Raw genomic sequence first — 57,285 nt, forward strand, 5'->3', positions numbered from 1 at the left:
TGGAATGAACATAAGGACATACAAGTTAACAAGCACAAGGCAAGACACTTGTATGCTCAACACTCAACCAATGCATAACACACAAGGCATATGCATCTAGGAACAATCCTACAAGGGCACAAGAGTGACAGTACATAAATCAAAATGCACGACATTTAGATTAAAGTACTGATTTCAACATAGCATAAAGGCTGCATTAAGCAAGGTACAAACCATATAGCCTACAAACTATGCATAAAACATTAACCCTAAAAGCTTACAAAAGCACATGGGAACAAAGCACATTATATTGAATAAAAACTTAAACAATATAAACTAAAAGTGCTTAAAGTTTCTCCCCTTCAAAATGATGAGAAGCTGTGATGCACTTAGAACATATATACTTGTAACCTGAAACACTTGCACAAAACACATTAGACCCTCAAGGTAAAGCAAGTAATAAAAGAACAAGTATAATGTAACAAGTAAATTGTGATCAAGTAAACATGATGTGAAACATATGAGCAACTAGATCAAACACCAAAACAGTCATATAGAAATGACTACAATGAACACATAGCAAAGCAATTGATCATCCGAACATGCATTCAATGAAGCACAATAGCATAGGGATATATGCATGTCCAAAACACAAACACGATGCAATACAAGAAAACAAACACAATAAAGTTTTATTGTTAACACAATGTCTTCTCCCCCTTGGTATATGCATCTCCCCTATGGAATATCTCTCCCCCTACAAATGTGCATGAGAAATAGAATTTCTCCCCCTAAGGATGTGCACAAGAGTCATATAAAAATGACAAAATACTCCGGTATATTCACTAGAGTATACTCTCCCCCTTTTTGTTAGGAATAGACAAAGGGTCAAGAAGAAACGAGGGCAAGAGATGAAGGTATGAACAATGCTAATGATGCATGAGGGGTGCAAGATGAATGAGAAAATGAAGCTCAAACCTAAGACAAAGTAATATGCTACAAAGCATAAGGTAAACATGACAAGCTAGGATGAAACAACAAGGTCAAGACCAATGCATGACAAGGGTAGCAAAGGTGTGTGCAAGAGGTGGCTAAGTGCATGCATGACCAATGCAAGAAAAATGCACATGTGGGGCAAAGTGTGTTAAAATACACAACCAATGAACCAAACATGTTCCTAACGAGGAAACATGAGAAACCCCAAAGTTTGGTACTCATCGGACTCCAAACAAGCGAGAAAATGTCTAAGAGGCATTTTATCAAACACCTAGCATGCACACTATGAACAAAAATGTGAAACAATGCATGAACATCATGAAATCCACCCTTAATACATGTTCTTTCTGCCACAAGGGGCCAACATCCAATGCATATCAACAAAAGAAACCAATCCCATGAAGAAAATTGACAAAAAATAAGTTTTCCCAACCCCTATGATGAAAATCCCAACCAAGAGCACAAAACTCTCTAAAACATAATCTAAGGATCAAAATCAATGAAAAGAGTTTATAATTACCTTAGAGATGTTAATGGATTGAAAAACCATTCAAATTGGTTGGGTTTTGATGTAAAAATATTGAAAGAGGGGTTTTAGAGAGGATGGGAGAGGTTTAAACAAGTTTCCCACGAAAAAGCTCTTTAAAAAGCTGATTTTGGGCGACTCGCGACTGGCGAGTCGCGAGCCAAGTCGCGAGTGAGCCGCGAAACCTCTTTGTATGAACTCGCGGCTTAGACTCGCAGCTTGCAAGCCGCCAAACCGAGTAGCCAAAACTGGCAGCTTGCTGGCAGCTCACGCAAGTAGCCAAAATGAGTGGCCAAAAAATCTGACACTTGTTTTTCAAACCAGAACAAGTTTAAACATTGAAAAACAAAGTAAGCACTAAACATAAACACAAAAAGTGATAAAAATCACTTCCAAAAACATATAAAATGATCAAAAATATTTTTGGATTAATCCATATAAGATTGAGCACACACACATCACATTTAGACAAGTATAATCTAACAAATGAATAAGACATTCATTGAACATTAGGCATGTGTGTTGTGTGTGTGTATCAAATGTGGAATAGTCCTTAGTCTAGAGTGAAGCTTCAATGATCAATTCAATCAAGTCATACACAACTAGTGCTAAGTCAAGTGGTCTATCTCAATTATAGAAATGAACATATATGACCTCCCACAAGAAAATGATTACATATGATGAAGCTTTTCATTTGGCTTCTTTACAATTCATAACATTTGATCATTTTGAATCAAAACATCTCATTTTGAGATCGATGCCTGAAATTTGTGATATTTCAATTTGATGAACAAGCCTTTGGCTTTTTAGGCATCATACAATTTCATTTAAGTCGCTTTCCCTTTTTCCTAGTCGAATACTAGTATGTGCGACGGCTTTTGCAGCTCATTATCTCTTTTCATTTTGAGATTTACATTTATTGAGCTCTTTAAGCAATAAAAATAAAAGAGTGGGAAGAGATATAAGCACAAGTCTACGCAAGTATCAAAACCAACATGACTATTGACTAATCATTCATGACAAGCTTGAAGATCGATTTACAACAATCACACAAAGATGTCAAGATTTTTCCCACAAAGATATAAGTGCAAAAATAACAAGTTAAGCTCGAAAATGCACAAAACCATTTGTACAAAGGTACAAGGCCAAACTCACATGTGATATGTGCTCAAACAAATACGATCAAACTTTTTGAATTTTTCACTTTTTATGTGGTTTTGGATTTTTACTCACACAAAAAAGAAACATAAAAGTAAGATAAAAAACGAAACAATGCATACAAATAAATGCAAGATGCACAAAATGCATGAAGATATGACATTTAATGTATGAAGGGTCCTACAAAGATCGAAAGAATTAGATCAAGGACCAAAAGAGCAAAAGCTCAACCATAGGAACCCTTCCTCATCCAAACGGAACGATTGTATGGAATGAGTGTCTCAAGAGAAGCGAGACGAGGGTTGGAAGAATGAGAACCGGAGATGCACATAGTCAAGGAGTTAAGAACATTAAACATTTTCTTTAACAACATGCTATTTTCACTCAAATCTAGTTTACTCTTTTTAGCACAACTTCTAAAAAGCTCAAGTTTCTCTTTTCTTTTGATTCTCTTAAGAGCTTGAAACTTAGAGCAATGAGGTCTTAGATGACCAAAGGCACCACAATGGTGACAAACAATGTGTTTAGGTCCACTAGGCTTTTTGAGAATGGATCTAGCAACATGGTTTTGTTCCCTCTTCAACTTATGACATTGAGGTCTTATATGACCAATCACACCACAATGGTGGCAAGTTGGAACAAACTTAGATCCATCCAAAGCCTTAGGTTGAGACCTAAACGAAGGTTTTGACTTAACAGCCTTTCTCTCCACCTTTTGATTTCTTTTATGTGGAGGAATGTACACCGATTTGTCCTTTAAGGTAGAACACACACTAGGCACAAAATCGGGTACCACAACATGATTGCAACAAATATTATCATCCATTTTATCAATGGGTTTAGCAATCAAACACTTGGCATGCATCTTAAGAGATTCATTTTCACATTTAAGATCATCAACAAGTTTGTTAGACAAAACAAGTTTAGCATCCAAGTCCATATTCAAACATTCAAACTCTTTCAGCTTTTTAAGAGAAATTTCAGCAAGTTTTTTATATTTCTCAACCAATTTGTTGGATTCATTGAGCTTAGCAATCAAATCATCATTTTCACAAAATAACTTGCTCAAATTCTTTTGAAACTTCTTAGCATTTTTCTTCAAGAGTTTGTCAACAACACCCATGGATTCAAATAACATGTCATCACACTTATGAGGATTAACACTCATAGAGGCATTTTCACAAACATGTGGCATGTTACATTCATCACCAACCAAATCATGCAAAGAGGCATACAAAGCACAATCCATGGCAAATAAACACAAGGGGTCAAGGATCACACTTAGGTATTTAAACCACAACAAGTGTACCCGCTCTGATACCAATTGAAAGTTCACAAACGTGTATAAACACCCTTGAACTTTTAGACCCCCAAATACAAAATAACCAATTCAAGCTTTATGACAAACAACTAGTGTGCGGAAAATGAACATAAGCTATAAACAGAATTGGAAATCAATCTAAGCCAATTATAAATCACATCCACAGCAGAAAATAAAAGGCAAAGATAAAGGGAAGAGAGATGCAAACACAATGACAACACACGATGTGTTATCGAAGAGGAAACCGAAGCCCTCGGCGTAAAACCTCTCCGCCGCCCTCCAAGCGGTCAATAATCCACTAGAAAATGCAGTTGGGATACATGAACAGCAATAGACCCTCCAAGCCTAATCTACCCGATGTACCTAAGCCCTCCAAGCTTCTTGCTCCAATGAGGTTGCGCCGAACCTTTTTCTTTTCTAGCTTACCGGATTCCGCTACTAGACCGTAGCATCCGCCATCCTTGGCATCTTCCAATGCTTCCCAAAGCTCCAAAAACACTCAACACTCTGAATGGGTGTGGGTAGTGTTTGGATAGAAATCTCCTCTCAATAGGTATGACAATGAGAGAGGGAATGAGAAGAGACTACAAAGATTTCTCTCTAAGAATGAGTAGCTCTCTCTAATTGGGTGGGTGTTTTGAAGAAACCTCTCTTAGGGTTTTTCTTTCTGAATAGCCACATATATTTTGTGGGAATGAGGGGTATTTATACTGGTGTGAGAATGGAATACGAAGAGTCAGTTTTTCCAAAAACAGGGCTGGCTGGCGACTTGACCTCGCGACTTGACTGAGTCGCGGGTTCAAGTCGCGAGCTAATTTAATGGCCAGTCTGGATTTTTGTCGTGTAGTGCTCCAGGTGGCGTGACTGTTCAGCTCCCCTGCATGCTCTGCACGTGAGCAACTTTTGGCGGCTTGCAAGCCGCGAGCCACCCGCGAGTCCTAGCCGCGAGTCTCTGCTTCACTGCACTGTCTTGAGCATTTCTTCACACTAAACTAAATGAAAGCTTAAATGAATCGATAACACCATATTCACAATGAATCGATAACTCTACTCTAAGCCATATTCATCCACAATAAACAATTAAATGAAAGCTTAAAGAATAGGGAAAAGAGATGCAAACACAAGATAACACCAAGACGTGTTATTGAAGAGGAAATCGAAGAAGCAAAAAACCTTTCCGCGACCCTCCAAGTAGAAATCGATCCACTAGTGAATAAAGTTCGAGTACACGAATAACAAAAGACCTTCCAAGCCTAGTCTACCCCATGTACTTAAGCCCTCCAAGCTCCTGCTACCAATGGATCTCTCGGAGTCTTGTCTTCTTTAGCTTTCCGAATCTCACAATTCAGCCCGATTGCATCTGCCAACGAATGGCTCATTCCAATGCTTCCCAACAACACCAAAATCTCACTTAACACTCAGAATGGGTGTGGTAAGTGTTTGAGCTAAGAACCTCTCAAGGATCTAGAGATGGAGAGGTAGGAGTTGAGAAAAACCACAAGGAAATGTGTAGATGATTATGGGTATAACAATCTTTAACTCTCAAGTGTATTTGCTAGGGTTTTCCCTCTGAAAAGCACTCCTTACAATTCGTGGGTAATGAGGGTATTTATAGTGTGGGTAAAGAATTTGGTAAAACAACTTAACTTTTTGCCAAACATAAAATTTCACGGGTACTTCGCGGGATGACCCTTCTCACGAAATACTCGCAAACTTGATAGCCTGGCGTGACCTTCAGCTTCCAGTCATGTGCTTCACACATGGCCTTTTCGAGGGTTGCTTCTCGTGAGCTACTCGCAAGCTAGTCGTGAATTCTATCAATTCATCTTTTGAAGCTTGATTTTTCACCGATCTCTCACACTCATCCCTTACAAATAAACCCACATACATACAGGAAAAATGATTGAAGAAATTACAATCAAATTTGACACAGAATTAAAGTTAACACAAGTTAGTTGAAAATCACAACTTTACAAGGACCGTTGATAATTGTTACAGTATAACACCAAGTATAAGTCACAAGTGTTATAGTGTAAAAATTAATCAGGTGGACCTATGGCATCAACGATTAGGACATGCTAGCCACAAGCAAATAGAGAAGATCTCTAAGTGTGAAGCAATCCTCAGTTTACCAAAGTTTGAGAAGTTAGAGAAGAGTATTTGTAGACCATGTCAAATTGGTAAACAAGTGAAAGCTAAGCATCCATCAATCAGTGAAGTCCAGACATCTAGACCTTTAGAGTTGTTTCATATTGATCTCATGGGTCCTGCCAAAGTTCAAAGCTTAGGTGGAATGAAGTACCTTCTTGTTGTAGTGGATGATTTCACACGATACACTTGGGTGATTCTCCTGAAGGATAAATCTGAAGCTCCTGACAAGTGAATTCATCTATTCAAGAAGCAGCAAGTAGAGAAGAATACATTGATTGCTCGAATTAGAAGTGATCATGGAAGAGAGTTTGAGAACTCTAAACTCGGGTCCTTTTGCAATGATCAGAGAACTAAGCAAGAATTTTCCTCACCCAAGACACCTCAACAAAATTGGGTCATGGAAAGAAAGAATAGAGTAATTCAAGAGATGGCTAGAGTCATGTTGAATAACAAAAGTATGCCAAAGTCTTTCTAGGGGGAAAGACAGATTATCCTAGATGAGTTAGATCCTTCTATTCGTAGGAGTCTAGTATCTAGGAACTGGGTATCTTTGTGTGATGTTTTTGATCCTCCTCTTGCTACCTTGATTAGAGAGTTCTACTTGAACCTCTCTATTTATTCTAAGGATACAGGTGGTCATTATTTGACTACTTGGATTAGAGGTAAAGAGTTTAGGATAAATAAACATGTAGTTTCTGAAGCTTTAGGTGTACCTTTGGTTTGTAAACCCACATTGAAAGTTCAAAAACGTGTACAAAAACACTTTTGAACGTTTAGACCCCCAAAAATAACTTAACCAACTCAAGCAATATGTCAAACAACTAGTGTGCGGAAACTTAACACATGCTATAATATGAAATTGGAAAAACAACTATCTAAGCCAAAACAAAATAAAACCACAGCAGATAATGTAAAGGCAGAGATAGAGAGGAAGGAAGATGCAAACACACAGATAACACCCGATGTGTTATCGAAGAGGAAACCGAAGACCTCGGCGAAAAACCTCTCCGCCGCCCTCCAAGCGGTAATCAATCCACTAGAAAATACAGTTGGGATACAAGGACAGCAATAGACCCTCCAAGCCTAATCTACCCAGTGCACCTAAGCCCTCCAAGCTTCTTGCTCCAACGAGGTTGCGCCGAACCTTTTTCTTTTCTAGCTTCCCGGATTCCGCTACTACACCGTAGCATCAACCAATGAATATTGGCTCCTTCCTAACTGCTTCCCAGAACTCCAAACGACTGTCTCACAGAGATGATAATGGTGAGAACCAGGTTTGGTATAATGCCTCTCAAGGTTTTGACAATGGAGAGGAAGAGAGTGAGGGATTTTGATGAGACTCTAAGGTAGGGATTGTGTGTGAAACAATCTTGTTTTTCTTTAGGGTTTCTCTCTCAAAATTCTCTCTGGAAGCTCTCTTTCAATCGTGGGTTAAAGGGGTATTTATACTGGAGTGGAGAGGAATGTGAAACGTCAGGTTTTTCCAAAACAGGGGTGGCTCGCGGCTTGACCTCGCGGCTTGACCAAGTCGCGAGATCCAGTCGCGAGTTAACCGTATGGCCAGTTGTCCTGTTTTGTCCTGTAGTGCTCCAGCTAGCATGACTGTTCATCTTCCAGCATGCTTGGCACGTGTGCAGCTTCTGGCGGCTTGCAGCCGCGAGTCCACCCGCGAGTCCCAGCCGCGACACTCTGTTTTCTTGCACACTCTTAAGCAATCTTCACTCTATCTCACTCACTACCCTTACAACAATCCCACCTAAATACAGGGTTACTAAATGCTGAATTACAAGCAAATTTGGCACGGAATAAAGCCAATTAGATGGTTGAATAAATTCAACCTTACAATCTCCCCCTTTGGCTATTCCGTGACAAAACCCTAAAACAGACTCTAGACTTAACATGTGAGTTGGGAACAGTTGAACAAAACTCACTCACACTTAACTCTAGAAGCTGTGAAGCACTTGAATCATATGACCATAAACTCCTGAAACACAACAATACACCATGATCATTGTAAGCAGAAAATTATAAATGCATATGAAACAGGCAATATGAGATCAAGCAAAGATGGAGTTAATAAACAAACCATGGCTTGATCAATCAAGTGAACACCACAAGGTAGTGATCACAGTGCTCATTCACACTTGGAATGAACACAAGGACATACAAGTTAACAAGCACAAGGCAAGACACTTGTATGCACAACACTCAACCAATGCATAGCACACAAGGCATATGCATCTAGGAACAATCCTACAAGGGCACAAGAGTGACAGTACATAAACCAAAATGCAGAACATTTAGATTAAAGTACTGATTTCAACATAGCATAAAGGCTGCACTTAAGCAAGGTACATACCATAAAGCCTACAAACTATGCATAAAACATTAACCCTAAAAGCTTACAAAAGCATATGGGTACAAACCAAATAACTTCCTGAAAAACATCATCAAACATATATTAAAGTTTAAACCAAGAGTATATGAAAGGAGTTAGGAACATCTATATACCAAAACACAGTGTATCAAAACCATAAAAACACTAAAATACCCAAATCATAAACATATATAAACACATTACTCCCCCTCAACTAATTACTCCCCCTTAAGAGTTGCTTTTCTGCTGCTCAATCATCAATGAACTTCTCCCCCTTTTTGACAGGAATGGCCAAAGGGTCACTTGTCATGCTGAGTTGTGAAGCTGTCAAGTGTAGCAGCCAAGACATCAATCTGGTCTTGCATGGCTCTCATCCTGTCAGAGTGCTCAGTTTGAACTGCCCTGATCCCATCAAGCCTTTCCAGAATGATCTGGAAAGCATCTGGAGGTGTGTCTGCAGAGGTTGAAGCTCTGTGTCTTTTGCCACTTCTCCTAGGTGTTGAAGTTGATGCAAGCCCTGCTGCCTCTGCTTCAGTCTCCATTGGAGCAGCCTCTCCTTCATCACCTTCATCTTCTTCTCCTGGAAGCCTGACACTTATCCTTTTGCAGGTAAGCTTGTTGATTGCAGAGGGTGTAGACATGGGACTGATGTCTTGAGGGATTGGAACACCCTTACTCCTAAAAATCCTCATTAGCAAACTTGGAAAGATCAATTTAGGCCTAGAGGTTGTTCTAGTCTCATCCACAATGGTGTCATAAAAGTGGGAACTTATGTCTATGAAGTTCTTTTCTTTGAGATCCATCAGAAAGACTGCTCTAGCACAGTTGATTGTAGTCAATTTCCTAATGGGATAGAGGTTAAACATCATAATTATTGTAAGGCACCTCATGTCCACTGGAAAGGCAGTGGTATTCAAACATTTCCCTTCTCTCTGCCCACCTATCCTTTGTTGAATTGTTTCAATAGACACACTCCTATCCTTGTAATTGATAAATTCTTCATCATCTAATCCTTCAAGCCCTAATGCATCATCTATGACATGAGCATCCAAGACAAATTCTTTACCCCTCACCCAGCAACTCAATTCATTATCCTTTATCACAGCATTTGAGTAAAATTCCCTAATTAAGGGTTCACACACAACAGGGAAACCACCCAGAAGCTTTTCCCATCCCCTTCCTTTAAAACAGCTGGGAATAAATGTTTGCCTTAAGTCTTCCAAATCCACAAATCTCTCTTGAATGATTCCTGCATTTAAGAAGTTATCCTTGTATCTCTCAAAGTGGTGAACTGACCTAAACAATCTAGAATTCATCTTTAATCTTTTGTCAGCCTTCTTTGCAGTAGATTTCTTCTTCTGAGGTGAGGGAGCCATCTGTAACTTGACGATTTTGAGCTATAAGAGTGCAACACTAGAGATTGGAAAAGGGAGCACGGAGTGTTTGGGAGGGAGAGAGTTTAGAGAGAAGATGAACAGTCACAAAAATTCGAGGGAAAAACTGAAAAAGTTTAAAAACTGCTCCTGTTTCTGCAAAACACGCGATTTTCGCGACTGGATTAAGTCGCCACACAGTCGCCAGCTCAAGCCGCCAAAGCACTCAAGAACAAAATTTTGAAAAATTTTTCTAAGTGTTTTTCGCGACTGGAAGGTCTACCCGCGAGTGAGTCGCGAGCTGAGCCGCGAAAATCTCTGAGTGAACCTCGCGACTGGACCTTCCACTCGCGAACAAGTCGCCAAAAATGACCAGCGAAGATGCGACTGAGGCTCGTGACTTGACATACCCGCGACTGAGCCGCCAAAACAGGGCAAAACTGTATTTTTGAAATTTTCAGATTTTTCCAACAAAATACTTTCCAAAAACACCTAAAACACTCAAAAATCTTTTTGTGCTTGAATTAACAAAGATAGAGCATGTGAAAACACATTTTATCAAGTACAATCACACAAATGAATATGGCAATTATTGAACATAAACTTGTGTGTTGTGTGTGGATATCAACAATGAGATAGTCCTTTGTCTAATGTGAAGCTTCAATGATCAATTCAACCAAGGCATACACAATTAGCACTAGATCATGTGGCCCATCTCAATTATAGAAATATGTATATATGACCTCCCACACAACTTGATAACATAACTTGGAGCTTTTCATTTGACTCCACTATCAATCATAACATTTGATCTTTTTGATCTTTTTGAGGCAATCATCTCTCATTGTGAGAGGGATAGATAACATTTCTCTTTGAAGAACAGGCCTTTGGCCTTTTTGAATGAAATTTCACTTTTAATATAAGGTCGCTTACCCTTTTTCCTAGTCAAATACTAGAATGTGCGACAGGCTTTTGCAGCTCAATATCTCTTTTCATTTGGAGATTTACATTTGGTGAGCTCTTTTTAGCAAAACAAAAAAAATAAAAAGTGGGAAGATATATAGACACAAGTCTATGCATGTCTCAAGATCAACATAATCATTCACTAATCATTCATGACAAGTTTGAAGATCTATTTACAACAATCACATAGATTTCAAGATTTTTCCCACAGTGATATGAGTGCATGAAAACAAGCAATGCTCGAAAATGCACAAAGCCATTAGCACAAAGGTACAAGGCAAAACAAGTTTTGAGACAAAAACTCAACAAAGTCAATCAAGCTTTTTGATTTTCTAATTTTTATGTGATTTTTGGATTTTTGACACATGAAACAAAAAGATTGATAAAACAAAATTAATAAATATTCACAAGAAGACAAGCAAACAACCAAAATCAAAAACAACAAGCATACCAAACAAACATAGTCACAAAGCATAGGAAGTATTAATGCATGGACATGTTGTAATGCTTATGCATGAGTACCCCTTTTCACCCACACGTCACTTGCGTTTGGGGTGATTTCCTTAAAGGATTGGGTACGGGAGTTAGGGCTTTCAAACCTTCGTGAGAAGCTTTCCAAGCAGTTGGTGAATGCACCAATCATCTTCATCACGTTCATCATTCCGGGATCTCCATTTTGCTCTCTAGATTGATCACCTGCCCAAGTTCTCCTATCAATTCTGGGTCCTCCTGACCTTTGAGGAGTTGCACTGTTCTTTGCTCTCAGCTTTTGGCAATTTGGTCGAGTGTGCCCTTGAAGTCCGCAATAATGGCACACATACGTTCCTCTAGGACCTCTTTGTGGTCGTGGACGTGACTTGGCACGAGATTCAGACCTGCCCACAGACTGATTACGATGATTCAGCATCCGTTGGTCCACCACATTCTTCTTCTGCTCCACCTCGAGCTTCACACCAGTAAGTTCAGCTACAACTGGATCTTTGGCCTTTACAAACTTCACTTCTTTGGTGACATTTCCAGATGAACTACTTCCTCCGGTATATCCCAGTCCGGATTTGTCTGAAAAGCTCTTTTGAGAAGATATAACCTCATCTAGCTTCTTGGTGGTGACCCTCTCTATTTTAGCATTTGCTTGCACAACCTCATTCTCAAGAAATCTCACTTTAGTGTAAGCTTCGGACAGCTCACCATTCAGTGTTTCAATCTCGCATTTGGCCTCCCTATACCGGATTAGGAGACTTTTGTAGTCCTCCTCAGCCTTCTTCATTTTTCTCACAGCAGCCTTGGCCACCCTTGTGTATTCACCCGACTTCTCCAAGAGTGAGTTATAATTCTCTTGAAGAGTTGCTGTGCTTTCTTCTTCTTCAGCTTCTGATTCTTCAACAATTCCTAGTGAGTCATCATCACTATGTTCTCCAAGGTCTTGAACAAGCAAATTCAACTCATCCGAAGACTCAACATGAGCAATAGTCATGAAAGCTGAATAGTTCCCCTCTCCATCACAGCTCTCTTCAGATTCTGAGTCAGACGAGTCTGAGTCACTCAAGGTCGTGGCATACACTTTGCCTTTCGATTTCAAATAATTCGGACATTCCTTCTTAAAGTGTCCATGCCCGTTGCATTCAAAACAAGTGACACCTTGTGTGGATTGAGATTCTTTTCCATCTTTCCTTTTGAAATCCCTCTTTTCCCTTCCAGAATTTTGGAATTTTCTCTTATCATCAAATTTTCCATTGTTTTTGAATTTCAAAAACTTTCTGAAATTTTTAACAAGATAGGCTACATCTTTGTCAACCATATCTTCTCCCGATGAGCCTTGATCTTCCACCTTCTCATTAATGGTCTTTAGAGTAAGGGATTTACTCTTCCGTTGATTGGGCAGCGACATCTCATAAGTCTGTAGAGAACCAACCAGCTCCTGTACCTTGATGTCGTCAAGATCCTTGCTCTCTTCAATGGCTGTCACTTTAGCACGAAAACTTTCCGGCAGTGATCGAAGGATCTTCCTTACAATCCTTGAGTCCTCCGTTTTCTCCCCCAAGTTAAACTTACTGACAACCACCTCATTTAGCTTCCCATAGAAAGAGTCAAAAGACTCATCCTCACTCATTTTAAGCTCCTCAAACCGAGTGGTCAGCATTTGTAACTTGGTGTCTTTCACTTTCTTCGTGCCTTCATAAGTTGTTTCCAGAATCTCCCATGCATCTTTGGCAATGGTAATGTGAGAAATCCTGTGAAATTCATCTGGAGACATACCACAGAAAATAGCATTTAGTGCTTTACTGTTAGCATTAGATGCAGCAAGTGCTGCCTTATCCCATGTGGATTTGGCTGCCTCAGGTTTGGTCCAACCAATCTCAACAGCATCCCACACTGATTCATCAATAGAGCATAGAAAAGCTCTCATACGAACCTTCCAAAACGCATAATTACTTCCATCAAAATATGGAGGTGCATTAAGGGATTGAGACCTATCCATCTCAAAAAGGGAGTCAAGGATCACACAATGGTAATGAAACCAAACAGCTGTGTACCCGCTCTGATACCAATTGAAAGTTCAAAAACGTGTACAAAAACACTTTTGAACGTTTAGACCCCCAAAAATAACTTAACCAACTCAAGCAATACGTCAAACAACTAGTGTGCGGAAACTTAACACATGCTATAATATGAAATTGGAAAAACAACTATCTAAGCCAAAACAAAATAAAACCACAGCAGATAATGTAAAGGCAGAGATAGAGAGGAAGGAAGATGCAAACACACAGATAACACCCGATGTGTTATCGAAGAGGAAACCGAAGACCTCGGCGAAAAACCTCTCCGCCGCCCTCCAAGCGGTAATCAATCCACTAGAAAATACAGTTGGGATACAAGGACAGCAATAGACCCTCCAAGCCTAATCTACCCAGTGCACCTAAGCCCTCCAAGCTTCTTGCTCCAACGAGGTTGCGCCGAACCTTTTTCTTTTCTAGCTTCCCGGATTCCGCTACTACACCGTAGCATCAACCAATGAATATTGGCTCCTTCCTAACTGCTTCCCAGAACTCCAAACGACTGTCTCACAGAGATGATAATGGTGAGAACCAGGTTTGGTATAATGCCTCTCAAGGTTTTGACAATGGAGAGGAAGAGAGTGAGGGATTTTGATGAGACTCTAAGGTAGGGATTGTGTGTGAAACAATCTTGTTTTTCTTTAGGGTTTCTCTCTCAAAATTCTCTCTGGAAGCTCTCTTTCAATCGTGGGTTAAAGGGGTATTTATACTGGAGTGGAGAGGAATGTGAAACGTCAGGTTTTTCCAAAACAGGGGTGGCTCGCGGCTTGACCTCGCGGCTTGACCAAGTCGCGAGATCCAGTCGCGAGTTAACCGTATGGCCAGTTGTCCTGTTTTGTCCTGTAGTGCTCCAGCTAGCATGACTGTTCATCTTCCAGCATGCTTGGCACGTGTGCAGCTTCTGGCGGCTTGCAGCCGCGAGTCCACCCGCGAGTCCCAGCCGCGACACTCTGTTTTCTTGCACACTCTTGAGCAATCTTCACTCTATCTCACTCACTACCCTTACAACAATCCCACCTAAATACAGGGTTACTAAATGCTGAATTACAAGCAAATTTGGCACGGAATAAAGCCAATTAGATGGTTGAATTAATTCAACCTTACACACATATCCATACACTGAGTCACCTCCTATAAATGATGTGATGTCTTTACTTTGTGGAAGAGCAATAACTTGGGGATCTAAACTAAGGATAAACTCATGTGAGTTTACTAAGCTTAACCATCTTTATTTAAGGATAGTTTGTCATAATATCTACCCTATCTCTCATGTTCACACAATTCCTTTAGACAGGTGTGCTTTTCTTTATGCCTTTATCACAGACGAGTCCATGTGTTTTCCTTCCCTATTCATTCAAACCATTGTTGAAATTTATAGGAGTAAGTCCAAAGCACAAAAGCTGTTCTTTCCTGTGTTTATATGTAGGGTGTTGAATTTTCTAGGGTTAGAAGACTTTCCTGCTCTAGAATTAGTTCATACCATTGCCCCTATTGGAGCCACTTTTCTCAGACAGCGACAGGCTTAGACGAAGAGTGCTGAACCAAGCACTGGGACTTCAAAGAAACCAAAAGGTGATGCTTCTACTGCAGCTCCTGCCTCTGGTGATCAGCCTGTTGCTAAGGAGGTTCATGTGGATCCTACTAGTATGATGATATTGTTGACCCTACAGTTACCCCTCCTCTCTCACTCTGTGCCATGATGGAGTCCTTTATGACTACTCAAGCGGCTCATGGACAACTTATTGATGAGTTACTCATAAAGGTTGCTACCCTGAGAGCAGATTTTGCTGAGTATAAGAGTGTTTTCCCACCTCCTCCACCCTCTGACCCTTGATGGTTGCCTTTGGAAGGGGGAGTAGGTTGTTAGGTTAGAGGTTTAGGGCTTTTGTATTTAGGGGAGAGCAAGGAGGTTTTGTATATAGGGAGAGTTTTGGGGAGTTCTTACTTTGATGTATTTTTGTATATGTGGTTGTATATATTTATTTCTTCTGTTCTTGTTTCACAAACATTGATTTGATTCTTGATTATTGTAACACCCCGACCCAATTTTTATAATTAAACTATGTGTTTAAGTGGTTAAGTATTATTAATATTTTAAGCCACTTACTTACAAAAATTAATGTAAGAGTATTTAATAAACATATTATTTTATAATGTCATTGAATAAGAATTGTAAAGATTATAAATAATTGAAATGGCTATTTGTATTATAAATATATACTTAGTATGTGCAAAACTATATTAAGTGGTTAAGTTATGAGATATATATATATATATATATATATAGTTGTTGGTGTTTTAACTGTGTATGATGCATGAGATATTATAGAACATATATGCTCTTTTAATGTGATGGATATAACTTTATAAAGGTAAGGATATATATATATATATATATATGTATATGCAAAGTGATATTATTTTTGTAGAAAAGGGTGAGTGTGAATGCAAGAAATTATTTTTGTAGGAAAGTTTGAGTGTGAATGCAACAAAGTTGAAAAGTGGGTGTGATTTTTCTTTCCCTAGCCATACACGTATCCACCCAAAATTTTCCACATCTCTTATCTTCTTTTGTGCCCCAAAAGTCTTCTCCTTACCTTATTTTCTTGGCCGCATCAGATCAGAAGTCCAGCCCCTCTACTCCTTTTTCCTCTTTCTTTGTTCTTCTTTCTCTTTTCTTCCTTTGCTTCTTACATGGCAGCCCTCCCTCTCTCACCAAAACAAAATATCCCTCTCTAAGGAAGAAATTAAAGGGTTAACACTAAAATTTCAGCTTCAAATTGTTGGGGGGTAAGTAATCAAAACTTCATTTGTTTATTTCTACTTCTTTAACCTCTATCCTGATTTTATAGGCTGAATTATGATTCTGTTTAGTGATTTGAAGGTTTGATGATATTATGGTTTATTGAATGTTTAATAACATATTTTAGTATGTTTATTATAGTTACAAAAATACCCAAATGAAATTAAGGCCTATTGCTATTTGTTGATGATTTTGTAAGAATATGTACTGAAGCTGTCTCTGTGACAGATTTGATGTTTACAACAAGAAAAATATGTATTAAATCATATTCTGTGAATTAGGATGCTAGGAGTAGTTTTTATTAATTCTAAGACACACATGGTTGTTATGAAAGTGGTCTCACATCAATTTGATTAATATAAAAATAATGGTTTAATTTATAAGTTGCGTGAAATTCTGTCAGGACAGATTTGAGTATGCTGTCTTGCGTGATTTTTAGTAAATCATGGGTTTATGCTTTGACTTCGAAATTTTTATGGTTTATACTGGACATACAGGGGAGTAGTTATGTAAAATTTCATGACAATTTGATGTGTGTGGACAGCCTGTTTGTATTTTAAAAATGAAGCATATGCTGCTGAAATGAGCAGTGAACAACATACGCTACACCTAACTTTGTGGATTTAATTCTCAAGTTAGGGTGAATTTTTTGAGCTATAATTTAATATTCTTATCTTTTGGTATGTATCGATCATAGATTAATTTTTGTGTAACTTTTTTTGAGGTTTAGTACTCAAAGGAAGGGGTTCTAAACCATGCGACGGTTGTATTTATGAAGCTGTTTTGTCCGACGTGTTGTATGTTATCATATGAATGTATATAATTACATAACCATGCTTAAAAGATTTTATATTTATGCATCATTATTGCCCTAATCTCAAAGCACCTTTTGAAATAAAGTTGGCTCTTCTAGAGATATGGGATTAATATAAGAATGTTGGTTTCTCTAGGATTTTGTACCTGTTGTTTGATGAATGTATTTTTGTTTGTGGGAACCTCGTTGAGGTGGGATTAGGATTTTCTTGATTCTAAGAGATAGGCTTTGAGATGAATGTGTAAGTCTATGACAAGGAAATTATGGATAGTAATAAGCTTTGACTTATGGTTTAGGTGTTACCAGTATCCAAGTCTAAGCTCCTTTGACTGTAGGCTCTCAGTTCCTCTGCTTTCAGGTAAGGGATAAGTTATATGGGCATTTGGTAAGTCATGAGGTTATTTTAAAGTATATTATGTATTAAAATGTTTTTTATTAGAGATATGGCATGTAATCATTATTCTAACAAAGATATGTTCGTGAGCTTTCCAAAAACTTATGTATATGATTTAAGCATATTGATGCCATTACTAATTTCCACGAACATGATGTTTAATGAAAAGAATGGAAATGCTATTATTATGAGATGTTATGCAAAATAAGAAATTTCAGTATAATGTAAAGTACGAAATGTTTTCGGGTTATGTCCTCTGATAATCTGAACTCTGTCAGTAAGGGTTAATTACTGACTTTCCATGAAAAATGTTATATGATTGGCCATTAAATGGGACTGGCTCTGCTGTACCCACCCCTTGTTGGTTACGGCCAACTTGTGGGGGAAGCCAACCTACCCCCATGGTTAGAAAATATGTATTATGATGTGATCCCGGGAATACCTGGCATTATGGGGAATGCTGGATGCCTAGCACCGTGGTGGTAGAAGCCTCCCAAATAAGTACAGATTTATCAGATATGGGCTAACCAATAAGTTAGTTATGAACAGCTATATTATGTTATTAATCATGAGAGAATGATTTTGTTAAATGCATTGTGAAAAGTTAAAAGCTCTCATGAAAGTAAGAAGTTTCTGATGAAAAGAAAAGCTGTTCATTAAAGATAAAAGTTTCTGAAGTTCTATTGTGCTATAAAGATAAAACTTCTGATGAAAGTGCAAGATATGTTTGAAAGTTATCAGATACCTATTCTTTATGAAATGTTAAGTTTTATGATTATGAAAGTTATAATATTTTTCAGGAAAATGTTTATAAAGAAAGATTTTCTTATTGGGTCAAGATGTTTCTAAGTTAATACAAAGTTGCCGATTATCTGATTTAAGTTAAAATTATTATTTTGTAATGAGAATATACATATGGTGACTTTGTAGGAAATGAAATAAGCTTAATCCGAAAGGTTTTGGTAATATTAACCTGATAAGAAAAAGGAGAACAATTATTTTCTATGAAGAGCGTATAAGCTATTATTATGAATAGTATAAAATACTATGCATGAAAAAAAAATGTTCTCCTATTCGAATGTTCATAGAATGAAATGATTTGATTTACATGCATCCTTATTGAATTCTCATATATCTTACCTTTACTGAGCTGTGTAGCTCACCCCTTCCACTCTTTCAGTTAGCAGATTTTATTTTGGAGCAGAGGGAGCCGTAGTCGAGTTTGGAAGGAGCTGGTTTTAGTTTTATATGTATAGATCTTAAATTAGCAATTTGATGTTTAGCTTTGTAGTATTGTGTATTTTAGGATCTAATGAAAGTTGTGTACCTTAAAGTATTAAGAGATGTATTATGTGAAAGTGTGGAAATTAAATGATTGGTGGATTATGTTATATTTCGAGTACAGTGTAGATGCTCTGACTATCAAGTGAAAAATTATATCAAGAAGTAAAGGAACAAGAATGAAAAAAAAAAAAAAAAAGCTTTTGTAAAAGTTAAGTTGGTTCTTGTTAATATCAAGTTTAAGCTTGATATTAGCATGCCGGTCATGGTCACAAATCCGGGTATTGGGTTTGGGGTGTGACAATTATGACAGTTATTAATGATGAGTTTATTCATTATGATATTACTGTCTCTCTTTATATGTTTTGTGAATTAAAGATCAGATTTTTTACTTTGGATTTGAACTGTATTTTCCACACATACATTTATGGTTTGTTTTCAGTGTTTCAAGAATTTAAAGGTTAATTCTTTTAGCAATTGCTGTCTATACTAGCAACTAATAGTTAGTAGTTGTGATAGAATTGTATTAAGGCAACACATTGTAATTGGGCTGGTGTTTGATTTGAGCAATTCATTTTGTATGCATGTTTTGTCATGGATTACCAAATGGGGAGATTGTTAAGTTCTAAAGATTTAGGATAAAATGTTTAGAATTCTATTTTGTATGTGTTGGCAAACTGAGAACAAAACATGTCTAGTTTATGTGTTAGGCATTGCTCAAAGATGTGTGTTTCAAGCTTCAAGTTTGAGCTAACTAGAGAAAAGAGAGTTGAGAATCTGCCAAGCTTGATCGATCGAAAATTAGATTTGACTGATCGAAAATCGCAGAAATCAAATTTTGCAGAATTTTAAAACAAGGCCCAAGCCCGCAAAAACTTTTAGGGATTCAATCCAACTTGTCCACATATAAAAAGGAAAACCCTAGCTACGTTTGGAAGACCTTTGGAAGACTTATGAGTTACTCCTTGTGAGATTCGAGAGGTGTTGTACCTTCTAACTATGCAAGCATCTACCGGAGCAAGATCTACAATCAAGCATTGGTAGAACCTAGTTGCTACTACAAAGATCAACAACTGAAAGTGATTTGAAACCTTTGAGTGGGATCTCAAAGTCACAAGTGTGGGTGCTTGTGTTGCAGCAAGTTCAAGAAGAGAAGGAGTTCGTGGATTCGGAACTTGCATGTAATCGTGTCAAAGTTACCACTAAAGGTAGCAATAGATTTAGGGTTAAATCTGATTGTAAAAACTTCGATTATCTTATAGTGGATTTGTTTTACCTTGAGGATTGCTAGGTTGAATCCTCCCCAGGTTTTTTTTACCTTGAGACGGTTCGTTTCATTAGTTTTCCTAGGTCATCATATCATGGTGTTTTTTACTTTCCGCTGCTTTGCATCATATGATTTATTATTGTTTAATCTAGATTTGAATAATTAACCTAAGTAATCACTTGGCTAATATATTAGGTTAAACAATCTGCTTTAAGGGGTCTAAACAAACAAACACACTGGATAATCACTTCAATGCTATTTCATTATTCATGTTTTGGTGTTAGGTCACATTACACTCACTCTTGGCTATTTCGGTAATTGACAAACACAAACCTCACTCAAAATGCATAAATCTCAAATTGGAATGAATGAAAAGTTTTAATAGTTAAAAAAAATACATAGAAAATTCTCTAAGCACACACATGCCATAACTTCGCTGTAATAGCCAACAATGAGTATAATGTGATCTAGACCTCTATTCTTTGGCATGAGAAAAAGGTACTTGATCAAACCTTCTCTAGTGTGTTGTGTACTGAAGATGAATCATGCAATGATTTATTCTAAGATTGTTTCTCCATACAAGTCATTGGGCTTCTAGCTACATTCTAGAATTCATTTTGGTAGCTCTTCAGTTTTGTCAAAGTATCTAGTTCTTCAATGTCATTATAGAATGTAATTTTGTTGAACTAGTTGATTTCCTAAACTCAGTTAGGATTTTTTCATTGGAAGTAACTTGGATTCTTGAGGATATTAAGCTGATATGTGAGAGTTTTGTTAATATATCCTTTGTTAGCATAAGTTTACATTGTAATCATGCTGCTAGTGTTGCAAAAAAGAATGAAAAGGTCATTATTTTTAGAAGAATACCCTCTTTTCTCTTTCTCATTGTATAATGTTATTCTGAATAAATAAAGTTTGTTTGGTTCTAAAGATTTAGGATTAAATGTTTAGAATTCTATTTTGTTTGTGTTGGCAAACCGAGAACAAAACATGTCTACCCCTCTTTAGGTGATAGTCACTTTCAAACATATGTGAATGATAATGTAAAAATTGTGCTTATTTTTCATCTACATATCACCTTTTGGATAACTCAAACACTTACTAGTTACACACACCACAAGCAAACCTTTGTTAAACTCTGTACATGTGATTGTGTGCTAATTTTTGAGGCCTTCCAAAATTTTACTTCTTGATATGTTTAATACTTTTTGGGGGTGTGAGGTAAGAAATGTTTGATGAAATTTTTTTTAGGCTTAACAAAGAAATTTTTTTTTTAAGGGAAAGAATTTTTGAAAACATTTGGAATCATTAACATGCATCCCATATCATAAAAATCTGTTTTATAAATGTTTCTGTAGAAAATTTCTAGGTTTTTAATTTTTAATTTTTTTTTTCAGGATTCGATCGATCGAACCTATTTTAGGACCGATTGAAAAGAAAAGAAAAAATCCATTTTTAAGGCTTAAACTCTCGGGTTGCCTCGATTCCTCACCCAATTCCTCTCAATCAATTGGATCTGTTTTTAATTGTTTTTTTTATTCCTGCCTTGATTCCTCTCGACCAATTGAAAATAATGTTTTAAAAACAAATAGGAATCAAATCACAGTTCTTTAGTGTTTTGTCCTCTTCTTCTTTGATTCCTCTAACGATCCCTTTCACTAAAAATTTTTGTCTTTTTTTGAGTCAAAACTTCAAGGGTTTTGTTCCTCAACACCTAGTAAGTCTCTTTTACCCTTTCTTTTTGGTTAAATTACATGCATACATGCATTTTCATCAATTTTTTTCAAATTTTCGTACTAAAGAAATTTTGGGGTTTTTGATGATTTTGAGTGTTTTAATCCAATTTGTTGGATGGGTTTTTGTTCATGCATCATATAAACATGATCCTTAGGCTTTAATTTCAAATTTTTCATAATTTCTTCAAAATTTCAAAATTAGGGTTTATGTGTTCTTGAGAATTTTGGGGATTTTGTTCAATTGGGATAAATTGATTGAAATTGTCTTATGATATTGCTTAATTGAGTGATTATAACATGTTTTATACTTGTTGTGTTGTTGAATTGATCAATATAAGAATATTTGAAAATTAGGGTTTTCAAAATTGGGGATTTTGCTAAATTTCTAATTTTCTTGGTCAATTTTCAAAATTGAGATGAAATTGAACTATTTTAGAGCATTAGATCATGCATCATATGTGTACTTGTGTCATGCGTCATATAGTTTTTAAAAATTTCACGTTATCCTGTGCTCTAACTCTATTTGATGCAGTCTGCCCTTGGTTTTTGTTTATGTTTTTTTTTAAACCTTCAGACATGTCTCTTAAGGTTGGTAGAAAATTCAAAACCAAAGGCAATAGAAACTCTTCATCTTCTTCTTTTGCCCCTTCTTTGGTTGATAGGGTTAGGTTTCTTTCTTCTAAGATTGAGGAAGTCTTTGAGACCTTAACCAAGTATAGGTCTATATGGGGAGAGAGACAGATTTTCCTAGATGTGTTAGATCCCTCCATTCGTAGGAATCTAGTGTCTCAAAATTGGGTTACCTTGTGTGATGTCTCTAATCCTCCTACTGCTGCTTTGATTAGAGAGTTTTACTTAAATCTTTCTATTTATCTTGAGGATACAGGTGGTCATTATTTGACTACTTGGATTAGAGGTAAAGAGTTTAGGATTACTAATGTGTAGTTTTTGAAGCTCTAGGTGTGCCTTTAGTTCGTAAACTCATATATCCATACACTAACTTTCTTCCTGTAGATGATATGTCTTTACTTTGTGGAAGATCAATTTCTTGGGGTTTTGAACCAAGGATAAACTCATGTGAGCTTACTGAGCTTAACTCTCTTTACTTAAGAATAGCCTAGCATAATATCTTCCCTATTTCCCATGTCCACACCATTCCTATAGATAGGTGTGCTTTTCTCTATGCTTTTATCATAGATGAATCTATGTATTTTCCTTCCCTATTCATTCAAACTATTGTTGATACTTATAGGAGTAAGTCCAAAGCACAAAAGTTGTTCTTTTCTATGTTTATATATAGGGTGTCGAACTTTCTAGCGTTAGCAAACTTTCCTCCTCTAGAGTTAGTTCATATCATTGCCCTTATAGGAGCCTCTTTTCTTAAACAGTGATAGACTCAGATGAAGATTGCTGAACCAAGCACTGGGACTTCAAAAATACCAAGAGGTGAAGTTTTTACTACAGCTCCTGCCTCTAGTGATATGCCTGCTACTGAGGAGGTACATGTGGATCCTACTGTAGCTGTGGATCCTTCTAGTGATGATGATGTTGTTGACCCTACTGTTACCCCTCCATTCTCACTCCGTGCCATGATGGAGTCATTTATGACTACTCAGGTGGCTCATGGACAGCTTATTGATGAGTTACTCACTGAGGTTGCTGCCTTGAGAGCTGATTTTACTGAGTATAGGAGTGCTTTTTCACCTTCTCCACCCTCTAATGCTTAATGGTTGCCTTTGGCAATTCGTAACAAAAAGGGAGAGTAGGTTTAGGTTTAGGTTTGGGTGATGGCTCTTGTATTTAGGGGGGGTAGAGAGTTTTTGTATTTAGGGGGAGTTGCTTAGATTTTGAGACAAGAGATTTTGATGTATTTTTCTTTTCTCATTGTTTTGAGGTATATATGTTTTGTTTTCTTGTTCTTGTTTCACAAACATTGTTGGTTCATTAACTATGATAGTATATTTGACATTTATACATTTGATATTCTGTCTATTTTTCATGTTTTGTGAATTTAAGTTCAGTTTTTATTTATTGGTTTTGTACTGTATTTTCCACATATGCGTTTATGGTTTGTTTTCAGTGTTTCAAGAATTTATAGGTTAATTCTTTCAATAGCTGCTATCTATACTAGCAACTAATAGTTAGTAGTTGTGATAGAATTGTATTAGGGCAATACTTTGTAATTAGGCTGATGTTTGATTTGAGCAATTCATTTTGTATGTGTGTTTTGTCATGGATTGTCAAAGAGGGAGATTGTTAGGTTCTAAAAATTTAGGATTAAATGTTTGGAATTCTATTTTGTTTGTGTTGGCAAACCAAGAACAAAACATGTCTAGTCTATGTGTAAGGCATTGCTCAAAGGTGTATGTTTCAAGTTTCAAGTTCGAGCTGACTGTAGAAAAGAAGAGTCAAAATCTGCCAAGTTCGATTGATAAAAAATTAGATTCGACCAATTGAGAATCGCATAAATTAGATTTTGCAAAAATTTTAAACAAGGCCCAAGCCTACGAAAACATTTAGGGTTTCAATCTTACTTGTCCACATATAAAAGGGAAACCCTAGCTATGTTTGGGAGACCTTTGGAAGACTTATGTGTTACTCTTTGTGAGATCTAAACTGTAAATCAAAGAAAAGGAATTAAATTAAATAAACTGTAAATCAAAGAAAAGGAATTAAATTTCTAAACCCAATAGTAAAAGACAATAAGGTTTTTAATAGCAGTCTTGAACTATTAGGCCATTGGTCGGGCTGTCTTCTTTTTATGTTAATGTAAGTTTCTGTAATTGGAGACTTGTATCTTTGTGTCCATACCAAATAGGTTAGGCCAACTCTCACGTAACGTTTAGCTAAAAGCCCACCTTTTGTAACATATTGAACCCATCAACCCCAAAAGGCTAGGCTTAATGGGAAAGGGGCTTACCATTTCTAATACGCTATGTCCTTGCATGAAAGGTGTTTCTCCTACGCACAAGGCTCATGACATCTCCTACCAATGAGTAGAACATTCCTCTAATTCTATTTCTAACACCTTTTGTTGCTCAAGCCCAAATGGTTGATCTTTTGGGGCTTGAAGGATTCAAGGGGTTATATTTTTCAATTTGAGTTACCTACTTTTCAAGCAGAACAAATTTTCTATTCTCTCTCTATTATATTTAAGCCTTTATCGATTTTTTTTTCTTTCCAATGGTCATATTTTTTATACAGTCATATATTTCTAATGATTGTGTTTTCCAACGATTATATTCTTTCAATATAAATAGCATAATTTCCTCTCTATTTTTCATTTAACTCTAACCCAATAATAGTCTCCCTCAAAAAAGGAAAAAGAAAAAGAAGCTTATTGTGTCATTTGGAGGTAGCCCAAATCCAATTTGAAGTGAATAACTTTTTATCTTTGGGTATAAAAGTAGATGTCCGTGGAAGAATTAAACCAGTTCAACATTTGGACTCATGAGAAATTGAGATTATCTTTTCTATGAAATTTCAAGTCAACTAAATTCAATAATAAAAATGAAACAATAATACGACTATGAAGAACAAAGAAGAAAGCAAATATTAGCAAACCACTGCATGTTGTGACTTGGTGGTAAGAGCTCTCGTATCGCTTCATATAATGCTTGACAATAGTTGAGTGGTTCGAGTAGTGACGCTTTGACAACTATGTTATATATCTACAATAATAGCTTCATCAAGGCCTCAATGGTATACATAGTATTATCCATTATCGTCACGTAGCGTGAGATCGATGGTAAAACTAAGAAATTTTTTTTTTTTTTTTTTAAATGTCAAACTTTAAAAGTGTCATTGATTTTCTTACAACCTACTTTGGGTTTTTGTATGGTGGTGGTTCAATTGAGCACCATCTCAAATGTAAAATGTGAAATATTTGGTAAATTTTTTTATATCTGTTGGAGGATTGTAATTTAAAAACAATATAAAATGTGGGTTTAAAAACGTAATTTACACAAAAAAAAAAAAAAAAAAAAAAGTTTGCTATTTGCAAAAACCTGGCCAGCGTGTCAGGTATCCAAACCTCCACTTCTCTTATGTAACTCAGAAGAATAAACCCACTTTAATTAGGAGATGTCAAACGCTGTCGTTTATAGGGCAAAAGATATATAAAAATAGAGGAATTTTGAAATTTCAAGAGACAAAAGAAAGAAGAAGAGATGGGGTCCATGAGGATGAGCTGTGATGGTTCCGGTTTTCTCCAAATCAGACTCACTCGATCCCAATCCTTCAGAATTGCTGTGTTTTCCATTTTTTTACTTCAACAAGCTCTGCTCTGACTCAGTGAAGTGAAAAATGGTGGCAATTGCCAATTATAGACGGTGCTGTTTTTTTATTGTTGGTATTTCTTTAGAGACAGCAAAAATATATGATTTGGTGTTTAAAATATGATTAAGGTTTTATTTTAGTTTGAAATATTTAATTTCCATTCCCTATAATATTGGAAAAAGTGTGCATATCAATAATAAGTTGGTTTTTGAGAAATGTGGTGTGTGAAGAAGGAATGTGGTTTCAGAGAACATATAGAAGAGGCACTGTACTGTGTGCAGAAAATGGTTCTGAGAAATGAGAAGGATTTGAGGATTATTAAATGAGTTTATCAAAATAACCTTGCCCTTTGATCCCAAAAGATGAACATGAGAAACAGATTCAATTTGCATTAGAGCAAGGAATTGGTGGAGTGGTCTCTGCTTTAGCCAGGAACAGATACCAGACCCCAGTAGAGCTTGAGATGGCTCACTGTTCAAGCTTGTTGTGTCGATTGGCATGAGAATGGTACCCAGCCACCCTGAAGATATTTAATTATATTGCATTTCTTGAATGGGAAATGGAAATCTTGAAGCAACTAGTTTGCAATAAGGTTTTTCATAGTATCTAGAGGAATTTAAATTGTGTCTGGTCTTTGAAAGAATTAATGAAGTGCTGCTTAATTAATTCCCAAGAATTTGTGTGGGAAGACATCGTTGTATGAGAAAATCAGTGGATGTGAAAATCTTTAAGGGTTGTGGTATGTAAGTTGGCCTCAGGTGCTGCTGTGTATGCCAGTCTCCAATGCCAGGGAATAAGAACTGAGGAGGTATTATGTAGTCTTTATAAAAAGAGAGCTTAAAACAACGGTGGAAACTATAAGTAAGCCATTTGTAGTAACTGGGGGATTAATTTAGCTCTATCCTGGGAGAGCACCCTGCATAGGTAATTTGGTGTGCAAATCAACATCTGTACCAAGCGAGGTTTCTGTTCAAAATTTCTCAATATGAATCAGAGAGCCAAATGCCAGGAAGGGGGGAAAAATATTATATATGTTGCGACTGTTGGAGAAAAAGAAAAACAACAATTATTTAATATAACAAACCGTTACAATGGAAAGATAAATATCAATACATAAATATGTATTTTTCTTAAAACAAAAGCGGCAGGATTTGTATTGCATTTCACAAAATCATCAAGTAGCCAAATCTCAGTGGCCCAATTTTACATCCAAGATCTGCTAAATCTAGAGGAGCATTATTACAGCTTTCGTCCACAAAATTAAAATTGCAGCATCGGAAAGTAGATTTGCTAGTTTCACTTTGTTGAACAAAGCATTTCAGGTCACTTTTTTTTTTTTTTGGGTGGGGAGAGAGAGAGAGAGAGAGGGAGGAATCCATGTTAAAAGCAGCAATGGCAAATTGGCAATACTTAAGTGGCTCTCAAGTTGAAACTCCTGAATTCCCTACCGGTTAAACAATTGTAGGGCATGCCAGAATCCTGCAAAATGAGCCACCAAACGGCATTGGCCCACAATCACCTCAACCTTAGCTGCAACAAAATTCACATTGAGATCTCTAATCACTGCAACATTTACAGCAACATTTACCTTGGAGTAAGGTAACTGAGGGACCTTCCATATTAGGAGATGTACTTTCTGCAGTATCTCAGACGAAAATTTTGCAGCCTAGTGTTCATGCATCTCTTTACCTATATATACCAAAGTGGTTGGCTGTATTGCTGGTTCCCCAAATCTCTCCATTTCAGTGCAGCCATAATTGCCATGAGAGTGGGAAATAGTTTCAGTGAGAATGTATTCTTATGGTGCAGCATCCAGGAGAATAGATCAGTCCAGTTCTGATAAGGCTGGTGTGGGATAAAGTTTATGCATTCAACTAATTGCCATACCTTCTTGGTGTCTGGGCAAGATCACAAAGCATGTAAAGTGGTTTCAGGAACTTCATTACACTGCTCACAAGTTACTGAAGAGATGATGCATTTGGAAAATAGATGAGGTTTTGTTGGCAGGATAAACTGAAGAGTCCGCCATGAAGAACTTTAATCTTGTTAGGAACCTGAGCCTTCCACAGTGCCTGGCACATAATTGTTGAGCTGTGTGATTGTTTGAAGCCTCTCCTAAACCTGAGACTGCCTCGTGGTCTGACAAATTATATGCACTCCGAACTGAAAAATCTCCAATTTTTGCGCCCACCAAAAGATACAAATTTTTAGAATTTCACAGAATGCTTTGAATGACAGCAGCTTCTTGTGGCATGAACAACCTGTCCAGAACAATCCTTCTGCAGGTCTTTTTATTATCATCCAGCAACTCACACACAGTTTGCTGCAGATTGAGGATTTCTCAGTTAAACCACCCTGAATGTACTCAGTGTCAGCAGCTGCCTATCTTCCCAGATGTTCACCTGTCTTCCATCGCTATCTTCTAACAGTAGCTCAACTGTGTAACCTTTCTAGTTTCCATTATACATCTCCAACCAAATGAGGCATTGGATGGTAACTTTGTGTTAACAAGAAGAAGTTGATATGAAGGATTTATATCTGTATGTCATTAGAAGTTTAACATAGCATTACACTTGCAGGACACCCACAAAAAAAAAAAGATTTAATCAATAATAAGAGCAAATTGACAGTTAATTTAAATGCTTGACCATTTTGGTTCCTTGACCACTTTTGCAAGAGCCCAAGGTGAGTGTGAGAGGAGCATAGCTACTCGGCTAATACTTCAACGTTGACGCTCTTGTAACTATCCACTTTGGCAAAGGCTTCAAGCTTCTTAGACGTTTGATCCCATCCTACCATTAATTAAATAAAAGTTCACCAACAAGAAAAAATTTGTGTTATTCCCACCTGATTAAAAAAAAAAGTGATACGGTATGATATTAATTTTTGAGTTTGGGTCAATTCGGATACGAGTGCCAAAAGGTGCCACTGAGGTACAAGTATCACAATATTTTGAAGTTAGTAGGAAGAAAAATAATAACTTACAGGTAATGAACAGCAAACGATTAGCCTTCCAGGTCATTTTCACTAGATTCTTCAAAATCAGCCATTAATCCTTCGAGTTTTGAATCCACTTTGGCTTTGGATCCTCATTATAGTAGCACTCTCCTTCCATTATATAAAAGTTCCCCAACAAGTCAAGAAAAAAATTTGTATTATCAAACCTGATGAAAAAACTTTTTTTTAAAAAAAGGGATATGGAATGATTTTAATTTTTGAGTTTGTGATGATTGGAGTGTGAATGCCAAAAGGTGATGTTAACTAGCAAAATACTTTGAACTTTCTTTTTTCCCTCTCTCAAAAAAGGAGTAAAAATCTAAAAAGAAAATCTCCAATTTATACCTATGACAAATTAAAATTTTTTATCATGCAAATCATCAATATATTACTAAAAGCTGAAGTGTAGCGTTTAATGCTGCTGCGCTCACGTTGAGCCACGTCAATGTCCACGTCATCATCTTCTTCTTCTTTTTTTCTTTTTTTTTTTTTCCATTTTCTTATAATTATTTATAATTTTTTTTATTTCATATTTACACTTCTCCAACCTTTCTTCCTCCCTTACCTTTTCATCTCCCCACTACTTCTCTAACCTTTCTCCTTCTCTCATTCTCTCACCTTCTCATCTCCCCATTACTCTCTACATTAATATCATTCTTCATCTTTCCCTTCATCTTCCTCTATTTTTGTCTCTTCTTATTCACACTTTCTTACTATAAATTTGTCACTATCTCATTCATTCCATGCATAGTTTTTCCTTACAAAAAAAAGGTTCTCTCTCTCTTTCTCTCTCTCTCTCTCACACACACACACACACACAATTTTTGAGTGGATTTTTATTTTTTATTTTTCTTGCATCTTCGCTTTAGGTTGATAATTTTTTATATTCTTTAATCTACTTTAGGTTAATGCGATTCAGTTCTCTCTCTCTCTCTCTCTCTCTCTCTCTCTCTCTCTCTCTCTCTTTGATTGTTAAATGTTATCCTATTGCATTATAAATGATTAAATATAAAAATATAATATTATTCTAATACATAGCATGATTTGGATAATTTAATTTGGTAGTTACTGTAATTTGATAGCATGATTTTTATAGTGCTCAATTTAGATGTTAAACTATGAGACTTTAATCATTTTTGTTTATTTTTTAATCCTTTGTAGTAGACAAAGTACTCTATAATGCAATTTATTTAGAGAAAAGCAAAGGTTGGCTAAACAAAAGTTATTGGATGAGAGACAAATTTTATCTTTTGCAATTTTACTTTAAGTATTATTATTATTATTTTATAACAATGCATATATAAAAATTTAATTCTTAGATTTTGCTAATAATTGATTATTTGATAATATGTTTTGGGTGGACGAAATTACAATTTCCGCAAAGAAAATAACCTTAGTAGATTATAAATAACAATTTTTTTTCCTAATTGGTTTAATTAATCATAGTTAAGTTTTATTAATTTTTTTAGTTACTTTTTTCAGTGTTTTGGATTGTAGGCAGAAAAAATAAGTTTGAGAAAGTTTGTTTAAAACTAAAAGAATAATTTCTAAATTTTCTTTTCTTTTTAATGATTCACAAAATGTTATAAATAACTTTTATTAAAAAAAAATATTTTTGTTAAATTGCCTTTTGAATTTTTGAGAAAAATTGTATTTTTTTTTTCATTTTAGTACGACAAAAATTATTAAATTATTAAATTTATGATTTATGATTTTTTCTATATTACATTTATGATTATTCTTATAATGAATAAAAATATAATTACAAAATACATTACTCTTTATTAAATTAGTTTAAATTGTATAAAAAAATTTAATAAAACTACCATAAAAATAATTATCATGCGCAACGCGCAGGTTTGTGGCTAATCTATATATATATATATATATATATATATATAAATAAAACCGAAACCTATGGAGCTCCCACAATTTTTCACGTCATCACTATTTTCTTTTTCTTTTTCTTTTTATTTTGGATTCTTTTTATTTTTGGTTTTATATCTTATCAAGTATTACAATAGTTTAGTTTAAATAAAATTCTATTAGATATATGTTTCAAAAGCTTGAAAATAGCCTTTGGAGCTCCCACAATTTTCCACGTCATCACTATTTTCTTTTTCTTTTTCTTTTTATTTTAGATTCTTTTTATTTTTGGTTTTATATCTTATCAAGTATTACAATAGTTTAGTTTAAATAAAATTCTATTAGATATATGTTTCAAAAGCTTGAAAATTCTATTTCAACTAAAATTCTATAACAAAAATTTTCACAAATATAAACTTCTGCCAAGGTCGAAACCCTTCATACTCACTCAAATTTTCACAAAGAAAACACACATATCAAATTGAAGCCATAGCAGGAAGTAAGTTGATTCTTCAACGAGAACAAATCCTGTAGTACAAAGGCCACCTAATTGCTTTTAGTTTTGAACTCGATTGTCTTATTAACAACAAAGTCTATGAATTGCAGTGATGGACAGCCGTCCACAAATAACATCCACGCAAGGGGGCTTGATGTTCTTCTTAATTATCTCATATAATTCTAGGAATTATTTTATTTAATTTTTTTTGGAATTAATATATTTAGATGGTTGGCATAGCAGACAACGTAAAAACAATTTTCTGTCATTTATGTTGCCTTCTGCATAACCCTAAATCAATGTTGAAATGTTGTGTTTTACAACCATCTGATCTTGGTAACCAAACCCTACACCTATGATTGTTTATGATTATTTTTGTTCATTGTTTGTAGTTTAAACCCATTAAAACTTATTGGCTGATGGTATTTTATGGTTTTTTTTTTCCCTTTACTTTTACTTTCAAGGTTGCTAGGAACACAACCTAACATGTGATTTTTTTTCATTGTTTAAAGTTTAGACCCATTAAAATTTAAAACTAATTACTTTATAGGTTCATATACTTTTTTCTTCTTCTTATTTTTCTCTTTTGAATAGTCATATATTTTGTGTTAGTTTTTGCAATATTTGAACATGTTTAGCAGATTTCAACAACTATACCATGTATTATTCTTTTGAAGGTAATCAATTTTTCTTTTATATTTCTCTATTATAAAATCATATATATATATATATATATAGTTTTGTTTCAATAATTTATAGGATGTAAATCTTATGATTCCTTAATATTTTTTGGCCTTTTGGAAGTTTTAACATCTGACTTTTTGAGTTATATTTTTGTAATATCCAAAACTATCTAGAAAATTTCAATAATTATAACTATGAATTATTATTTTGAGTGTAACAAATTTTTCTCTTATATTTCTCTGTTGTGTAGTCACACACACATATATTTTTATAATTTTTAAGCTCTTAATCTTTTGATTCTTTTCAATAGTTATAAGTTTATAGTCATGAACTATTCTTTAATATTTTTCGTAAGTCATTGCACGTTCAAACAATGACTTCTTTATCAAATTGTAACACAAATTGAAGTTATACAAGAGCAATTCATGCAATAATATAGTTTCTTAATCAATTTAAAATTTTATAAAATCAATTTAGTTTACCACATAAATAGGTAGGTTCCCGTGCATAGCACGGGTTGGCGACTAGTTTAAACCTAACATTCAAAACCCACACTTTCATTTCATTGGATATCTCTCCCCAAAAAATAAAAGAGAACATCAAGACTTGTAAACTGTAATAGCAAGAAGAAAGATGATGATGACTTACAGGCAAAGAAGTCGAAACATTCCTAATACTAAATTCTTTAGAGTCAGCCATACATCCTCCAAGTCTTTGAATGTGGTTCGTTGTTAGAGTAGGCTTCTCCACTAGGTCCAGCCCCATCTTCCTCATCATGGCGTCGCTTATTTCTGCTACCTTCTGTGGCTGAATTGCAAAGATTATGGCGGAGATCACCCAGATCTTCATAGAGTGTCCTGCTGTTGATGCTTAACTGTGTTATTGTTTGATTGGGATCTTCAATGTCTTGGCAACTATCCTGCTTCCCTCCGTGAATGGATTCAAGTTTCTTGGACCTTTGATCCTCTCCTTGCACTAAATAAAAGTTCACCAACAAGACAACAAGAAAAATTTGTTTATTCCAACCTGATTGAAAAAAAAATTATGATGATAACTTGTAAAGTAGTAAGAAGAAAGATTATCACATACTGGCAAAGAAGTTGAAAAATTCCCTCTGACTAGAATCCTCAGAATCAGTCATAAATCCTCCGAGTCTTTGAATCTTCTTTGGTTGTAGTTTCTCATGATAGTAGCCTTCTCCACTAGGTCCAGCCCTGTCATCCTCATCAAGACTTTGCTTGTTTTTGCAGTCTGAATTGTCAAGATCATGATGGAGAACACCCAGATCCTCAAATGGTATGCCGCTGTTGTTGATGCATTGTGACATAGTTTTATTGGATAACAAAGAGAACCCAATTTTCTCCACCTTCAAGTTCCAGGAAGATATTTCAATATTAAGTTGATAGAATCCGTTCGCATCAGTTTGACTACATGCTTTATTCCAATCGGAGCCAGAGTCACGGTAACAGGACAAATAGCAAGAGGACAAGTAGAGCAGCCAAAGGTGATGCGATTCAACTTTACCATATTTTTCTGTAAATTTAAACACTTCTGGGTTTTTAATTTGACATCCATTGACGTTCAACAAACATGAAAGTTGACAATCTCTAGGGTATTGATGAGGCTCGTCGCGTTCAAAAACAACGCACAATGCAATTCCCATCAGCTCATCAAACCCACAAGGCACTTGTAAGTTCACTTTATGGCCCATAATTTCGTGGTTAAACCCTTCTAGAATTTCACTTCCAGGAATAATAATTTCTAACTTGTCTGGCAGTCTACCACTTTGTCCCTGATATATACAAAGCATAATGTTTAGAAGAGAGAGAGAGAGAGAGAGAGAGAGAGAGAGAGAAACCTGAAGCAAGTTACAGCCACTTTGAAAATTGTCAACCAATTTGAGGCAGTTGAGATATTGGAAACACAACTCGGAGTGATACGACCCGAAGGGAGCATTCTGTAGTTTTGGAAATCTCTCCAGTGAGGTATAATTGTTTGCAATTAAACACTCAATAGTTGATGGAACATTTTCCAATGATTGAAGCCTCTTGCAGCCTTCCAAATGGAGTCTTCGAAGGTTAGAGAGTTGAGAGCTGCTTTCAGGAAGGGAAACAAAATTATTTCCACTTAGATTTAAGTCTGCTAAAGAAGACAAGCAGCCAATATCATTGGGGATTGACAACATATCGCAGTCACAAAGATCCAAATATCTTAAAGAATGCAGACCAGATAAGGAAGGCAATGATAGACCCTCGAGAACATGACTTGTTAGCATGGAATCAAATGACAATAATGTCCCTTTCCATCGATGAATATGTAGTTCTTTGAGATTTTTAAGTTGAACAATGGAGGAAGGAATCTCTTTTATAGCTGTTCCACTCAAATTAAGCAACTCCAACCCTTCTACATTCCCTAGGTTCTCTAGCAAGTTGTCAAATTTTGAGCATCCAGAAAGATCAAGATAATTAAGCAACTTCAAGCTACAAATGGTGTTAGGAAGACGCACAAGGTTTTTGCAATCTTTTAGAATCAAGAAATTAAGGTTAGTCGAATATTCAATTGATGAAGGCAGTTCTTTTATAACTGTTCCACTCAAATCAAGCTTATACAGACCTTTGACATTCCCTAGGTTCTCAAATTTTGTGCATCCAACAAGATCAAGAGAATTACCTAACCTCAAACTACGAATTGTGTTAGGAAAACACACAAGATTTTTGCAATCCCTTACGGTCAATAAACTAAGGCTTGTCAAATGTTCAATTGATGAAGGTAGCACCCTGATAGCTATTCCACTCAAATGAAGCTTTTTCAGACCTTTGAGATTTCCTAGGTTCTCTGGCAAATTTTCAAATTTTGAGCATCTAGAAAGATCAAAGAATTCAAGCGACTTTAAACTACAAATGGTGCATGGAAGACAAACAAGATTTTTACAATCTTTAAGAGTCAATAAAGTAAGGCTTATCAAATGTTCAATTGATGAAGGCATCTTTTTTATAGCTGTTCCCCTCAAATAAAGCTTCTTTAGGCCTTTGGCATTCCCTAGGTTCTCTGGCAAGTTGTCAAATTTTGAGCACCCAGAAAGATCAAGATATTTAAGCGATTCCAAACTACAAATGCTACTAGGAAGACACACAAGATTTTTGCAATAACTTAAAGTCAATGAAGTCAAGCCAATCAAGCCTTCAACTGATGAAGGTAGTTCCACAATTGCAGTGAAATCCAGAAAAAGCTTTTGTAAGCATTCCATGTTTCCCACAAAATCTGGAATTTTCTTAAGTCTTGAGCAACCAAAAAGGTTAAGGGTCACGAGAGACTCCATTTCAAACTTGCTTGGAAGACGACTTAGTTTTTTGCAACCCCCCAAATTAAGAAGAATCAGCTTTTTAAGAATTCCAATAGATGGGTGAAGCTCACGTAAATTTGTACAATTTTGAAGAACTAATTTTTCAAGATTTGGGACTCTAGTGAAGTCTGGGGTTATAATTAGGCCTGAAAAGCTGGTCAAGTCAATGATCTTCAACTTGTCATAATTCTGTTAAAAGAAATAATTTTTTTTTTGAATAATTAGCATTCTAGTGTCTATTTATTGAAATTATTGAAATTTAAAAAGCAAAGTTGTATTAGAATACTTAATTCTTACCTTTATTCGTTTCCAAAGTCGTTCAATTTTGCTTTGTGGTAAATAAAGTTGAACAAGCTCATCTAGTTGGGTACTTGATGGCAATGATTTTGAAGGATATTGAATCCAATCAAGAATTCTTAAATTGGTAGGAAGATGTTTGGGTTCAAGCAAAATACCACAAACTCTAAGAAATTTGAGATTGTTCATCTTTGAAACAACCTTAAAGTCCCAACGTGCCTCTTTTTCTTCATGACACATACCACAAATATCCATGGCTTGAACTGCTTTTGATCCCTTGTAATCAAGAAGAAATTGGTGAATTGCAAAATATATTATTAGCATAACAATTCAAATTTGAATTTTTTTTTTTTTTTTTGAATAATAAGGTAGGGATTAAACTCAAATTCTCTAAATAACCTCTTACCTTATTTTTTTTCAAGACTTCGTCAATGTCCTCATAACACCATAGTTTACTACGCATCCTAGGATCATTAGGGCACTCTTGATGAACTATGTTCCTACCCATTCCTGCAAGTAAATCATGCATCCACAATATATTTTCACCCACAATTTTCAAGAGAGATTTATTAATGAGTTCCTTCAATCCAATATCAGGGTAAAGGCCAAGATTATCTAGTATTTCTACAACGTGATCTTTCCTCTCATGATTGAAGAAGCATGCAATGTGTAGGAAAATTTCCTTCTCAGTTTCATGGAGTCCATCAAAACTTAATTTAACTACTTGGAGAACTTCTCTCTCAGGAAATTCTTTGAGCCTCTCTAACGCACTTTCCCATTCAATAACACTTTTATCAAACAAAAAGGAACCTAAAACCTTAAGAGCTAAAGGAAGGCCAGCAGCATAATTCAAAAAGCGGTTAGACACATTTAAAAAATCATCTGGGACGTACTTTTTCTTAAAGGCTTTCGAGCAAAAAAGTTGAAGAGCATATTCATCATTTAATCCTTTAACTTCATATATTTCATCTACTCCATGTGTCCTCAACACCTGCACATCTCTTGTTGTTATGATAATTCTACTGCCTGAACCAAACCAATCATGCTTTCGAGCTAACATATTTAACAAGTATGGTTTATCTACATCATCAAGAACAAGTAAAATCTTTTTATGACATAACCTATTCTTGATATTGAGAACCCCATCATACTCATCATTTATTTTCAAATTTGTTTCCATCAAAATTTGATCAATAATTTTCTGTTGTAGTGGAACTAAACCATCTTTTTCATAGTTTTCCCTAACATCCTCTATAAAACTACAAGCTTCAAATTCTTTAGAAACCATTTGATAAAAAACCCTTGCAAGAGTTGTCTTACCCATTCCCCCCATCGCCGAAATCCCTATAAAACGAACATTATTTGACATCATAGCTAAACATAACAGCAACTCCACCACTTGAGAATCTATTCCTACTAGATCCTTAGTAATATTTGCAAATGCATCATATTTCAAGTGAAGCGATATCCATCCCGCAATGCTTTGGATATCATGTGACTCAGGCCTGTAATGAACAAAGTAAAATATGCATTGGGTTTGAACAACCAAAAGTTCACACAAAAAATATGATACATTTCTAATGTTCAATTTTTTTGATTGAAACATAAATATATATATATATATATATATATGCATGCATGTATGTATGATTGTTTTGCTCAAGAAAAAACTGAAAAAAGTACAATGAAACTTGTATGTAGATTTGCTTAAGGTTCCAAATAGAGTTATATTTATGAAGTGGGTTATTTGGATATTTAAAAGAAATAAATAATTAAAATTTAATTACCGATAATTATTTAAATGCCATCCGCGAAGGTTGCCCACTTGTCTCAAAGCATCTCTCCATTTCTTTACCCTCTCTTTGTTCTCCTTTTTTTCATATTCAACAAATGGCTTTGCAAAAGCTCCTCTTTGTTTTCGTACATCAGATGGATTCACATAGTGAAAAACAAGTAGAACTGTCATTCCCATATATTTCCTACAATCAATGATTTTTACAAGTTCATCTAAGCACCAAGTTGAAGATGCATAGTTTTCTGAAAGAACAACGATAGCAAACTTCGATTCTTCTATGGCTTCCAATAGCTCTTCTTTAATGAATTTCCCTCTCTCAAGTTTTTGATCATCTCTAAAAGTGTAAATGCCTCTATCTTTCAAAACATTATATAGATGATCCACAAAATTATTGCGGGTGTCCTCACCTCTGATATTGAGAAAGATATCATATTTCCATTGGCCAGCAGGAGAAGTAGATAAAGAACTTGTTCGGGCAGTAAAATAAGATGTAGAAGAAGAACTTGGGAAAGATGACAAGGAGGTCACACCCATTAAAGCCTACATACCAAAAATAAAATCAATTAGAAGTTTAGAACTGAAGAGAGATTGTTAAAAAACAAATAAATTAGGAAAGAACAAACTATTTGATTTCTAACCAGATTTCCGTGGCTTTGGAATTCCAGTGTAAAGAACTCAAACTCTGCTGAAGAACTTGAGTCCCTTGTACTCGAGTTCCAATGTAAAGAACTCAAACTCTGCTGAAAACTCAAAAAAATATATAATCTCAAATTTTTCTTGTTGAGCTATGTAGAGCCTAGTTTGTGTTTGATTCAAATTATGACTCAACCTGATATAAAAGTGTTTTGGTTTTAATGAAAGTTTTTCTGATGATTAGTCCATGGAGTGGAAGTTTGAGCCGATTGACCCATTTTTAGCCCATGTGAAACTGCTGTGTAGGATGTAAATAACATTGTTTCATATTAGGGTTCATTGTGTTGTTTTGAGAGAGAAAAATTTTATTGCTATATCTTGTATTTTTCCCTGAAAATAGTGAAATCACTTCAACTTCATAGACTTAGGCAAATTGCAGAACTACTTATTTTTTTGTGTTGTGTAATTGCCTTTTGTGTGTATTATTTTCTTTCTATTTTTCACTTTTCACAGATCTAAGAATTCATGTATATTCACAACATTTCTCAATGGAACTCAAGTTTTAGAGACTCAAATTCCAACTTCGGTCACATAACTAATATGTTTCAATTTTGATCATATAACTAATATGTTTGAAAAATTAACTTATGCGACAAAAAGAAACCCTAGGTGACCTTGTTTATGATTAATTTGACTTAAAGTGGTGTTTAATTGGTCATGTAGGAAATTTACAAGAAACTTTGTTCTTCAAGATTCAAAGCTTATACATCCCGCGTTTTCACAAATTACAGCGAAAGTTTTTATTTTTCACTTTTATTATTACTAACAGGCTGTAATAGCTATAAAGTTCTCAACAAAAAGAGAGGCTATAAAGTTGTTTTCATGTTGCTTTTTCACCAGGTAAAAAGTTTTTCCTTTGTTGTATAAATTCAAGCATTACAGCGAGGAAAACAAGTCGTGAGCATCAGTATTGGTGGTGGTAAAATAGTTATATTACCAACTCAAGCTCCAAAAAATGCTCACCTCAATGTGTCAAAGTCAAATTTTTTTAGCAATTTGCTACAGTGAACAAAAATTAGGCAAAATGCCTAAATTAAGTATATTTGAAACCTAGAATATTAGATGATTCAATTGAACAAAAATAAAGGTAAATTCTAAAATAAATTTTAAATAAAATTTATTTTAAGGTGAAATTTGCATTTTAATCTAATTTTAATAAACATAAAAATGAAAAGAAGTAAGCTAGGGAAGAAGAAAACTAGGATTTTGAATCCCTCCGTTCATCTGATAGGTCAAACCTTACCTTTTTCTTTTTTTTTTGTTTGGTCAATTGTCTGTTGAAGCACAGTTGAACTGAAGGTTCACAAAGTAGAGCAAATAAACTCAATCCCGCCACACGTACACATCACTCTGGTACCCGCTGCGACGAAGCCAGCCATGCCGCCGTCCATAAACGCTGTTGAGGTCTCACCGTTCTGAACTCAGGGGAGGGGGTGCGTACTTGGTAGCTCTTAGTCAAGTCAACTACGCGTAAATGGTGTGGGGATACGGAGAGTTGGGGTGGACCAAGCTTTTTCTGGAGCAATGTGCAAAGCAAAAGGGTTTGACGGTTTGTTGATAACTCGCATTCAAACTCTGGTTATCTCTTAGTCAAGTCCACTACGCGTAAATGGTGTGGGGATAGTGAGAGTTGGAGTGGACCAAGCTTTTTCTGGAGCAATGTGCAAAGCAAAAGGATTCAAGTAATTAATGGCTGAAATTGAAGCTGATTAAGAGGACAATAAAGGAAAGCAAATTCGTTGCAATCGGAAGATGTTTGCTACTTTAGCATCCGTTAGGAAAACGAGAAAAGCAAAACCCTCCCAGAAAGCAAACCAACAAGTGCGATAAAAAGGTATGTGTATAAGCAAAAGCAAAAGTAATTGGCGAAAATGGGTAATTACTCATAAAAAATTAATTATATAGTTAGTAAGGCCGGTTTACAAAATATTTGGATTTTTAGCAACTCGAGCCTCAAAGGCTCGATTTTGACCTCTAAATCGAGCCTTTGAGGCTCGGTTTCTACGACTTGATATCGCCAAATTCCATGTGGCGTGTCCATGTGGAAGTCAAGTTTTTAAAACTCGAGTTCTACGTGGACACGCCACGTGGAATATGGCCAAGTAGATCTCGAGGCTCAGAGACTCAGTTTACTTAAAGCGAAACCGAGTCTCAGAAACTCGATTTCAAATAAGGCATTTTCAAAAATAACGCCTCACTCACCTCACACAAATCACTCTCCACTGTCACTCACCCTCACCCTCTCTCTCACACAGAGCAGACGCGCACTCTCACGCTCTCACTCACTGTCTCACCCTCTCACACACTGATCCATCACTCACTTTCTCCACTCACGCTCTCACTCACCTGCTTCTCCATCTCATTGTTCTCTCAGTCAATCTCACTCTCAGTCTCAGTCAGCCTTCGCCAAAAGCTTTGATCAAGCCACAGCAAGCTTTGAGTCTACGCGGTCTCTCAAAACTAAAGAAAAAGGTGAGTTGCTTTGTACCCACCGTTCACTGTTTGGTTGCCGAGAAACATGCATGAAAAATTAAAGAAAGTTTGGTTTCACGAAGTTGTTTTCTATTTTGGTTTCTGTATTGAATTTGTAATAAAACTGTTAAACCTGCTAAAAAAGAGGGAAACTTTATTGTGTTTTGAGATTGAATTGGTTTGTGGGTTTGATTTTTTTTTTTTTTTTTTTGTTTTGTTTTGTTTTGTGCTTTGTTCTGTTCGTGGGTTGAACTATTGATATGAGGGAAATTTCATAGTCAAATCTTGAACTATGCATTGTTTTGCAGTGATGATGTTAGGGTTTGTTAACTGGGTCTTTGTTAAATTAAATTGTTGATGTTAGGGTTTGTTAAAGTTGATGATAGGGTTTGTCAAAGTTGATGATTTAGTGTTTAATTTGATCCATGTTACTGAAAGTTTGATGACTTTCTTCTTGGTAAATTTGATAATGTCTTAAACCCCTTTTTATTTTTCTAATTTTGTGAATTCTGCATCTGTGCTCCTTTAAATTTTATTTACATTTAAATATTTCAATTGGGTTGTCATTTTAAATTTTTTTCGCATTTAGTAATTTTAAATTTTCCATATGAAGCGTATGCTTAGTGTAATTGTAATTGGATAATGATCAAAATATACTTATAATAGATTGATTGAAACATTTAGGAGATATTGGAATGGGCTTGGCTGCTTCTCTTAGGATTATTTCTGTTCCTTCTTTTTTAAAACAGAGTAGCCCTGTGGCTAATAGCTTCTGTTGAATTTTTTAGAGATTACATGTCTTACTTTTGACGGATGTGAGAGTTTTTTATTGTTAGTCTAATATTCATTGAGTACGTTCCTATACAGACAAAACTGGTTCAAAATGGTCTGAGAGAAGTTTTTGGTGCTTGTGCTAGTCTAATATATTCTCTGAATATGTCTCAAAACAGACAAAGCATTTGACATGTCCTTCAGCAACGTACTCAATTAATAGACTAGCACAAGCACAAGCAACAAAGACTGTTGACATGACCAGACAAGCAACGTACTCAGTTAATATATATTAGACTAGCACAAGCACAAGCAACAAAGACTGGTTGACATGACCAGACAACCAGACATGACCAGAGAAGGAGAGCATAGGGCTTTGAAACTCGAGTCTCTAAGACTCGGTTTCACTTTTAGTAAACCGAGTCTCAAAGACTCGAGTTTAAAGAATAGTGGCGTCCCGCCAGACAAGTATATACGGCTTTGAAACTCGAGCCTCTAGGACTCTGTTTCACTTTTCCTAAACCGAGTCTCAGAGACTCGAGTTTAAAGCGTGTCGACGTGGCATCTACGTGGAACTCGAGTCTCAGAAATTCGAGTTCCACGTAGACGCCGCCTGGATTTTTGCCACATCAAACTACCTAAACCGAGCCTTAGAGGCTCGATTTAGAGGCCCAAAATTGAGCCTTTGAGGCTCGAGTTGTTAAAAATCCAAATACTTTGTAAACCGGCCCTACTAACTATATAGTTAGTTTTTTATGGGTAATTACCCATTTTCGCCAAAGCAATTTGTACCCAAAAGATAAAATAAAATAAGAAAAAAGCAAAAGCACAAGTAATAATTATTCTCTTTTTTTGGTCTACTGATTATCAACTTTAGTATTGAGCCGACAACACTGTTTTAGTCTTCAAATTGGGTCCACGCAGGGATGTTCTTCGATCCATCACCTCTATTATTAGTTTTAGTTAGTTCAACTGGTAAAATTTATAATGGTAGTATAAGAAATTTGGGTCTCTGTCTACACTAAAAACTTATTAATATTTTAGTCTGACAAAAAAATAAAAATAAAAAATCTCTGCAGCTCTGCTTTGCATGTTAGCACCTGAAATTTGCATCCACAAATTAAAATGAACATGAATTTTGGTCCCTCTCTGTTCTCTCTGTGGCAAGTTATAAAATTTAATAATAAAACATTATAAAAAAAATGATTGTATTTAATTGATACTAAAAATTATCAAAATAAGGATTGTACATGTGGGGGAACGTGTGTCAAGACCGTCTCAGAGGTGGGCTAAGGATGTTGGATGGTCCACATTGGAAGCATGACCTTGGCCCAAGAACGAACGAGTTGTGGAAGGCCCAACGCTCTGAGCCCGTGACCTCTAACTAGGCGCCAATAAACATTCGAGGACCCGAACTAGCATTGGGCACAAGTTACAAAGTAATCCGACACAGTTAGATTGATGAAGTCCACTATTGATCTCAAATTTGATAAGGGGGAACAATGCTATAGACTCAAAAGGCCACTAGGATCCTTGAATTCGTGGGTCCCACATACGTGGAGAGATTCCATCATAATGAAGTTCCGACTAACAAAAGGGTATAAAAGGGAGAGGAGGTAAGAGAAGGGGGGGGGGGAGGTTGGAAAAATCAAGGTGTGAAAACACGAGAGAATGAGAGGTCTATACTAAGAAATGGAGATTCATCTCAGGGTGAGGGATATCAAATGTAGTCCGAGGATCAAGTCCTTGGCCTAAGCTTAAAGTCAAAAGTGATAATCTGCCTTCAAGACCCAGCCTATTGTAGCCAGCAACTGCTCTTGGGACCTCCCATCGTGGGCCAAAAAAATATCCCCATCATAAAAAAAATAAATTAAGGATCCAAGCTCAGTCTTACAGATTTTTGGGTTTGAGGGCCACAGTACCCATTGTAATATTATTTGTCAAGTGAGGCAAATGCAAAAGAAAAAGAAATGACGCCAAAGATGCAGTGCAAAAAGTGTTTTGTAAAATTTATTATAAAACTTCCATTATTATATATAAGATATATATGTATAGACATTGTTTTTGGTTTTTGATTCTTCATTGATTTCATTGTTTAGATATAAAGTAATAAACATCTCAATTAAAGTAGATGAATATGTAAAGGTAAAATTATATGTAAAGCTAAAAACGCTTAAGATGAATGTGTAAAGTTAATCTATTTGTATATTTTTTGAATAAAAAATTAGGAATAATAAATAAATAAGAAAAGAATTATTATATGGGTAATAACGTGATGGATGAGGTGGAGTAACAAGAACTTGGCAACAATAAATGCTATGACTTCAACTTTTTGATTCACATCCCAAACACTCACAGTCAATCACATTCTTTACAAAACCACAAGTTCAAAATGTCTAACGTTAACATCAAAATCATAATTGCTATTATCACTCAATATAAAATGCAACCTCTTCTTCCTTGGTTGTAGTCAACTCATACATGTTAGGATTAGATGAGACAACAGTATTGGAGCATGGTAGGCATTGTTGAAATATTGAAAGTAAATAACATCGTTTTTGGTCTGTGTAATTGTTATGGGATGGCATGAAGGGACATAGGTAGGTATATATAAAAGAATAGAAAGGCAAGAGGTAAAAGTGGTGAATTGAATTGGAAAGTGTTTTGTGTAAATGTGTGAGGGAGGAAAAGTCTTAAAACATTAAACCAGAAAAAATTATTTATTTTTTAATTAGAAAAGTCTTAAAATATTGAATCAAATTAAATAAAAACAAGGTAATGTTATATTCTTCTAATGACATTCTATTAATATAAGACTCCAATAATATAATGTTACAATAAAATGTAACATTATGGGTTCTAGTTAGCTTAACTAATAAAGTCTCTGATAGTTAAGAATAATATATTTGAGGTTCAATCTCCGCCTACACTAAAAACTGATTGATGTCTTGGCCTGATGATAAAGAGTTACCCAAGAGCGGATGCTATAGGTTGAAACTCTCTAATATATATATATATATATATATATATATATATGTATAAAAGCTAACATTTAACATAATTACATCACATCCCTTACATGCATATATTTACATGTTTTTATAAGCTGTAATACTTGTTGCACATAAACAATTTTACACACACAGCCTCCAAAAAAAAACAATTAAAATCGTAATTTTAAATCATGATTTCCAACTTAAATAAGAAGACACGTGAGTAAAAAAATGTCATTGGCCATACTCACCAAAATCCAAAAGTGATGAGATGTGTGGTTACAACTTACAATAACAAGGATTATTATACTTAATAAAAAATTTGATTGATAGGAATATAATATATGCCTAGAGTCACTCGATAAACACATCATAATATGCAAGAGACGTAACTTTAAATAGAGACTAACTAACCTCAAAAGCCACAATTAATTGTAAAATGATTTTCTTTTTTTAATATAGTTGACATCTCTATATTTGGAGAAAGGTTGATTGTAAGAGAGTAAATCAATACTGAATCCAAAATGGAAAATTTCAAAGAACTTATACAATATAAAAGGGTTAAAGCTGATTAAGATTGTCCATGACTGAGAAAAGAAAACTTTCAATTACGTAAGTGTGGAAATAATATGAGGAGAATTGCTTTGAGGAAGATAGTATGGATTTTAGTTGTGTCAGTTATAATGCAAAGCGAAGCCTATATCTTCCCAATCAAGCACAGCTCTCCGTCTACCCAAAACTATGTCTCATATGATAGCAAGTGCTTTCAACGATGCATTCAAGTGTGCTCCTTAGATGCAAGGTTGCCGCAAAAAGTCTGCTATGGCATTTGCTTTGTGGAATGCCTCTCGGATTCACAAAATTTCATTTTATATGAGCAAGAATGCTTCCAAAGAGTGTTTCACAAATGACAAAATTATGCAAAAACCTTGTGTAGTGCTTATGTGTATCTTCAGGTGCCTCAAACGTCCAGATGATCCACACAAACAAGCAGATCCTCAACATTGAATACCAATTTCGGATATAGTATAAAGTTCCTACCTCTATCGTCTCTTTCTTCATTTCCACATGCACATATTCATATCAATACCTTGGTAGAAAATGGAATTTTAATTTGTTTTCCTTCTGCCTTTTTGTTTTACCCACCACAAGACTTAGGCTAACATTTTCTACAAATTTAGAGCTCCCACACATATAGTGGCTAGGGGTGTCCACGACCCGCCCGGACTTGAAAAACTGCCTGAAACCTAATCATCTTCACCCAAAACCGCCCGATCCAAGCTTGGTTTTGGTCGAACGCGGGTCGCCGGCACAAGGACCCGAGACCATCGGTTTGAGTTGCGGGTTGGCTATCTGAGAAACCCACGAACCCAACCTGCCTGATGAGCTGTTCTTCCTCGTCAGAAATCACAAGTTTCAGCCAAAAACCAGTAAGTCCAAACTCTTAAGTCCAACGATATAGGCAGATTTCGGCTAGATCCATCAAGATCTCGGCCCGATCTTTATAGAAATAGGGAAATATCAGCCAGATCTCATTAGATCTGACCAGATCTGGCAATATTTCGGCCAAAATTTGGCCAAATTTCGCTCCACTCTAGCAAACCCGAAACAGACCGATATGGAACCGAAACCGATATGACCCAAACCGGCAGACCCAAAACTCTATTCCGGTCGGTTATGGGTTAAACTTTTCCCCACCCGATGCATTCGGGTCGAGTCCGAGTTAGGCACAAACCCAACCCGGCTCGACCCGTGGACAGCCCTAATAGTGGCAATGTCATTTTTTTTTTTTTTTTTTTTTTTTGCCTCTAAACTCTACTAAAAGTTCGTTTTTCATCTCTAAACTTTAAAAAAATTGTTTTTCGTTCTTAAACTTTGCAAAATGTTCTACTTTAGGTTTTTCTGTCTAAGTCTGTTAGTTTATCTCCTATGTGGCTTAACGGAATGCTGACATGGTATCTAACTTGGAGCAAACCACCTTCATTTAAAATTATGGACATATGGCACGCGTGGATTAAAAAATTGGCAAGACTAAATTACCCCACTCCTTTAATTCAATCATGCCGCATTAACTCAAAATGCACCCCCAAAAAAAAAAAAAAAAACATTTTCAGTTTTTTTTTAAGAAAAATAATAAACTCTTTATAGTTTTCTTCTATGAAATGAGCAATATTGCTTTTCATCCTTATTGTTGGTAAGATACAATTTTTTGGATGTCATAGTCCTTTGAAGAAATCTTTTGCAATCCATCATCTGAAGATTAATATTCTCCTGTGCAGCTTACGATAATTTGATGGTGAGAAATAGAACGTTAAGGGATAAGTAGATTGCTGCTGAAACTATATTTAGAATGTGGTTATCAACTTTGTTAGAAGTATGTTCTGATGTCCGATGAAGCTGCAAATAAATGGCTGTAATATTCTTGGAGACTTTCAAAAAAAAAAAAAAAAAATCTGATTTTGACTGTTCTTGCTTAATAAAAGTTATAGGCTTATTATACCTATCTTCTTAAAAAAAAAGTTTTAGTGCTTTCGTGTTCTGCTTGTGGATTGAATAATTAATTACTTATCTTACTACAAAATAGCTATAAGTCAATGAGTTCTAACTCATGACATATAGTCATTACATGAAAAATACGATGGAATGTAAAGTTGTGGGCTTTGTGACTTTTTACCACTAGAAACTAGAAAGTGGAAACTCAAAATATTAGAATGAGCATTACAGGGAATACAAAAAATTGTAATGAAATAAGAAATAATTATTCTTATGCATCTATTTGGTTATAGCACATGAATAGAACAATAAATTTGTATTTCATCGTTTGACATAACATGATTTGATGGGGGGGGGAGGGAATGGCTAAAATATTTAGCAAAATGTCTTTGCTTAAAATTGAGTAGTGTAAAACTCAATATCCTCAAAATCGAGTTCTATGTGTATTTCAAAAAAAAAATTTAAGTGGCAAAATATGCATAGAACTCGACATTACTAATGTCGAGTTGTACCTGGAACTCGATTTCGTTAAAATCAAATTTCAAAAACATTGGCATTTTACTAGATACTTTGGAAAGATGAGTGTTTTGCTACACACTTCAAAAATAAAGGATACTTAGCCATTTTTCCTTGATTTAAGGATAGAATATGATGTCCAGCTTAACATTCAATTATTTATAAATTAAAAAATTGTATAATTATTGGTTTTTAAAAAATAATTTTTTAATTAATATCATTGTCCTTTATTAAAAATTGCTAAATGTTAAAAAAAAAAATTAAAGATGGAAAAAAAACTGACTTAATTGTCACAAATATTAAATTCTAATATATGTCAAATTCACGCTCTCTCTCCATCGGTTTTCAATGGTCGTGGGTTTTCAGTGGCAGTCTCCGGTTTTTAGTTTTGGTTGGTTTTAGGTATCGAGTTGTTTGGTTGTAGTTGCTAGTGGTTGTAATTTTGGTTGGTTTTGGGTGTTCCGAAGGGTGATGATTTTTTCGGTTGGTTTTTTTTTTTTTTTTTTTTTTTTTATGAGAGTTGGGTTTTGGGTGTTATGTTAGTTGTAGTTTCGGTGCCAATGCTTTTTTTTTTTAATTTTTAAATAAAAGGTTATAATTTTTAAGTTATTTTAATGGGTGATGTGTTAAATAGGATATGTGATGCATGGTGTATTGAAAAATGATGTATTAAAATAGTTATAATAATTTTTCCATGTGTCAAAATGACATTTGTTTTTAGTACTACTAATGCTGATGCTCTTATACGTTGGTTTTTGTGGAATTTTTACTCTCTTTTTTGGGGAAATTACAAGGTAGTTCCTTTCCTTTACACCATATCTCAATTTAGTCTCTAACCTTTTCATTGTGTCAATTTATTCCCTAACATTTTCAGTACTGTATTAATTTAGTCCTTATTGTTATTTATTGAATGGAAAAAATTGATGTGTCAATGAAAACAATATAAAATTATTTTCCATGCTACATCAACTACAACTATATCACCACATCAATTAAAAAAAAAAAAAAAAAAGAGTTATATTAAAACTGAGACATATGACCACCAAAATACCTAAAATCTCTTACTCATCTTCATCACCTCCATAAATCCATCTAATTATTAAAAAAAAGGTCTTCGTTACACGAATTAGAGATCAAAATCAGAATTCCAAGCACCAAAGTAAATTGATTCCCTAAGAATTCAAAACGAGATCTAATGCAACACAACACGCAGTTTGTAAAGCTCCAATAAGATAAATCCAAACAAAACTGGATCAAAATGTAAATTCCAGCTGAAACTGAAACTCAGATTTGTTGGCTTCTAGGATTTCATAACGAAAGCACTTGTGTAGACTAAGGCCCAAAGCATAGCAAGAACTCAAAGATAGAGAGAGATTCTGAAGCACAGAAAAAATAATAATAAAAATAAATTAATAAAACGTAAGGAAAATGGAAGAGAAGGTTTTAGGGATGTTTTAGCTTTTGATTAGTTCAGTGAAAGATCTGAGGCCTCTTCACTTTGTGTAATTAGAAACATTGAAGTTGTTTTTTGGTTGCTTAGAGCATTAGCATCCGGGGATGCAAAAAAGTGTCTATTATACATTCTCAAAACCTACTTTATTTATTTTACTATCTCATTTTATAACTCACCTAATACCTTAGTTTCTATTTAACTCATTAGAATAATATAAACAAATCAATTCTTTCTCTTTTCTCCCATCTCTTTTTCCCCACTTTTCCTCTCTCCATTAAAATATTAATTTTTATCTTTACAACCCATGAATAGTAGGGTTGTATATATACAACCTTACTATTCACTGATGGTATAAATTTTTAGATACCCACCCTCAGATGTAGCATGTTTTTAAATATCTAGGTTGTAAAATAGTAACTAGGGGGTTTTTACACCCCCGATGCTAGTGCTCCAGTGAACAAAGGTGGATTAGTGAGGGAATGACAAGGGAATTTGGAATTTTGTTCTAGTTTGTTTGGTCTATGTTGTTTTGTGGAAAAATAGAAACAATTAGAGAACTAATTGATGAGTGAAGTTTGAATCATTGGTTTTGTTAGAAACTAAACAATGAAATTTCAAGTGGAACAAAAATAGGAATTAATCATGAAAATTTTTCTTTTAAATTTTATTCCAAGTGGCACTTCATGTCATCAAATGTGGCATAAAAATAGGTTTTTATTTTGGCTATTAGTTACATCAACATTTTCCATCCATCACTTAACAGCAAAGACTATTTCAACACAATAACAAAATGTTAGGAACTAAACTGACACATTTGAAATGTTATGGACCAAATTAACATTCAGTGTAAAAGTTAAGAATCAAATTCGTAATTTACCTTTTTTTTTTTTAGTTATTACGGGATTTAATGAATAACTATCACGCACTTTTGGTAAGGAATCCGTCATTATATGTGTATATATATATATATATATATATTATTTCCTATACTAAAAACGCAATCAAATAAAATAACTGAATGACAAAGGAATAGTAACTTCATTCCTCAACCTGCACATCCCATTTTGAAATGAAAAAAGTATAAAGAGGACTTAAAAAAGCTGGAAGGACCAGCTATCACAGAATCTGCAGCGTTGCATGGCCAATGCGCACATTTTTTGGAAGATAAATGCAAAAACAACAATCTTAAAAGTTTTTCTTGAGTTAATGCAAAAGCCTCAGTTCAGGGATATATTATTTTGTCCGAGTTGTTCTACTTCTCTTTTTTGATGGGGTAAATCTAAAGGACAACTTTTCCTGCTTAAGTTTCTGAACCGTAGTGAATACCTGCATTGAGATAAAGATTTAAGAGAAGATAATTGACAACGCAAATATGAATGACATATTATGATTTCGCCAATCCAAATATGAATAAAAAGGAAAAGAAAATGCCTTCCTAAGAATTAAATCCATTACTCACCTCCTAATTAAAAACACGTAATTTTGAACCGAAGCTCCAATTTTGCAACTAATTAATGGGTTTAAAATTCACATAATATGTTTTGTTTTATTCTAACTAAAGCTTATTAGAATACAAAACTCAAAATTCATTCATAAAAGTATATCAGACACCTGTACATATCAGGGACAAATCCAAGTAGGAGTCCAAGGGAGCCTGAGCCTTCCCTGGTCCAATATATATATATATATATATATATATAGTTATTATATATTTTATTTTTTTAGTTGGGCCCCCTTCCAAAACTTTAGTTCCTCTTTCTCCCAAATCAGCCTAGCTGGTCTAACTCAAATAGCAACTATTCAACCCTAAAACTTAACAAAAACAATAAAAATATTCACAATGGTGATTGTATTTTAGCAATTATATATATATATATATATATATTACCACCAAAGAACCAAAAAAACATGTGTTATAGGAGAAATTAAAGCTAAATTTTTTATAACTATGGTAAACTGGTATAAATACCAGTTGACTGTGGCGAGTTGTTAAAAATAAAATACAATATTTTATTAAAATTATATTTTTTTCATTCTATTAAAAAACTCAAATTCTTTCTCTTCCTTTATTATTTTAATGAGTTGTTTATATTATTTTAAATAAAGTGATAAAAAAAAGAACATTTGATATTGAGCGTATTGTAAAGTGATGTGGTAAAATAGATAAAGTAGGTTTTTTAGGTGCTAAACGCTAAAATTTTTAGGACCACCATTGTGAATGCTCTAACTTCAACAACAACAAAAATCCTAACCAACCTAGTATTTTTTTTAAAAAAAACATTATTTTGTTTTTGTTTTTGTCTTTGTTGGTAGATGATTGCATCTTAATGTATTTAGAAGTAACGATTTTGTGTATTTATAATTTTTTAATACACTATGGATGCCTATTTGGAGTTTTTTATTTTTTATTTTCCCCTTTATACTCCTGCCCCTACTAGCTTAAAATCCTGGATCCGTCCTTACATATCAGCCATAATGTATCTATGTTGGTGGCTTCTGCCATACCAGCCAACATATCATTTGCTTCATAGATTATCATATTGGTCTGATAAAGTTCCCATTGCAACTGCAATGGAACGTTGTAGCATTATCAATCTTGCAAACTAGAGAGATGTTTCACCAAACTATTTCACCCTTTTTTTTTGTTTTTTTAATTTAGCATTTTAGCTACTTCCAATGTTCTTAAGGTGTAGAACCATTTTCTAACCTATTGGAAATTGAAATGGATACTCAAGATAATAGAAAAAAGAAAATAGTAAGCAAGAATTTTAGATCCAACTCCTTACATTGAGCTAGAATCACAACCAAATTTTGTCATCTCCACAACTGATCATATTGAACGATGTATCTTAAACCATATCTGACATTAGCAAATCAATGTGCCTGGACTTCATCTATTTCAGATACTGAACGTATATTTTCATGGGGAGGGGCAAAAATCCCAGAGTGAGAGGGAGAAAGTAGTTTTTTTTTTTTTTTTTTTCATTGTTTTGGGTGGGAGAGTTGTGAGAGGAAACGTTAAGGTAGCAGAAATGATTGATTCATTACTTTTACATTAGCATATTATTAGCAATGAATTTATAGAGGGAACAAGGAGGAAAAGAGGGATTTTTTTTTGCACATCCAAAATGGCCTAAATGGCAAATTTCAAAAAGGAAGTGGGTTAGCAAAAACTTTGCATGTTTATATACATAATTAGTACTATTTTTACATCCTATTGCAATCACTTTATAATTCGACATTGTCATATCATGGAACACTTGAGGTGCAGGATTTAGACTACCTTTCTAATAGAAGATGTCAATCCCATGCTCGAAAGGGCCTTGCCATCCACATACTTCCAAGTCATAGTTTCTTTGTCTTGTATCCCAGACAATTGGTTCCCCCCACCTTCATGCCAAGAGAAAGAAATCAAGGATCATGGATTGCAAAGTCATGAAGGTGCGGAGAATGCTCAAAGAGCTCTTGACACCAAAGTGTCTCAAGATCCAACAAGCCCAACCTGATGTCAGTCCAAGCCTAAAAGCTTTCCTTGAAGACTAGAATAGCAGCCCATTATTTTTTAAAAAAAATTATGAATTAAGTCAAATTGTCTTTATTTAGTGTCTCTTAGGATGAATCAGACTTTATGTTTTATTTCTCTTAGGCTGACAAGTAATTTATTGTGTTTCTAAGTTCCTAAGAGTTATATTTGACTTTGGTCAAATTAAGTGAATGTATTTATTATTATTTTTCTTTTCCTATTCTTGAGGAGTTGTTCCAAGCTCTATTTAAGCCTTTGGCTAAATTTAATAAAAAACAGTGTATTTTCAGAATTAAAAACCTTGTGTGTTTTTTAGAAGATTGATTTCTTCTAAATTATCTCTTATTCCCTTGGGTGGATTCCTTTGGGTGGCGAGAATCGGTTTCTATCTCTTAGGTGGTGTTAATTTGTATCCCATAGAGTGGTGAGCCAAAATAGTTCTGTATCCTTAGCTAAATTCCTTGGGGTGGTGCTATCTATATCCCTTTGGGTTTACTTAGGTGGTGAGCTTATCTATCCTTTAAGTTATTGAGTGTTTTTTCTTATCCCATAAAACCAGAAAATACAAAATATATTCATCCAGCCTATTTCCATTTATTATATCGATTAAGTTTGGGTTGCCCCTTATAAATCCGGTATTAGAGCTTTGGTTCAATGGTTGGACATCATCGACATGGAAACAATGGTGAGATACTTGAAAGGGATCATTGAGATTTTGAAATGGATGATTTAAGGAGACAACTTTAGCAACTCCAAGAGCGTTTAGAGTTTTACAAGAATGAAAGGCAAGGTCCCAGAGATCATAATTCAAAATCTGAAGTTGTTAGCAATGATGAAGAGGAGAATCCATTTCACCGTGCCCCTAGTCATTCCTCCTGTGGGAGCATTCCACCCCATCGTCGTCATCTCAGAAACTTACAATAAGGTTATGATATGAAGGTGGACATTCTAGAATTTGAAGGGAAAATGCAACCTGGTGATTTCATTGATTGGCTAACTACTATGGAGCGAATCTTTGATTTCAAAGATATTCTAGATAATCGCAAGGTGAAGATTGTTGCAATCAAGCTGAGAAAACATGCTTCAATTTGATGGGAGCATCTCAAAAGGCAGCGACAACGGGAAGGAAGAGATCGTATTGAGACTTGGGAAAAGATAAAAAGAGAGCTCAAGAAAAAATACTTGCCTGATCACTTCAAGCAAGATGCTTTTTTGAGATTTCATAATTTCAAACAAAATGAGCTTTCTGTGGAGGATTATACAGCAGAGTTTGATCATCTTATGACTTGATGTGATATTGTAGAACCAAAGGACGAGCAAATGATTGCTCACTATCTTGGAGGTTTATGTGTTGAACTCAGTGATGTGGTCTAACTACAAACCTATTGGACCTACAATGATGTTTGCAAGCTTGCTATGAAAGTGGAGAAGTAACTGAAGGAGAGGCATGGCAGTAACTTTCGATCCTATAATTGAGAGGGTATTTCTAACCGAGGGAGTGGTTCCACTTCTAAGGTTGTTGCACTACCCAAGATAGCTACTGTCAAGCAACCATCAAAGAATGAATTTGCATCAGGTTTTAATCATTCCAACACCGCTGGTACAGGTCGTAGATGTTTCAAATGTCAAGGCTTTGGACATATTGCTTCTGATTGTCCAAACCGCAAGATAGTTTCTCTAGTGGAGGAAGATGAGGATGATTCAGTATTGGTTGTTCATGAACCTGTTGTTTACGATGAGGAGGTGGTCTTTTGCTGACCAAGGAGAGGCGCTTATTATTCAAAGAAGTCTCAAGGTAGCCTATGCAGAAGATGAATGGCTTTGAAACAATATTTTCCATCCCAGATGTACTTCTCATGGAAAAGTTTATGATGTTATCATTGACGGAGGAAGTTTTGAGAATGTTGTTGCAACAACCATGGTGGAAAAGTTGAAGCTAGAAACTGAAAATCATCCTCAGCCATACAAATTCCAGTGGCTTTGCGAAGGCAATGTGGTGAAGGTAAATAAGAGGTGCTTAATTCAATTTTCTATTAGCAAGAATTATAAAGATGCAATAATTTGTGATGTTGTACCCATGGATGCATGTCATTTGTTACTTGGGAGACCGTGGCAGTATGATAGGAAGACTAGTCATGATGGTTTCAAAAATACTTATTCTTTTGAACTAGATGGTGTAAAAATAACTTTGGCTCCATTAAGAATGATCCATGTTCCCAAACCTTCACTTAGGGAGGGAAGCAATTTATTGACCAGAACTAAGGTGGAGAAAGCATTGAAGAATGTGGTCAGGGGTTTGCTATTATGGTTAGAAAAGAGAAGGATCCAGTGAATATTCCTCATTTGTTGATACTCTTTCTTAAGGAGTTTGGTGATGTCATTCCTGATGAAATTCCTTTCGGTTTCCCACCTATGAGAGATATGTAGCACTGCATTAATCTTGTGTCTGGTTCTGTTTTGCCTAATAAACCAGCTTATAGAATGAATCTGAAAGAGCATGAAGAGTTGCAATGACAAGTTGAAGAGTTGATAGCAAAAGACCTTGTAATTGAGAGTATGAATCCTTGTGCTGTTCCAACCATCCTTGTTCCCAAAAAGGATGACTCATGGCGTATGTGTATTGACAATAGAGCAGTAAACAAGATCACCATTCAATACTGCTTTCCTATTCCACGGTTAGATGAACTTCTTGACCAGCTTTATGGAGCTATGGTTTTCTCAAAGATTGATCTACGAAATCGTTATCATCAAATTCGAATGAGGCCGGGTGATGAATGGAAAACAGCTTTCAAAACTAGAGAAGGATTGTATGAGTGGATGGTGATGCCCTTTGGACTCTCTAATGCTCCCAATACTTTTATGCGCTTAATGAATCATATCTTTAAGCCATTCATTGGTCACTATGTTGTTGTGTATTTTGATGACATCTTAGTGTACAACAAGTCTCAGCAGGAGCATATGGAGCATCTTCATGAGGTGTTTCGAACTCTTCAAGTGCAGAAGCTTTATGCAAATTTGAAGAAGTGTCATTTCCTAACTGATAGGCTTGTGTTCTTAGGCTATGTTGTTTCAAGTGATGGAATCAAAATGGATCCAAGAAAAATTGAGGCTATACTCAGTTGGCCCATGCCAAAGTCTCTCCATGACGTTAGAAGTTTTCATGGGCTTGCTTCCCTTTATCGGCGTTAATCATTTCTTGAAGCAAGAAGGTTTTTTATTCAAAGACAACAAACTGTGCATTTCTCAATGTTCTTTAAGAAGTGAAATTATCCAAGAAGCTCATGGGGAGGTCTTGCTGGACACTTTGGAAGTGACAAAACTCTGGCTCTTGTTCAAGAAAATTTCTACTAGCCCAAGTTGACTCATGATGTTATGTCTCTTGTGAGAAGCTGCAAAACTTGCTAAATTTCTAAGAGTCACAGCCAGAACACCGGGTTGTATACACCATTACTAGTTCCCAAAGCTTTATTGGAAGATGTTAGCTTAGACTCTTTTTTTTTTTTTTTTTTTTTGTGTTTGCCCTAAACTCAAAGAAACAAGGATTCTATCATGGTGGTGGTTGATCGAATTTCAAAGATAGCTCATTTTGTTCCTTGTAATAAAACTGTAGATGCATCTTCTATTACTGATTTGCATTTCAAAGAAATAGTCAAGCTTCATGATGTTTCAAAAACTATCACTTCTGATCATGATTGGAAGTTTGTAAGTCATTTTTGGCATACTCTTTGGAGGAAGCTTGGGACTACACTGCAATTCAATTCTTCTTACCATCCACAAACAAATGGACAAACTGAAGTTGTGAAACAAAGTTTGGGAAATCTTTTAAGAAGTTTTGTGGGGAAAAACATTAGACATTGGGATCTTCTTTTAGCTCAAGCCGAGTTTTCTTATAATCGATCCACTAGCCAAACTACTGTCCTTTTGAAGTAGTTTATAGCCTTAATCCTACTAGACCACTTGAATTGACACCACCTTCTGTTACCAAAAATTTTAGTGGTGATGTTGAAGAAAGGGCGAAGGAAATAAAGAAATTGCATGAATAGGTCCAAAATAAGATTGGAAAGAAAAATGAGAAGTACTGCAAGCAAGCAAATAAGCATAAAAAACCAACAGTTTTCAAGGAAGGTGACTTGGTTTGGATTCATCTAAGGAAGGAAAGATTTCCCTCCAAAAGATCTTCTAAGTTGAAACCTAGCCCTGATGAACCTTTTAAAGTGTTGTAACGGATTGGTGAGAATGCTTACAAGATTAATGTACCTGGAGATTATAGTGTTTCAGCAACCTTCAACATTTCTAATCTTTCTTCTTACTATGAAGATAAGGAAGACCAAGTGGACTTGGGGTCAAGTCCTTTCAAGTAGGGGAGTGTTAGGATTAGTGCCCTAAAATCTTATTGTATGATGCTATGTATTTTATTATGTATGACTTAATGTTGTGATTAATAAAGTTGTGATTAATAAAGTTGTGATTAATAAAGTTGCTTTATTATTATTTAAAATGATGGCAATATGAATACTTTGACATTATCATATAGTGCATGAGATGCATAGTATGTGATTTATGTGAAAAGTCACAGAAGATATAAATCACGGGTTCTTTGTAAACTCAAAATTTTAGTTCGTAGTCGGTGATAAAATTGGGCATTTCATCTGCGAAGACTATAACATATCAACTAAGATGATTTGTCTTGATCATGGAAGTGGAAACTTCTAATTGACATGTTGATATGTTTTAAGAGTTAAAACATATTGAACTGGACCGCTGTGAGATTTATTATTCTCCTAACGACTGTTAAATGATTAATAAATCTACAACTTCCTTTTACATAAACTTTTAATCCTGAGAGAATAATGGACCTGATCATGAAGTGTAGATTGCTTAATATATTAGAAGTGAGATCTAAATTAACGATCAAAACATT

General features: G+C 35.2%; 1 protein-coding gene and 1 long non-coding RNA gene across 2 annotated transcripts; one reads left to right on the plus strand and one right to left on the minus strand.

The window, feature by feature from the left end:
* The first annotated feature begins 15,876 nt into the window (after positions 1–15,876).
* On the plus strand, positions 15,877–18,801 carry LOC126725155 (uncharacterized). The gene is made up of 2 exons (XR_007655334.1): positions 15,877–16,189; positions 17,313–18,801. It is a non-coding gene; the product is annotated as an uncharacterized LOC126725155 (long non-coding RNA).
* An 8,287-nt stretch (positions 18,802–27,088) lies between these two features.
* Positions 27,089–40,501, minus strand: LOC126727808 (TMV resistance protein N-like). The gene is made up of 9 exons (XM_050433723.1): positions 40,490–40,501; positions 37,443–37,990; positions 36,062–37,160; positions 35,656–35,931; positions 33,105–35,547; positions 32,664–32,990; positions 28,958–29,080; positions 28,621–28,764; positions 27,089–28,510 (listed from the first exon to the last, which is right to left on the minus strand). The coding sequence occupies exons 1-6, from the start codon at positions 40,499–40,501 to the stop codon at positions 32,707–32,709; spliced, it is 4,662 nt and encodes a 1,553-aa protein (XP_050289680.1). The 3' UTR covers positions 27,089–28,510; positions 28,621–28,764; positions 28,958–29,080; positions 32,664–32,706.
* Positions 40,502–57,285: the final 16,784 nt, after the last annotated feature.

This window comes from Quercus robur, chromosome 5 (assembly GCF_932294415.1).
Source record: "Quercus robur chromosome 5, dhQueRobu3.1, whole genome shotgun sequence".
Classification (NCBI taxonomy): domain Eukaryota; kingdom Viridiplantae; phylum Streptophyta; class Magnoliopsida; order Fagales; family Fagaceae; genus Quercus; species Quercus robur.

Excerpts from the sequence above, each read along its gene's own strand:
- LOC126727808 (XM_050433723.1), bottom strand. Across the intron at positions 35,932-36,061 it reads AAGTCTTGAAAAAAAATAAG|GGATCAAAAGCAGTTCAAGC; the intron begins GTAAGAGGTTAT and ends CTTGATTACAAG. Across the intron at positions 35,548-35,655 it reads GACTTTGGAAACGAATAAAG|AATTATGACAAGTTGAAGAT; the intron begins GTAAGAATTAAG and ends TTCTTTTAACAG.